This window comes from Rhinolophus sinicus, chromosome 2, assembly GCF_057876585.1.
Source record: "Rhinolophus sinicus isolate RSI-liver-muscle chromosome 2, RSI-T2T, whole genome shotgun sequence".
In the NCBI taxonomy this organism is placed as follows: Eukaryota; Metazoa; Chordata; class Mammalia; order Chiroptera; family Rhinolophidae; genus Rhinolophus; species Rhinolophus sinicus.
This window is the reverse complement of record NC_142502.1, coordinates 11,139,644-11,211,732: the sequence shown is the minus strand read 5'-3', so window position 1 is coordinate 11,211,732 and position 72,089 is coordinate 11,139,644.

Sequence of the window (72,089 nt, the reverse complement as noted above, 5' to 3'; positions counted from 1 at the left end):
TCCCTATTTTTCCAGTCAAACAGTAAACACTTCCTTTGACTTCCTGGACTTCCTGGAGAAGAAAATAAATAATGATGACTCTGGCAAATTTAATTGCAAAAGAACTATATTTTTCAGCTCATTGTAAACAGCATGTAATATATCTCAAGTGAAATAAGATGTGATTAAAAGAATGATTGTTTGCCTGACACATCAATTCTATCCCATTCCCATCCCAGAGGCTGGTCTGTCTCCAGTTATTTTCCAGGAGTACAGATTGGGTGTAGGTGGAGGCTGTGGTTGGCGGCTTCCTCCCCACACCTTTTCTGAGATCTCTCCTCATACACGCTAAGCCCCTCGAGGGCAGGGCCCACTTCGCTGTATCCCCAGCACCTGCCCTACTGCCTGGTATAGAGTAGGATCCTGGTAATTTTTTTGTTAAATTAATGATTCAATAAATTATCCTCCGTGGCTCTTCTACCATCTGCAGTGTTTGCCAAAAAGTTATCTGTTAGCAACACAATGAAGGAACCTAATTAGGTAATTAATTTAGGACAGCTTCCTCCAGGAAAAAAATGCCAGATTTGATCAAGGAAAGATGAAAGAAAATTGTGTTTGGACAAAACAATAATGCACGATTACTCCTGATTTTCACCTCCCTCTTCAGTGTGTCAAGTCTATGCCCTTACATCCGTGTCTTTGTGCAGCTCAAAGCAGGGCTGACAGTTATACCACCTGACTTTCCTGAGTTGCTTTCTTCTTTTTAGTTTCCCCATCAATACTCTGCAATGACCTATGGCCCTAATCATGCGTAGATGGCAACGAGGACAGGATTCTGACAAAGGCATAACTTGCTAGAAGAAGACAAGGGCTCCGTGGGCTGGATTCTGTGATATTAGGAGATTCATAGGGTGGGCCGTGAAGGCTTCCATCCAAGCAGTAGATGAGGGAGGAAGTAAGGGTTCCCATCATCCTACATTCTAGCCAGGCTGCAAAGCATGATTGAAACACACTACCCAAATGGCCCCTTGGTTGTTTCCTTACTCTCCTCAGGCAGACAGAGAAGAGATGTTATCACGACAGTGGGACAGCAAGCCTGTGGCTGAAAGGCAGCGTGCTTATGGCTGCTGAGTCAAGTCCCCAAAGCTAAAAAACAAAACCGAAAAGGAAGAAAACTGCAATGACATTAGCAATGAGGACCTTGCTATTCATTACAGAGCTTTGAGTGGATCAAAAACATTAGTACTTTGTTTTTTTTTGTTTTTTTGAGCCAAAAGCAAGCAGCTGCTCAAAAACAGTAGTGGATACACAGCCTTGCCAAATAGAGAAAAGCTAGCCAGGCTCACGTGCCTGGCTCCTGCCACAGCCCAATGTGGCCAGCAACAAGGATGGGGTGCTGGGGACAGTGGTGGCCAAAGGCACAAAGGACTGTCACAGCAACATGCACAGGCACAGAAAAAACGGGGCCTGTGGGCCCAGGGACCCATCGAATACCGGGGGAGTTTCCTAGGGTAGGAAGCAGCACGAGCGCTCAGGCACTGACGCTGGAGCAAAGAGTCCTAGGAGAAAAAATGCTGCCCACTATGCCCTCGGGCTGGCCTCCCCGCCACCCTGCACACCTTGTCCTCCCAGGGCGGATGGCAGTAATCCCCAGGCTGCTGCTGCTGCCCCCAACTCACACGTTAGACTCTTTCGGGGTAAATGGTGCCTGATTTCAACTAATGGGATTTGGAGTATGGGGAAGTGAAATTAAAATGACTTAGTGGGTGAGGGCCCCTGGGTCAATTGATTGTACTGTTGTGGCTTCCACACATGAATGCATAGGGAGTTGATACATTACTTACTTGCATTTCCCTACTTCTAAGTGTAAGAGGGATTCTCCTATTCAAGATCCATGGCATATAAAAAGGTGGTGATGGAACATCACCCCCAACCCCACCACTACCACGACCACAGCCTGCCTGTCCCCTCCCAGGTGGTCCCGTAGAAACTCTCCAGAATCCAAGGAGGGGAAAGGGAAGTCATATCGTCTTCAGGCCGTTCCTCCATGCAACATCAGCACCTGCCTGAGGCAGCCAACTAGTACACGCCTGTTAAAAATAAGACAGCAGCTAGTACCCTCCTTCTAAGCTCTTGTTGAAAGTGGAGATCTTGTGATATTGCCATTTAGAGTTGGGTCAGCTCAGACTCAGTGACTGACAAGATGGGAAGGGCCCAACAAGCCTCACTTCTTAAGCGGAAATAGTATATTCAAGAATACAGCTGCCCTGGCTCCAGTGGCATGTTGGATTTACATGACAAAGTGGCAGTTACCCTTTGAGGAAAACTTCATCCCCCACTCTGCCACTTGAAGTAAAGCCACTGGATTCATGGAGCCCTCAATCTACAGAAGTTCCCCTAAATACCTGGTTACCTAGGCTGATGGCTTGCCTAAACGGAAACCCAATAGTGACCGTGGGCTGTTGTGGTTCTTCAAACCCAGTGCCAGGTATGCAGAACTGAAAATAGATGAGGTAACTCCATTCAGTGGAAAGACCTAGGCAGTCATCACAGCCCTGGCCGACAGGCCCCTCAGTGAAATGTGCTATATTTTTACTGACTCTTAACACTATTGCCAATGGTCTAGCTTTACAGTCTGCCACTCAGAAGACCACAGACTAGCCCTTTTGGGGGGCTCTCTGAACTGTGGGAATGAGTCATAGCTGTCACTCATGTAGATTTTCTTGGCAAGGGCCCATTTTCTGATGAGACCAACTTGAATCAAGCTAATCAAGGCTGCATTCAGATTGCCACCATTGCCACTTGAATCCATCATCGCACGGGACATGACAATGCATCTACCATCATAGACTGAGCACACGATAGAAAATGATGGTACAGAAGACAACACTGCGACTTGCGACTCCTGCCAAAAGTGGATCCTTTTGTCTTAGGGTGAAAGAAGCCATAGTGTGTTGGCATTAACCCCTTCTGCTCCTGGCAAATTGACAATATCAGACCCTGACCTCGTCCCAAGGGTACAGGTGGCACCTCACTACTCTTGACACTTTGTTAGGGTTCAGTGTTGCTGTTATAATCCAATCAGTCAACGGACCACATTATTGTGGCTCTTGAATTGTGTCATGGTTTTCTGCTTTCTGGACCATTTATAGTTAGCAAACAATGCACCTTTTGTTGCAAAGACCAACCAACAAAGATCCATCGTCAAGGTATCCTATGGCTGTTCCATGCTCCCTCCAATACACAGGCATCAGGATTGTTGAACACGGAACCAACCTCCTCAAAAATCACTCCAAAAACATTCTGACTCAAAAAATTTCTTTCAGTACCTGGTCCCCACAATGTAGTAAGACAGTCTGGCCACTGAACACAACCGCCCCCAGAAAGGGTTCATCCTGGGTCGTGATCAGGATGAAAGGGGTGTGGGGTTACATATACTTATTTTGAAAATCCGGTATTCCACCAATTCTAACAATTTTGGGGCTTGACACGTCTTTCTCCTTTAACAGCAACCCCAAGCCATCCCGGGTGGCAATCCAGCCACAAAGGGGCCCATCATATCCAAACTTAGCTCCGGTTCAGTTACCTGAATTCTCGTGTTGAACTGACATGGTCTTAAGTTATAAAGACAATGACCACTCGGTTGGGTACACTGTTCACTGAGTTCCCAGGGAGGCCAGATGGAGGGCGTAATGGGTCCCTGTAAATTAATGAAAAACACTCTTGTCCCACTTGCACCTGATCTTCTAGACAAAATAGCTTGGACTCAGTTAGGGAATGATCAGGGGAAAGGTGCCACTATAGCCCTGATCCCGATGCCTCACCTTCTCTACCTTCCCTCACCTCCTCTACCTACAGAGAACCGTGCCCCGCCTCAGCGCCCTCGTAGGTGGCAGCCTGTGTCTCAGTCATGCACGCCCACCCCCTCCGCCGAAAACCCCTGGACGGACTAACTGGTGTGCACAGAAGGTGTCTTCGTCACAGGCCCACGATTGGGGTGCCACGCCACCTATGGCCTCTGTCTAAGACAGGCTGATGCTTGTGACATAGACGGCCTTGCCAGCGACTTTCCCTGGTCTGATGGTGGCAGCCCCTTATCTTTAATCTTCCTCCTGCAGCTGTGGGTTCTGAATCTGAAGGTTGCAGGACAGAAGATGAAACTGAAAAGGGCCTATGCTGATGTCAGGGGGTTGGGTTCACTTTTCTGAGTCCCCATAACCATTGCCACATGGAGAACTATGCCTCGCTCAGTGCTACTTCCAGTATTTCCACGCCCCCATACTTGCCCCTCCCCCCTCGAGCCAGAGCAGAGCAGCTAGGCCTGCAGGCAAGGGGCAGAACCCTGGCTCCCCCAGTGTTTGTCCTCCTACTGCAGCCCTTATCTAGGCTGCTTTGAATTATAGGCAGTTGTTTGTCACACATCTGTTTCCCTTACAAAGCTGTAGGAACCTGGGGGTCTTGATTTTACTTATTCTCCTCAATAAAGTTTAGCACTTTGCATGTCCTGGGCACTCAATGAAAACCAAACACTGTGTCACTTCAGCCCTGACCTTTACTGCTTTGGATCTGCTGCCCCAGGAAATACAGGCTTGGAAGAGACCTGGAGAGGCCAACTGTGTCATTTGGGACTGGGCAGGTAAAATGTTCTTGCGTTCCAGCAGAAGGAATTGCAGCCTGAAGAAGGTAACTGACCTGCCCAAGGTGGTACAGCTGGCAGTAGGAAGGGGGCAGGGCCTGGCATGGGCTCCTCCGTCCTTTGAATTATATTAAATTACAATGTGCCTTGACATCTATTGAGTTTACAAGAATAAATCTTCCCAGAAAACACTGGAAAGAACATCCATAATAGCATTTGCAAAAAATGCATTAAAAGACATTCGTCAGTAAGAAGAGAGGCTCCAGCTGCCCAGAAAAGCCTGATTAAGTTTGCAAAGGGCAGGAATAGAAAAAAGTTACTTTGTCTTTTCCCTAAAGTGAAACCAAGAGCCAACTGGCACTCCACACAGAGGCCCCCTCCTCCTAGAAACCTCCTTCCTTCAGGCCAAGGGGCAGGCAGCAAGAAACGCAAGTAATGAATGTTTATATGGTTTTGGTTTTTTTTTAATCTCTAATCTAAACAATGCTTTTTATCCTCAGGTTTCATCAGCTGTTCTCATTTTTGTCTTATATTTCTTTCTCCTGACAGACATCATAGTAAGGAAGCGTCCACGTGAGTCTTCCCTTGACTGAACCACCTCAGTCTGGTATTAGAATCGATTCCAAATTCCTTTGCTTTGTTTTTATTCCATGTGACTTTTTCCAGAGGTGATGGCTTCTATTAAATCTACAAATCGGTCATTTGCCGATGGTCTGGCATTTTTTTCTTTGTTATAAAACATACTACTAACAACTACTCACTTCATCCACTTGATATGTTCATTGGGATTATACATATTAGCTCTGAGTCATAAGAAAATAATATAGCAGACGAAAGTTTACATTCTCTGAGGCAAACGACAAGAAAAATGTTAAACACAGATTTCATTGAGTCGGGTCAGCCCACTACAGATAGCAATAATTCCCTTTTGTAGACAATTTGAAGCCCTTTTTTATGAATACATTATATAATACTATACTTATACTTCTAAACCTGGGGAAAAAGTTAGAATTTATCCCCTTCTACCAACTAATTTTCTAAAAGAAGACACAGGCTTGTGTGAAATCCCTTGCCATACTAATAATGTAAGATATTAATAATAGGGGAAACCCTCATATAAGGGCATTTTAGTCCTCTATACTATTTCTTTTTTTTTTTAGTAAATCTCAAACTGTTCTAAAAAATAAAGTCTATTTAAAAAAATCACCGAGGAAGGGATCAGGAGAAAAAGCGTGTTTTTCTGTGGCAGCCCATTGATCTATTGGTTTGTTACCGTGTGTCTGTTTCTCACATCACATCCTACCTCTCGGGAAGGAGTTTCCTTAGGGAAAAAGGGAAGAGGAGTCACTGTGCTGTAACTTCACCAGAGTCCCCTTCCCACCCAAGTATTTGCGTAGTTTGTTCACGCAAACCCTCTAGATGGGACTATAGATATAATTAACTAGAATTCATGATGCATGAGGACAGGGATCTTTTGTGCACTGATGTTTCCCACGTTGGTAGATGAGTGTCTGATGCACAGGAAGAGCTCCACAGATATTTGTAAAATAAATGAAAGCCTCAGGATAAGACACTACCCTTTTTAAAGGCATCTAATGAAATAAAATCTACATGAAATTAAATCTAAAATGCTGTAGCTGATTTTTCAAAATTAACATGCCAAAACGTAAATATGGAGATGAGTGTGGTCCCTGCAAAGCCATACCCTTGGCAGGCACACACTTAATTCACTCCTGCTGTTATTGCTCCAAATAAGTTTAGAATTCTTCACTTGGAGTGTTCAGCATTTACAGGATCAAGTCCAAACATGAAAAATGAGACCTTCAACGCGCTAGGCCCTGCCAAGCTCTCGAGACTCATTGCTATTCAGTCCCCTCCAATGGTTTCCTCTAAACCACTTCCCATAGAGACAAATGTCCCCCTGTCTGAAACCTTCCCCCCTCCGCCTATCCATTGAAAAAATTCCAATTCCACCTTAAAATCCTAGCTTAAGGGACACACCTCCAAAAAACTCTTCCTTACCATCACATCACTACCACACCAAGAGATAATTAATCATTTTTTGGTCCCACCTCTGTCCCCTATCATTGTCCTTATCACGATGAGTTGTGTTTCTGTGTTTATCTTTGTTTTCCATATGCACCTGTGAGCTTCTCAAAGGCAGGCTCTTTGCATCATTCATCTCCATATCCACAGTTACCTACAGAGCTGCTAACTTAATAAGTGCCTGCTGAATGGAATGAAACAGAACAGGACTGTAATTAAGTCCAGACATATGACATATTCCTTTTAATAACCTCAGTGGTGGAAAATCTTAATGCTTTGAGGATGAATATATGATTGGGGGAAAAATCAAAGCCATTTAGTTCGAGGAACAAAGTGGGTAATGGGATTGAGCAATGCTATGTTATACGAACCCAGAAATGTCTACAAATAATGAGAGCAATGTGTTTGTATGTCTCATAAGGTAAACAGGTTCAAAAATCAGTGTTAATATCTTATAATTAAATCTGAACCTACTACAAAATATATACATATGTAGATAATAGAACCTAGTTACTGCAAGATTCAGTCAGTCAGTCAGCTAAGTACTTTTCAAAAAATGTAATAAACATAACACTGCCTAGATTTGCGGTACCGCAAAGGTGAATAAGCCCAGGTCTCTGGCCCTAACACATTCACAGTCAAGGGGTGAAGACAGGTCAACTGTGATAAACGACAAACAAAGGCATAAACACAGTATTATTGATTATAGGTACAACATTAAATACCAAATCTTTAGAACTTACGCGTCTTTCTTAACTGAAACTTTATACCAGTTAATTAGTAACTCTCCATTTTCCTCTCCCACCAGCCCCTGCCAACCACCGTTCCACTCTTTCAAGTCTATAAGCTTGACTATTTTAAATAACTCATATATGTGGAATAATGTGGTATTTGTCTTTCTGTGATTGGCTCATTTTGATGTCCTCAAGTTTCATCTATGTTGCCACATATTGCAGAATTTTCTTTCTTTTTTAAGGATGAATAATATTCCATTATATTTATACCACGTTTTCTTTATCCATTCATCGGTCAGTGAACATTTAAGTTGTTTCCACATCTTGGGTATCATGAATAGGGCCGCAATGAAGGTGGGATTAGTTCATTTTGATTGGGAAGGTATTTACAAAGCACACTCAGTGAATTGTTGTCTTCAGCCATCTTTAACTCTGAAAGCCTAAGGTCGAGGTGAAGAGGTCCAAAACTTTCTCCACTGACATTTCTCTCATCTTCTGTCCATCTTCTTGTGGCCTTGCTTTACAGATGAACTTATGAGCTCTACTACTAACCCCAAGAATACAGTTTGTCTGAAAGCATCTCTGAGCCTAAGTTACCTCCAATCTGAACTGTCCTTACACCATTCCTTCACTTCTTCCTTTGAAACCAAGTTCATATAGTTGTTCCTTCCAAACTTCCTTGGCCAGAAACAGAAAATATTAACACTGGAACTTCTGTTGGTTGGTCACACCCTTAAATACAAATTAACCTTGTAGATTTTGTAGTGTGTCTATTGCAACAGAGCTGCCCCAGAATCTAAGTCTTCTAGATTTCTAGTCCTACCACCTTTTCACTATTTCCACGTCAATCTTTACTCACCTTGTTCTTCTCTCAGGTACTATACCTGATTAGAAATTTTTCATGACAGACGGAGATTTGTGATTCCCACTAGCTAGTAAAACCCTGGCACGGGATTGTGGGACTCAGTGTGATGAAATGAAAAATACGTGGCATTTGGAGTTAGACTCAAAAGCAGGCCCTGCCACACTTTAAGTGTGACTGTGGGCAAGTTAGGTAACTCTCTAAGCCTCAATTTCTTCATCAGTGAAGTAGGACTAAACATGAGTGGGCCCAGTGGAGTGCTGGGAGGTTGGACCAGCCATCAGAAGATTGACACCTACCACAACCTACTGTTTAAATGCGGTCCAGTTCCTTACACTGGATGGCTTAGAGGGGGTGGGGCTGTATCTGTATGGCCCTCTTTCAGCTCTAAACAATTCCTTGATTCTGAGATCCAGGGTACTGACTAAAGTAAAACACCTGCTTGTTTTCAAGAAGAGAAATGTTTGTGCTGCCTCTGCATTGAACCATAAGGAAAAACAACAGATAGCCTTTCAAAGATACAGTCCAAAACATAAAGAAAAAAGAAAAAAACAACTTTAGCTCTCTGCCAAATGAATTCAAAATATTCTTGAAGAATTCAAAACTCTGAAACTTGACCTTATAGTCAAAGTCATCAACTGCCCAATGCAGTTATTTTGGTCTTCTTACCCTGACCAAGGGCTGCGTTTCCTTCTTGACCAGATATAACACCCTGTAATCCTTACCCCTGGGTCCCTATGCATGGAACTCAACTTTTTATCATTTCAAAGCAGAGCTAAGCACAAAGCCTGCTCACTGAACCCTGGGCCAGACTATGCCATATGGCTACTTTTTTTTATAAAAGTACTCCCTTTTATTAAAAAACAGAAAAAGGTCCCCTAAATATGATGCACGTTTTATGCATTCAGGCTGGGTTCAGAAATGGAAAGAGATGAAATGGGTGTCTTTTTCTTTAAATATCTCTCATACTTTGAATTGTATCAATGAGCATGTTGTTGTTTGGGCATTTCATAAAATAATAAACTAATTAAATTTTTTTTTTTAAGGCACTCCTTTTGGTTTTTCACAAAACAGGTGTTAGTACCTGTTGTTCTTTTTATCCCCAACTAGCCTCCATTTCCCCAGAAAGCTTCCGAAAGCAGTTTAGGAGATGGTGGACAATTTGATCTCAGGTTTACTAAATTAGCCATAAACTTCAAGTTCTCAAAAGTCCACTGCAAAGACGATTCAGTTCTCCCTTTTCTTTTGATTCATAGACATAGCTATGCACAGATTCACTTTCCCGGATCAATAGTCACTTAATTAATGATTAACTAAGTTGGGAAATAATTCCAAGTCTCAAAGGGCAGCTGAATCAGGCTTTCTCACTCTTTGTGGTTACTGTCGATTGCTCCCTCTCCCGTTCCCTTGGGGCCAGAAGTGGACACTGACGAAGCCCTGCCCTGTCCCTTTACCAGGAAGGTGGCCCCAGCTACACAAGGTTGGCTGCTAGTGGCTCACAGTTACCCTGTTCTCGGGAGAACTGTCCTCACCAAGAACTGCCTAGAAGGTTATATGCCTCCTACCCCTCCCTTCTGGGGCAACGCACAGCATTGGCTGAGCTAAAAAGTGCACTCCCTTGCCGCAAGCCCCAGAGCCACCCTTGGGCTTCTTCAAAAGCCATGTCTTTGCCTCCTTTCTTGCCATTTCCTCACTTCCCTGTAGGTTTCTCACTCAATAAATCACATGCCCTAGATGAATAAGTCACTCTCATTTCAGACCCAAGCCAGTGCCTTTGGAGACACTCATGAGGACTATTTATATAAGCTATACATACACTTAGAGCTGACATATACATTTATGTAATTTATATTATTTCACATAATTCATAGTTGATCACAACCTAACATTTCTAAAAATTTACAAATTAAGCCACCAGCTCACTAACCTCCATATTCAGGCAGGCCAAAATCCAAAATGCTCAGACTAACAGCAAGAGCCAATGCTCCAGAGCAGAGAAACTGGTATAGAAAGCAGTTATTATGCCGGCATACATGGTGGGCATTTAATACACGTTTAGCCACTGAAGAAATTTTTTGCCAAAATTTACTTCATTGGAAATAACACCCAATTCAAGAATGAAAGTGACTGATAACTGAATGCTTATAAAAATGTCTTTGATACTTTTGTGTAATTTTTTGGATCCCACTTACCATGTAGGGATAACTATACAGTTTGGGGGCAGAGAAAGAAGGATCTTGGGCCACACTCCAATGTCTAATTGGCCTTGCAAATTCCAACATGACCCCGACTCCATTATCCTGCCCCACAGCCCAGAGGAAAGGATGGACCCTGTCTGGGTCCCAAAGAATCGAATAAAAGTACATGAAAATGTACTGACATTTTAATTAAGCTGTTTGAAACCTTAATTGGTAGATTGATAGATTAATAAAGTGAAACAAGAAGTAAAGAGAAAATACTGGCATATTGGTCTATTAGTCAAATGGAATCTATTTTTTATTTATAGGGTAAGTTGGAATTTTCCTTTTTCCAGAAGAACCTATTATATAGCATGCTCTTAATCCAGAATAATTATATGTAAATAGAATTTTAGGATTGAAACACAAATGACATCCTTTCCAGTTGTGGATTCTGAGCTATAATACTAAAAACTGAAAGGAAAATACGTCACTTTCTGTGAAGAAAGCAAGCGAATGACAGGAATGTAGTTTAATCACCTCTGCAACATATAAAGAGGTTAATCCTATTTTTAAGTACTCTTGAGCTCTCACCATAAAACAAATCATATTTTAAAAATAAATACCCATGATTTGAACCTCTGAAGAGCATGTCTGCATTTAAAAGAGTCAGTCCAGGAGAATATATATTTTTTCCAATGAGGTTGCCATTGTTTGAACAATTTAAGGAAGCTTCTTTCAGAATCACCTTCACAGACTACAGCATATTCTTTTGAAAAATGTCACTGGTGAAAAGTTTTTGTACTTTGAGGTTGAATTTGACCTTCAAAAACGGCCAACACCTATATTCAGACAAGCCTGAGGCAAACTAAATGACAGGGTTGGATAGTTAAGGCAATTAGAGACTTACGGTAATTTATAAGAATACTCAGGCATACCGTGTTTCCCCGAAAATAAGACCTAACCTAAAAATAAGCCCTACCATGATTTTTCAGGATGACATTCTCTGAACATAAGCCTTAATGCGTCTTTTGGAGTAAAAATTAATATAAGACCCTGAAAAAAGGGAAACCCAGTAGGAGAACTTAAAACAAAGGCAGTCACCATATCCTGGCCTCCTCATCCCGGCCCAGTTGTCTGTATGTGGGTGTCTCCATGGTGTTTTGTGTGTGTGTTTTCAGGTAGACACTAAAATCAGAGCTTTTCTTACAGCCCTGAAGTTCAGATCTTAGAGTATAAATTGAATCATATAATATGATAAGAACACTCTCAGCGGTAATCTCTTCATGACTTTAGCTTGAAGTTTGACTTCTTGAAGCCTGTGTGCTTATCAGTTGTGTTACCATAAATCTTTATGGGGCAGTGACGTATGATAAAAGCATGGACCCTGTAACCTGGCTGCTTGGGTTCAAACCCCTGTTCTGATACTGAACATTGATGCCGGTGACTTAACTTCTCTGGGTTTCAACTTCACCTGTTAAATGGAGGTAAGAGTGGTACCTTCCTTGTGTTATTCTTATGCAGATTGACTTAATATATTTCCAGGGCTTAGAACAGCCTTCCACATAGTCAACACTAAGTATTAGCCATAATAATTATTTTGTATGGTAGCTGTAACAGGCAAAGAATAAGCAACTAGCATTCAAAAACCAAACCAAAACAAAACAAAAAACCAGCCCTTTATTGATTCAAACACTACACGGGTCGGACAATTAAGTTCGCGAACTTTCCACCATGCACTTACACAGTGGAAAATTTCACGGACTTAATTGTCCAACCTTCACATAGTCTCCTAACCCAAATCAGAGAACTGTGAGGACAGAGCCCCAAAGTGCAGTTTCCAGGCTCTCGGCCTCACATAGAAAGGTGCTGGCTCAGGTAGTAAATGGCCATCAGCTGTGGCTAGTTGGCCGTCAGCTGTAACCAGTGAGCCATTGGCCACTAATATAACTGCCGTGGCTACGCTAGCAGAAAAATGGGGGCTAGCAAGAAGATGGTGGCTGAGCTGGCAAGAGCAGATTGCAGAGAGGCAGATGCTGTCAGAGAGATTATAGTGGTATGACTCCCCTACTTATGGCTCCGTGGGTGTTCCTTTTTGGCCTAGCCATATCCTGCGTTCTTATGTGGGGAGCGGGAGCTGAGACCCCTGGTGATTCCCCACATGACAGGACCTTAAGAGGATCGAAAGCCGCACAGTGAGTCACAGGGCTCTGAATATATAGGACACGGAGGGCTGTTGAGAAGCACTTTGCCATAACTATAGATCCCAATATAATTTTAGGAACCTCCAAAGATGTGGTATTACTGCTGTTACCAGAACGTGTTGGCTGTTAGACTGTATTGTGCTGAATATAAGATGCCACAGATTGAAACAAGTATCTCTGTTTCAGAGGTACTGTCATGCAGGGGACCCTGCTCGCTGTGCAGGGGAGTCATACCACTATATCTGTCATGCGGGGCAGCATGCAGAGTCTCTGGTCCCACTCCCCACATAAGAATGCAAGATACGGTGAGGCCAAAAACGAACACCCACAGAGCCATAGGTAGGGGAGTCATACCACTATATTCTCGCTGGCGGCACTATAGTCTCACTGGAGGCTGGATCCACACTGTCCGCAACCCGCCATCCTAACTGCCATCCGCGCTTGCCAGCCACCATCTTCTTGCTAGCTCCCATTTTTCTGCTAGCGTAGCCACGGCAGTTATATTAGTGGCCAATGGCTCACTGGCTACAGCTGACGGCCAACTAGCCACAGCTGATGGCCATCCAATCACAGTTGATGGCTATTTACTACCTGAGCCAGCACCTTTCCACGTGAGGCCAAGACACTGAAAACTGCACTCCTGGCTCTGTCCCCACAGGTACTAGTATGAAAAAGTGTGCACCTCATAATCAGTGACATATGGTAAGAGAAGATTTTGAAAGTACCTCTAACTGGCTAGCTGGCCTCATTGGATTCTTCTGCATGCTAGGTGGGGCCCCAGCCCTGAAAAGGGAAACCTTCCCAAGACGCACTTACAAAGGTGACAACTGAGCTTTGAGTTCAGCACAGTGAGAGGGAGAAAGCCCCCCAGGGAAGACCCTGTTTTATATGAGGTGAAGAAAATGTAGAAGAAATGTGGAAAATTTTGAACGAGCATAAATGGTTCCTAATGCAGGTGTTAAAAATCTACCCAAGTGAGTTCTGAAATTCAGAACTATTTTTCCATCTGTGGAAAGAGTACATTGTTCCAGTCGAAAGTGAAACAACCGCTCGAGAGGGAAGAACTCCCAAACTTCTCTTTCCATGTTGCCCTTTGGGTTTCTGGCAGCTTCAGGTTTGGACTGCAACCATAATTACTGTCACCTGGGCTGGCTGGTCTTCACTGAAGATACCAGAGCCAAGATATCCTGCAAATAGAATTAATGAATGCAAATCGGACAGTAGGTCCCAAAGGCCCAGATTCCATTTGTAACCATTTATTTTTATATTCCAATTCAACAAACCTTAGTCAAAGAATCTGGACTAGGTGCAGGATATTGTTTTTAAAAATGGGACCAGGTGCAGAGTGTGTTGCTCTAAGGGGTGAGAAGATGACTCAGACTTGGCATCCACCTAGAAATCCATTCTGTGCAGGGGTTAAAGGGAATATGAACTGGGAAGGAGAGCAGGGAGAAGGGAAGGGGGAGGGAAGACGAGGGAGAGGGAGGGAGGGAGGCAGCAGGAGGGAGGGTTATCGCTGTAAACAGTCCAGTTTGTCAGTGTTTTGGACTGCCCTAAAAAGCACTTCACACAGAGTGTAGGAAAGCCTGCCTTCTGGTAATCCATCGATCATAAATTTGAAAGAAATTGAAAAAGTGGTCATAGCTTTCTTTGTATCTCACACTCTAGCCTCTGAAGGTCTAATTTGTAAATGCGTACCACATTTCCTATAGAAAAATGTGACTTTTGAATCTATCTCCTCAGCTGATTTGGAAGCATTTTTGCATAACATTGAATCTGTTGGGCAAGCCCCTGAGTAAACCCATTGCTTTTTTGCAGATGAATGGAGAACATCGTTAAAGACTGGTTCACTTCTTAGTATAAAATGTAGATAAGCAGTAGTATAACTTATCCTTATTTATGAAATTAGGGTAGGGAAAATATGTGTCGCATTTTTATCCACTGAAAAAAGTAACTTCTTTTTAGTACATGTAACAGTTATGTTTCAGTACTTTCATAGTTATTTAGTAATAATATTGCTTGCACCCTACTGGAGGTAATTCTAAATTGTTTGTCTTCCATTTATGATTTGGATTCAATGTTGCTTGAATTAGATCACTGAACATCTGGGTCTTGAAAATCTTATATTTATACAAGGATTTTTAGAAAATAAGATTGGTGTCTAGTATGGCAGAATTGGCAGAGATCTATGAGGAGACTATCTCATAATATCATTTAGCTAACTCAAATTTTCCTTGTTTTTTTTCGACTTATATATTTTTAAACGGCAACTTACAAAATGTAGAAATGAATATTATGTTTCATTAAATTATCTCTGGTCTCTTATAACTAAAATATCAATATCACCATTATAGGTTCTATATTGCATTTTTCTCCTTGGCAAACTGAGCCGTAACATATTCAAAGCCTGTCAGCTTTAACTTATTCTCTTTCAAGCCTGATGACCTCCTGGCAATGAATTTGAAGTCTTCTCTGCCACCCCCACTCTTCCTGGTATTTTCTGAAATGCCCAAGTTCCAAGGTTTATGCCATTCTGTCTGAGTATCTAAAAGATGGCAATGACAAAGCACATGACATCATGTAAACTGTGTTATTTTGACTTTTATGTTTTCCTTAAATATAAATCCTGACTAAGGCTGCCAAGGAGTTTGGCAAAGGTCAGCCCTGTTTTATTCTCTCTCAGTGGTTAGAACCGGAATTCCTTGGCCTTGTGAATTCTTGCGGTCTCCATGCTCTGCTCCTCCTTGCTAACGTCAAGTTCATCTTCAGTGTTTACTCAAATATGTTTGGCCCACTAATACCCCTTTTAATGAGAATCCAGCTTCCTGCCAAAAGTCCCATTTGGATCATTTGCTTTTTCTTGGTTGATCATATCAAGCAAATCATTACAAATAATAATACTGTAATAACATAGTTCTTTCCAGGAAATGTCATCTTGCTGATGGCATCTAAGACTGGATATTATTAAAATCTGACTTGGTTTTTTTTTTTCATTCTGACTGCAGTGCAATTTAACACCCCTTGATGAGACACAACGAGTAGGGATTTTCTGGCTTGTGATCAGCATTTTAGGTTGGTGGTCAGATGAAAACTGTGATAGAACTCTTTCCGAGTATTTGTTGTGCACTCTTAAATTCCTTGTTCTATGGTGATTCAAGCTGTTTCATAAAATACCTCTGTAAAAACAGGCCATTAAGGCAGTTCAGAATTAAACAGAGAAAAAAATAATTTCATTTATTTTTCACGTTTTGAACTCGAATAATCCAAATAACTTTATTATCCCTTAATGACAAATGAATGCAAAAAAATGCCAAACTGAACGCAAAGACATTATAAAAAGTTCCATTCTGAAATAAGAGCATTTTCCTCCATCTTTTCTTTCATCTATTCTTATTCCATCTGTTCTGATGTGCTCTACCAGTTGCACAGAAAGAGATTGTCCTGAATTAAAGAAGAAAACAGTGCTGATTTTAATGAACTATACAAAATCTTTCTTAAGTAATGTTGGTTTCCAACAGAACTTTGTAGAGCACATTTACTAAATCATTTCTCAAAAAAATGGTGAAGCACTTCTTTGGCAGTAGACGGATAAGAAGAAAAAAAATAGTAGAAACCAGGGGGGGATGCTTAATCTTAATGTCAGGATGTATTTGGCTTCAGTTACAGAATATCCAATCAAAACTAACAAATAATCTAAGAATGTCTACTTCGCTTAAGCAGAAGCCTGATAAACAGCTGATAGCACAGCTCAGCGACGTCAAAGCTCTGAGTCAATAACATCTATTGAACGCACATTCATTCTTTCATTCAATATGGCTTTCAATATGCCCTTGGCCCCCTCTGTGCCAGCCTGTGTCCTCGAAGAAGGTGGCACAGCCTTGTCCTGGGTCCAGCACCACGCAGGGCTCTCTAGCTGATACAAACAAAAGGCCAGGGATCAGACCCCATCTTTGTCTCTTTGCCCTGAGTCTATGGGCTATTTCAGTTTATACTCCAAGATTGGCCCGGAAAAGACCCAGGCGCCAGTGTGGGTCAACCCACAGGAACTGTGACTAGAATTTCTTATTTCGTTCCCAAATATAGAGAAAAAGAAATTGTGTTATTCCCAAACTCTTGCACTTATGTAGCCAATATCCAATATGCAATACAATATGTACAACATAATATGGATGTACTTTGATAACAGGGAAGGGAATGCAAGCGGGATAAAGGAAAATTTTAAACGCCTTAAAAATGGCGTCCTATTCCATTTACTATGGTCGTCAAATTATAAGTACAAAATTTTGAAGGAAACGCTAACATCTTGTTTGATGAAAGTACATAACTTGGCATCAAAAGTATATAAATATAGAGTTTTTCCTACGGAAGAAAACCTGGCTTGGCAGAATCCAGAATGTGAATGTAAAAGGGCATATGCCACAGCTCAGCTAAGTTAGGAACCCAGCTCAGAGAAGAACGCTGCTCTCATATTTCCTTTTTGTATTCTGTACACAATCTATCCTCAATTTCCTGAAATGTCATCACTCTCCATTTAATAAACAAATGACAAAGAAAGCTCAAGTCATGAAATCAGTGGCACCATAACCTTCACTTGATTTTTTTTTAAAACGCCACAGTTAGCTCTAAAGGCCAATTTGATTTAAAGCCTAGAGCCAGTGACTTTCCGAGAAGTTTCCTGTTTTCTTTTTCGAAGAAAAAGAACCAGTATGAATGATAAGAATTTGTGGCAAATTCTAAACATAAAGCCTTTTTGCATTTAAATACGTATTTTCACCTGCTTTAGTTCTCACCACGGGGGACTCTGGCTCTCAAAACCTCATTTCTTTTCTAATTCCACAGCTATGAATTTCCCTGAATTTGCTTTTAGACAGCTTTCCATTCATATTTTGACAGCCAAAATAGGACCTGACTTTATTGTTTTTCTAATAACATGGGCGGTTAGGGCAAACGTATCTTATCGTTTCTGTGCCTCATACTTATTTTTCATTTGTAAAGATAAATATTCTGAAAGGAAATTTTGGTGACTGGGAGAGACGTAATGTATTTCTGTTTAAACAGACGTTCATTAAGAAAACTTCATGCTGTGTTAAACCAGACTCAGATCCCATCGCTGACAGGGCTGTATTCTGGAAAACCATGGTTGCCTTCCATGAAGTAAAACTCAAAATGTTAAAAAATGTACTCAGAAAAACTCTAGTATTTCTGAATAATTATAATTATGCATAAACTTAATCTCTTTGTAGTTTAACAGGGAGCACTTTCTGAGGAAATACGTTCCCTGTACTTACGCTTCACCCAGTAAAATCATTCTTGTTTGTCCTAAAATGACTTTAGTGGCACTTTCAAGGCTTCCTCTAAAGCTCTTTCTGATTTTCCAAACTTATTTCAAATCATTTCTTTATAACATCTTTTATCTTCTCTTAGGAAGAAGGAAAGATTAAATACTTTTTGTTTTCTCTCCTTTCTGCATTTTTATGTCCTTCTAAAATCCATTAAATACTTCATTTTCAAGAATCTGCTAGTAATATTCAGTCTGTAGACATGTAACCTTATCTTACTGATCCTTCATTTTTACATCAACAAAATGAGAAGACTGGATGGAGATGATCTCTAAAGTAGCTTTCTAGAGAGTTAAACTGAACTTGTGGTGAAAGCTGAAATGTGTTCGCAATCTGCCCTCCACTTCCGTCCGAAACTTCTAACAAAAACACAGTCAACATCAAACTCACCTGAAAGTGGACATAAATCCAATATATTTCACTCAGTTGAAGTATCCATTTTTACTTTAACATCCTCAATTAGGCTCACTAAAAGTTGCGAAAACGATGGAGAAAGTTAACAATTTTTCCTCTGCCTTTGGTTCTGAAATCTGTATGTTGAATTTCCCTGTCTTTCTTCCGTGGGACCCTTTCAATGCTCCCACATTGGTGAGGTGAAAAGTTACAAAAAGCTTCTCTAAGGTCTGAACTTACAAAATGACCTCTTTCTCATGGAAAAGGATCCTAAAATACATCAATAAGATTTCCTTAACTCAATATATTAAACACTGAGTATTTTGCAAAAAGTGTTTATTTTTGAAAGGTGGAGTTAAGTTCAGCCTCAAATTATGCAAAGTAAATATTTCAAGTTATAATAGTAAGATTTCTTTTGATGTTATAATGGAGATTCTGTACTATGTAAACTAACGTTTAGACGGTTAATGATCTACTAGGTAGTGCTGTAAATGTTTCATGACCTCCTTGGGCTCACCGATGTATTTCTGTTATTAGATTTAAGCTTCTTTTCCTCCAAGGAGCCGTTGTGGGTTCCCTACGCATCACTTGTATGGTAACTAACTTCATGACACTGGGCGTATCAATAGCAAGGCCATCATCTAACACTGTAACAAATTTAAACTAGAGAATCTCACAAATTACAGCAAAATAAATTACACGAAGCTCAAAGGTTTAAATGTAAATGAAGAGGGGAGAGAGAGAGAAACAGAGACAGAGACAGAGAGAACCTTAAAAAAACTCATAGCGGAGAAGGCCTTTTAAAATGTAACTCAAAATATAGAAACCGTGAAATAAAGAATTGCTAATAAAGAATTATGTAAAAGCAATGAATAATAAACTGGGAAATAGTTGCAGTTCCTCTCACAGACAAAGGGTTAATTTGTCTTTAACAGAGAGGTATCCTAGAATCAATAAGAAAAAGAACAATAAACAAGTAGAAAAATGGATAAAAGGTTTCACCAGACAGATCACAGAAAGGGAGATACAAATAGCTTACTAACATATTAAAAGATATTCTACCTCACTAGAAAGACAGGAAAAGCTAATTCAAACTTTATTGAGATACTTTTTTTACATGGTCAGATTTATAAAGATGAAAAATTGAATGATGTAGTTAATGTTGGTGCATTCTCGTACATTACTGATTGAAACGTAATCGATGTCTTTATCGAGGGAATTTGGTGATAACTGCTAATAAAATATGCATGCTATTTAATCTAGCCAATCACACACACACACACACACACACACTATATATATATATATATATATATATATATATATATATATATATATATATATATATATATATACACACACACACACACACATATATTCACACTTCTGTAAAATGGCATATGTTTAAGGCTCTTCATTAATTACAGTAGAATATAAAGTATCAGAATAGCAGAAGTACCTTGCAAGTCAATCGAGAGATGGCTGATTGAATTTTGACACTCCACACATTGAAGGTAGTGCTGAAGAGCCATATAAAGAAAGAATGAGGAAGCTCCCTCTGTTCTGATGTGCAACAAAAATCAAGATATATTTTCAGATGAAAAAGAACAAAATCCAGAATATCATTTGGGTGTAAAAATGAAGGGAAAAAAATGTGTGTGTGTGTGTGTGTGTGTGTGTGTGTGTGTGTGTATACATATATACATATTTATATTTATATATATATATAATTACTTGAATATACAGAGATTATCTTTGGAAGGACATCCAAGAAACTGATAACGGTTGCCTCTGAAGAGGGGCACAGAGCAGCCAGGGAACGAAACAGAAGTGTAACTTTTCAAGAGCTGTGAATCAATTGAGCACTTATTGCTTACACAGCATTGCCAGGCACTGTGACACACAGGGGGGGTATCTGCCCTGATGAAAATACAGCCTACTACAAAGAGAAAGCTGGCAAATGTGATATGTAAGAAAACCATGACATATGAAATCGCTTGGCCGTAGCTATAAATGCAACTGACACACAGAGGCGCGAGAGACAGACGGACTGGAAGACTCCTGGAAGACACCTGAGCTGACATTGAACTCAGTATTCCAGGCAGAGGTGATAACAGCACAAAGGTTTGGAGGGACCAGGCTCCTGTGTGAGGAATTGATTAGTAAGAGTTAATTATGTTATCTCACTTCCTTCTTTCCTCCCTTGCTCCCTCCCTCCCTCCCTCTCGCCTTCCTTCCCTCCCTCCTTTCCTTCCTTCCTTCCTTCCTTCCTTCCTTCCTTTCCCCGTCTTATTCTTCTGCTGCTGCTGCTTCCTCCTCCTCAGTCTCCTTTTCCTCCCCCTCCTCCTTCTTTCCTCCTCCTCCTCTACCACCTCCTCTTCTTCTCCTTCTCCTTCTTGCAAATGAGGTTCTTACCATTCATGTTTCATGACCACGTGTCTTTAAAGCACTTCAATAACAAGCAAGGACACTCCAACCTCCGTGATCTTGCCAGTATGTCCCTAGTGTGGACCCAAAAAGGGGCCACATGTGAAACCTGACAAGCTCAGGAGACCGAAAATAACCACATAGGATGGTCCGAACACAAAATTTCTAACTAAAAGCAGGTCATGGCAGGTAGTCAGTCACATCATAGGCCTGTAGCTTCCTTGACAAAGGTCAATCTTTACCTTAAGTGAGCCTTTCGACTGTCTTTTTGCATCTAAGACAGCAAGCCCTTGGAATGTCAGAGCAATCCCTTTTTCCGGACCAGAGCAGGAAACTACAGAATCCCTCATTGTTATTCTTGTCCTCTGATGACCATCTCTATGTGCTGTAAATAGGGAACTATTAACTATGCTATACCCACCAATGTGAAAGAAATATCTGTCTCTCTAATTTACTATTATTCAATCCCAGAGACTCTCCCCCCACCTCCCCCCCCACCCGCGTTTTCCTTTCTCCCACCCCCTTAATCTACCACCAATGGATTTCATGTAAACCTCCTCTGAGTCTATGTATAAAACAAGTTGCAAACCGCCATTTTGTGGAGCATTTTCTCAGTCTGTTGAGATTTTGCTTCCCAGCAATTGTCATCAGTATGGCTCAAATAAACTCTTACAAGCTTTTTCTTAGGCTGGATGTTTTGTTTGTCGACACTGGGTATAGAGCGAGGTCTTCATTTTTTTCTGTGTTTTGGATAAGAGTCCAACAGTCATGAGATCATTCTTATGTACCTAAAGCTCCAGATTTGGCCAACTGCTTAATATAGATAGATTAATATAGATAGATTTTATATATATATATACATATATATGTATATATCAAATCAATTAGGAAACACATATTAGGAAGTATCCATATTTAATACTATCAAAATTACTTCCACAGCAATACAAGTACAATAGAAGCTTCTCTCTCTCTTTCTCTAGTTCTCTCTCCCTCTGATAAGCTATTGTGAACAAGAAATTTCATTAAAATGCATTTCATTAAAATACATGTATTTTATATATGGAACCCTGAAAGCAACAGAATTAAAACTTCAATATCACTGGTCCTGATTCAGCAGATTAGAGGGGCAGACTTCTGGGTTTTATTTGCTTCTTTCATCATAAGATTTCTTCCATCTTCCCACATCAGTTCGGAATTGAAAATTCCTAACGATTGTCTAAGTCTGTGACAGAGACACACACACAGCTTGCTTCCTACTCTGGAAATCTTCTCTGTGCTTTTGGCTGGAAAGAACGCAGGAATCAAAGCATTTCCTTAAACAGTGGAAGCCAAGATAAATCTACTTATTCTAAGAAACAATAGAAATGAAATTTCCACTGGGATCAACTCAACACAGCTGATTAACATTTCTTTCATGCTAAGTTTTTGGCTTATATATCAGGGTAGGGGTTAGTAGAGGTGAGTCCATTAGCCGTTATATTAAACATGAACATTCACCGAAGAGTAATTAACTCGTGTTTTACTTCTTCAAGTGCCCTTTTTCATACTTAATGATCAGTATTACGCATCCAATCTTAGACCCTAATTTTTGTTTGTCTTTCACATTTTTCCAGTTTGACAGTAAGAGGTTTATTCTAGAACAATTAACAAATCAGACCACCTACCAACTGCTAACTTGTAATATTTTGTTGTTGTATGTCGTGTTTTTAATCCCTCTTCAGTAACATTTGTATCCTGTTAATGAAAAGACTCAAGTTTCTTGTAGTTGTTGTTTCTAGTCAACATGTAACCTAAGTGGACAAGGTGGGAACCTAAGAAAATTCCAAAAGATACAATATCTTCTTTGGACGGGAAGGCTGACCTTGTTTACGCACCCATTACCAGGCAATTAAGACTTTTCTCTTCAATGAAGCTAGACCTAACCACAGGTCCTGGTTGGCTCCCCAATTATGCCACATTTACTGTATACATATTTTCTTCGTCTTGAGTTTCTTGTCTCTCTGTTCCTCCCCTGGCCATTTATCCCATCGTACTCACCCTTCATGTCAAACCTGTGCCAGCAGTTACCTGTGCTTTATTTTAGCCTCTACTCCCTTCATGACTTTTATTCTGCCTTACCTTGTCCTTCAGTTTCACTTTTTTTGTTGTTGTTGCCCAGATCCCAAATTTCTGGCTTCAAAGTTTGTCTTTATTATCTTCTAGGGGCTTGCTTCACCTTACGTCAACCTCCAAATACCTGTCCAGGTTTTTAGACCTCTGCTTTCCTTTACTCTTTGTAACTCTATACGTGCCCTTTGTTTTTGGTGTCCAGTCACAGTGAGATTACTCTGGTGCAGCTCCCTGCCTTGGGCAATCAGGGAATCAGGAAATACCCATCTTGGGAACTTGTTTCAAAGGGGGCATTTTACACTCCACTTTACACTAGATTCTGTGTTCATCGAGGTCCAGCGTCACAATAAATGTCATATTCATTGTGGTATTCCCAGCCTCCAACACAATGTCGCACCTATTAGATTCTCAGTCAACAAATGTTCACTGAGTGAATTTCTAAGACAGTAACAAATGCAACTTCTGCCATTTACCCACATAATTAAACCTATGATTTTGATCTGTTGGCAAGATGCAGGTTCCCTTCTCCAGTGTTTATTTTCCGGCTTAGCTGGATTGGGCAGTACAAAATATGCACACAATAAATTCCATGGATTCATCTAGACATCATTAGTGACCCTTATGGAAAACATGAAGCTACTCTCTGAGGTTATGATGAAAGTTAAAAATCCCCAAATTGATAGATAGCAAGTAAGAAAATTTGAGAAGGCTCAGAAGAGTATCTTAAAAATAATCAAGTAGTTAAAAAATAAGAAATACAATTCATCTGAGATGCTGTAAGAATGCCTATTATATTCTTGCCCCCAAACCTCTATTTTCTTAAACCAGCTTTCATAAGATTCTAAACTTGGCCACCAAACACTCTCTAAGGCAAAGGTGTATCAGTAAGTGCATTGCTATGGAAAGAGTTTATAATATAATGTATGATAATTTGATAAGACTTATCAAAACAGCATGGATAATATGATTCTGTTTCTACAAAATAATACAGAGAAAAATATCTGGGAGATTTTTAAAATTGATGCGGAAAACCCATACAATAAAGTGCACAAATCTTGCACAACTTGATGAATTTTTTCCTTTGTATACATCCATGTGATCTCATAAAAATATAGGACATTTCCAGGACTCCAACAGGCTCCCTGATGGCCCTTCTCTAAAGGACGTTTCCCCAAACATTTAGTGGGTACCCTATTGGAAGAATCTTAGGTGATTTTTAACTTTCTTCTTCATACTATTCTGTTGCTAGAGTTTTCTACATTAGTGTCACCTGTATAATCAGAAAAACAACAATAACATCATTTTCCTTGCAGACTTTCTGCGCAGCAGAAATACTAATGAATGCATCTCAAGGAAAAGGATTTGAGGAATCTGAATTCCTGATTCCAGCATTTACCTAGCTTTCAATGTTAATTATTATTCTTATTTTTCTCTGTGTATTTCTGGCTTTCCTTGATTTTTTTTTTCCCTTAAAACTTAGCAAAGCTTTCTTTTCTAACAGGCTGATCTATTCCAGTGTGCAGGGCAATGTGTCCGTCCGTGCTTTCTGAGCCTCATAGGAAGAGCCGTGTGCTCCCGACACTGTGTGGGGCTAGAGATTGCGTGCTGGTGTCCCTCCAAAATTCATAGGTTAAATCCTAATGTTCAGTGTGATGGTATTTGGAGGTGGGGACTTTAGGGGTGATTGGGTCAGAAGGCATAGCCATTATGAATGGGTTTAGTGACCTTACAACAGCGACGCCAGAAAGTTAACTTGCCCTTTCCACAATGTGAAAAGATGACCCTTACCAGACACTGAATCTGCTGGAAATTTGACCTTGGGCTTCCCAAATTCTGGAAATGAGAGAAATAAATTTCTGTTGTTTATAAGCCACCCAGTGATATTTTATCACAGCAGCCTGAACACACTATGACATGTGGCCATCTGAAATCAAAGTGGAATGAGCCCAATCAAGACAGAGACATGGAGTCAAAGAGAAAAGACATCAAAACGTAAGATTTATTCCTGATAAAGTCCTACTGAACAAGGCTGTTTGGACCTGTAACTACAATCAACCTCCTAGGACCTATGGGCCTAGGTTCAGCTTCCATACCTACAAGCCCATACCTACACCCCCTCCAGGAAATACTCCAGTGGATGAGAGATAAAGACACACAGCTTCAGAACCCAGTGCTCAAGGAGACATAGGAACCAAGCCACTGAGAGCTCAGTATTCTCTGCCAGTCTCATCAGGAAGGTAAGTCATCCAGTGGAGGTGGAAGAGAATGCAGATGTCATCCTCCTAATGTTCCCTGTGAGGACTACAGCGGAAGTTGTCTTTGATGGAAAGATGAGGATGAGAAATATGGTCCGCCCCCCACCCACCCCCCACCCCCGCCCCCGCTCCATACACACACACACTCCTGACTGAATGGTCCTTAAGGGCTCCATAAACCCAGATTCTGATTCCAAAGGAAAGGCTTTTGCTCTTGCTTTTCTTTCCTACCTTTCACTACAGGGTTTTATAAAGCAAATTGATAAATATATAAACAAGCAAACAAATAAGTGCAGTGAGATAAAAAGAAAGTTTAAAGGATTATATGGAATCTTACACTTAGAAAATCCTCGGTCATACACAGGGTTGAAATCCACTGAATATCTGCATTATTGAAAAGCCAAAAACAAAGAGTAACTAGTAACTGATCCCTTTTGTGCCTGAACTTCCAAACGCATCTTAATCTCATTGTCACAACCTGAAATGATGAATCACTGGAGTTTCTATGTCAAGTGCAGTTGGCAGAAGATTAAATGCTGAAGCTGAATTTCCCACCAAGCCTGTTTTTGTAACCTGTGAAACACATTCAAACAACTTGGGACCCATTTCCTGAAAGGATATTTTCAACTTTCCAGTGACTCTGCTCACTTCAAACTGAACTCAGCCTTCAACTGGAGCGTGTGCAGATCCTGAGAAGGAAACGATATTTTTTTCTTCAAGTAAAAAACTGCAGGGTGGGGTGGGAAGGGAAAAAGTTTACAAGATAATGACTCGCTTCCCTTCAAAAGATTTCTCAAAAAGGGTTCATGCATATTGATTTACTTATTTTGTAAGTTCATTTCTTTTTACTGAATTATAGCATATCTATACGGATGCGAAAGTTGGACAGTAAAGAAGGCTGACAGGAGAAAAAACTTGACTCACTTGAAAAACGGTGTGAAAAGACAGCTGTACAGACACCCAGGACCACCAGAAAGAGGAACAAGTGGGTCCTTGAGCAAATTAATCGAAACATCAGTGGAGTCAGAAATAACAGAGCTGAAGCTGTCCTACTTCAGGTACCTCGTGAGAAGGCAGGGTTTTTTGGAAAACACAAGAATACTAGGAAAAATAGAAGGCAGCAGGAAAAGAGGAAGCCCAAATATGAAACAGACTGACTCCATAAAAGATGCCATCGGCTGAGCTGAGCAGGGCTGTTGAGGACAGGACACTGTGGATGTCATTAATCATAGGGTCACCAGGAGTCGGAGCCAACTCAACGGCACTTCACATACACATAGCATACCTTTAGGAAACTACACAAGTCATGAGTGAAGAGCTTGATGAATGTTTGAAGAATGAACATGTATATGTAACTAGCCATATGTATATGCAATCAAGACATAGAATATCACTAACACTGCCAGAATTTTCCATGGCCCTCTGTTACGCATTATCATCCCCAAAGAGCCTGCTATTCTGACTTCTACCACCACGTATTAATTTTGCCTGAATTTTGAGCTTTGTGTTTGTGGAATCATACAGCATACACTCTTGTGTGTCTGAATGCATTTGTTCCGTGTTTCATTTGGGAGATGCATCCATGTAGTTGCATGTCGGATAGGAGGAGTGCCTTCATTCTCATTGCTGTTTAGTGTTCCACTGTGTGAATATGCCACAATTTACGTATTCATTCTACTGCTGAGGGACTTTTGGATAGTTTCCAGTTTGGAGCTCTTATAAAAGCTCTAGTGGATTCTAGTATCTCTTGATGAGCCTTGGTACACATTTCTCCCAGTTCCAAGGAGTCGGTCACTAGGCTTGTGGTAACTTGTTAAGCAGCAATAGGAAAGTCACATAATCACCTTTTCATATATATATATATATATATATATATATATATGGCCACATGGATATCCTCTTGTGAGAAGTGCCTGCCTAGTTAAATCTTTTGTCCACTTTTTAAAAATTACATTGTCGGGTTTTTTTTCCCTATGGGAGTTCATTAAACATTCTACCCTAAAGTCCTTTGTAGGTAATATTTATTATGCAGTCTCCCATTCCATGACTTATTTCTTTTATTCAGTGCTATCTTTTGATAAAACAAAGTTCCCAGTTTTAATCATGCCCCATGTTGTTGTCTTTTCCTTTATGGTTGTGCTTTCTGTGAATTTATAAGAATATCTTGCCTACAAGGTCATGAAGACATTCTCCAAGTTACCTTCTATAAGCTTTATTACTTTGACCCATCTGGAACTCATATTTGGATATCATGTAAAGTAGGTGTTAAAGTCTACTTTTTTTTTTCCATTTAGATAACCAAATGATTCAGTATCATTTATTTAAAAGGGCTATCTTTTCCTCACTGCATTGTCATGACACCTCACTGCATTTGTAATGACATAGATCAGGCAATTGTGTAGCTCTATTTCCGGACTTTTTACTGTTCTATTGCTGTATTTATCCATCTCTGCACCTGTTCAGAAAAGAGTTCACAAAGCAGGCCTGAGAATGCTCCTTTACAGGCCTGCATCTAAGCCTGGTTCTTGGCTAGAGTGTGGGAACCCTCCCCAGAACTGATGAGTGGTTCACTGTCCCTGAACTGTTTGTACAAACAATAGTGTTTATACTGAACACTTGCTTTCCTTCTAAGAGTTTGGAATTTGGGTGTTTACTAAGTAAAATATGCATCCATGACCAGCCCCAGTAAAAACCCTTGGCACCGAGTCTCTGATGAGCTTCTCTGATAGACAGCTTTTCACACGTGTTGTCATGACTTGTTGCTGGGAAAATTAAATGTGATCCACTGGGAGAAGACTTTTGGAAACGTGCACCTGGTTTCCTGGAGACTTTGCCTCATGTGCCTTTTCCCTTAGCTGATTTTGCTTTGTATCCTTTCATTGTAAGAAACCATGTTCATGAGGATGACTGTTTGCTGAGTCCTGTGGGTCTTCCTCAAGAATCAGCAAACCTGAGGGCGGCACCAATACCATCCTGTCTTAATTACTATAACTTGATAGTTATGATACTATCCGGTAATATGAGTTTGACAAATGTGTTCTCTTTAAAGATGGTCCTGGCTATTTTCTGCCTCTTGAATTTCCATGTAAATTTTAAGATCATCTCAATATTCACCAAGTTCAACCTGCAGAAATTTTTATTGGGATTTATTTGATCTCCATATCTATGTGGGAGAATTTACGTTTCTACTATATTGAGTCTTCCAAACCATTAACGTGGTATAGTTACAAATGCAAAACAATTTTACAAATGCAAAATAGACTCTGAGAGATTAAGAAACGTGGCTAAGTCAAACAGCTAGACGTCAAACCCAAATCTACGTGACCCTGCTACTTGACTCTTCTACCTACCCAGAGTTGTGAAACACAATTATAGTGCCTGCAGTCTCTTGCCCTTTATTTAATTGAAAAAAAAAGTTATTTTTTCAGTGAGGAATATATATATGCCATAGAGACCTAGTTCTGGTCTAGTCCTATCACCCAGAGTTATTTGAAGATCTAATCAATATGCCAGAGTGAAGCATCAAACAAGATACAAATTTCAAAGAATTTCACCAAACAGCAACAACAAAAAAGGCATAGAACTCTTGCATCCCACACTTCCCTGAGGACATGAAAGGGTGACAGATAGAAATATTTAGATATTGGTGTTCTGTGTGCCCCACCCCCACCCCACCCCACATGGTGCCGGTTCCTCTCCTCAAGCCTCATAAGAGAGCCAGTAGACTCTCTCAGTTTGGGGTGACAGTGAACTGTTTGTTCTCCGGTTCTCAGCTGAGAAATCTAAAGTGAGAGAGAAGGGATAGCTAGCTCTGGGTGGATAAGCCACAGGAGTATAAACAATAATATAAATGGAGCCATTTTAAAATGGAGCCGGAGCTGCCATGCTTAAGGAACTGCCTTGCCATCTATGCCTCAAATCTTTGGAAGGTTAAAACAGGGTAAAATGACCTTTGGACTGGGCCTAGGGCAACCTTGTGTCCCCAAAGAACTGTTTGCAAAGGTAACAAGAAAGCAGTAACTTTAACTACTGGACTGATGACTACTAGATGGAAAATTAAAAACATTGTTTAGAATTAACATCATTAGTTTATGATATCTGCACCAACAGAAATGCCTGTCTTCTATTGATGGAGTGCTTCCCCTTCCCTTTCTCATAAATACCCATTGCCTTTGGTTCTTAATCAGAACATTATTTGGGCTTCTGCCTGAATTAATGATTCCTGAATAGCTACTCTTACTGATCTCAGTAAATGCATGTTGCCTCTCACTTTGAATAGCCTTTTATTTTTAGATTAATGGGAGTGACGGCAGTGTTAGGCTATCAGCAGCTGCAGAATTTATGGGGGCAGAGATGAGTTAATGTCTCCTAAGGACCTCCTAGGAGGAGGTTATTTTAAGTCTTATCCAAAGTGGCAAACTACAGGGGCAAAGAGAACTCAGTGAAGAAAAGCAGAAGTGATCTTCCAAGTTCTAGCTGCTGAGGGAATAAACAACCAAATAGACTGAAAATGTATTCTCTGTGCATGAAAGGAGAGAGGAGGGGAGGTAGGCAGCACTCACCCAAAAAATCAATGGAAGCGCCAGCCTTCAACACCTGAAGGCCCAGGAAGTGTCACCAGAAAAGGAAGGGCTTTCCTGCTCCCCACTGTCCCCCATCTCAGTTCCACGACAGCAAAATCATGGCGGAAAAGCTAAAAGAGTAAGAAGGAGACAAAGGAAAGCCAACCAGACCATTTAGCCAACTACAGGCTCCACCCCTCACCCCACTCCCAGGTCCAGCAGGAGAGGGAAAGTAGGTGCCTCAAGTTTAAATCAGTTTGGACATTTTGACTAAATGAATATTTTTTGTAAAACCTAAGAACAACTGGAAAAGTAATCTGGGGCAGAGAAAGAACTAATCCCATTCAATAAATTTAACAGATTTAAAAGATAATTAGAAACTACAATGAGAAATCACTAAGTACCCATTACAATGACCATCATGAAAAAGATAATACCAAGTGTCCTCAAGGATGTGGAGAAATATGAATCCTCACATTCCTGGGGGAATATAAAATGGTACAGCCATTTGGAGAACTCCAAGGCAGATTTTTTAAAAGATAGATATAAACTTAACCCAGCAATTTTACAACTAGAGACCAACCAAGGAAGATGAAAACACATGTTCAAAACAAAGGCTGTTACATGAGTGTTCATAGCAACATTATACATAATATCCCCAAACTGGAAACAATTCTAACGTTGATCGGACCTATGAATGGATAATAAAGTAATACATTCATACAATGAAATACAATTTAGCAACAAAACAAATGAACTACTGTTACATGCCACAGCATCGATGAAACATTATATCAAAATATTATGCTAAGTTTTAAAAATAAGTGTGATGCAAAAGATTCCATTTATGTGAAATGTCCAGAAAGAGGAAATCTATAGATTTGCAGATTAGTGGTTACCTGGGGCTGAGTGTGGGAGTGGGAATTCACTGCAATCATCCACAGGGAAACTTGTTGGGGTGATGGAGATATTCTAAAACCAGATTGTGGTGATGCTTTCACAATTCTATAAATAAACTTTAAAGCATTGAATTACAATTCAATGTAGGTGTACATACGCTTACAATGGGTGACTTTTATGGTATGTAAAATTATACCTCAACAAAACTGTTAAAAAAAATAACTAACATGAGATCCGAGGTGGGAATGTATAGGTGAAGAAAGGTTGGCAATGTATTGATAATTATTGAAGCTGGAGATGGATAATGAGGTTTCATCATACTATTCCTTCTACTTTTATGTATGTTTGAAATTTTTCACAGTAAAAAGTGTTCAAACAGTAGTGAGAGAACAAATTAAAATTGCTTTATAGAGACACACTCTATTAAGTATTCAATATAACTCAATTGTTATGCCTACTTTTAATTTTCATGCCATTCCATTAAATGTGGTGATATTCAACAGAAAATTGGCCAAGCAGATGCAAAAATGACTGATGTGTTGGCTAGATCTGTACTTGTATGTTGCATCCAACAACTTTAATAGGCCTAATGCAACTCAAAAATCATGGTGTCAAGAAATCATAAAGTTAAAAGAGACTTAGGGAGGTCACCTGTTGACCTCTGCTTTGGAAAGGGTCTTACCCAGCAAAGCTGTCTTTTCATTTTAAAATATTTAGACGTGTACATAAGAGAGATTCAAAATCCCTTTGGTATTGTAGCCAACACAAACTGGCTGTGTTAATGAATACCTTCCTTTAATCTGCTGACAGCCAAGGCAAACAAAGAATATGAGAATTAGCAAACCATAGCAAATATGTTAAAGAAAATAAGAACTATCAGGATTGAGAAAAAGAACATTAGGAGGCCAGAAGTAAGTTATGCATCCATTATATGTCTGGCTTTTAGTATAGAGAAGAGACTAAAGAAGGAAAAATTACTAAGGAATTAGAGAGTTTTTAAGAGACTTTGTTTTTAAAGTATTATGATACCCAATTGGCTCATGGGACAGATGTACGTGAACCAGTGGTTGATATGTGGAGGGTTGGCCAATGGAATAGTTGCAGTGAGATAGCACCATCTGTTGGGAAGAACAAATGTCAATCACCAGTTAAGCATTTCTGATATATGAAGAAAATGTTTTTCCAAAGAAGAAAAAGTCTTTCCAAAGCATTTGATAATGAATCTTGTTACAATTAGAAGCCACAGTTCAGAGAAACAAGTACCAATTTGTGTATATACATCACATCTGCTGACAACAGTTTATTTCTATGGGCTGGGCTGTTAAGTACACACACGCACACACACACACACACACACACACACACACAAAATCAGTATTGTTTTATATGTAAAATATAATTATATAATATATAAAAATCTATATTAATGTTTACAGTAATATAAGGTATCTTTGAAATGTCCCCACCTTTACTTCCTTCCACTATTTTAAACTCTGAAAAAATTGTATGTAACCACTTAGAATCTGTTCCTCCGACTTCCTGTAAGTTTTTGATCTTGATAATTATTGTACCTCTACAGAGTACTGCCAGGTTGGACGGGATTGTTTGTAAATTTTGTACAGTGTATTAAAACCCTCTTTCCAAAACAAATTAAATATAAACAAATAGACATTCCTATTGCAATATCAATCCTTAGAAAATAATGATATGTTTATTTTGCATTTTGAATAAAATTCCTGGCCTATTACTGTGTTTCCCCGAAAATAAGACCTAGCAGGACCATCAGCTCTAATGCGCCTTTTGGAGCAAAAATTAATATAAGACACGGTCTTATTTTAATATTTAATATTTTAATATATTAAAATAAGACCGGGTCTTATATAAGACTGGGTCTAATATAGTATAGTATAGTATAGTATAGTATAGTATAGTATAGTATAGTATAGTATAGTATAATGCAATGCAATGCAATACAATACAATACAATACAATACAATATAATATAATACTGGGTCTTATATTAATTTTTGCTCCAAAAAATGCATTAGAGCTGATGGTCCGGCTAGGTCTTATTTTCGGGAAACATGGTACAATGCATAAACATCTAAACACCAGAATACGTAGTCCTCTTACTTGAGTTCAATTAGTGTAAGAAAGGAAGAAAATGCATTATTACTGCTCAAAATAACCTAGAAGTCAATTTTTAGATCCAAATTCTGTCCTCAACCTTTCAAGGTTCCTAAAAACTCAATGTTTCTAAAATCATTGTCTGTTCTAAAAATAGGTAAACCACGAGTTGTTCCAACTGTGAGCACGGGAAGTTCTCTTGTCCTTTCCTGGAAGATACCAGCTACTACGCAAAACAAAGTATTCTTAAAAATCCGTCTAGCACATAGCCTTTTTAAATCTAGTAATTTCTCTCCTTCAAACTTATGAGTCCTAAATGTATAATTAGTTTGGAAAGAAAGTGTTATAAAAGAGTCAGAGTATATACACTACCAAAAAGTTCAGGCAACTTTCATGTTAAAGAAACTTACTATATCAAATCCTCCCATGACGCTGTCTATCGTTTCTGGATCCAACTTGCTAACCATCATCTAATTGCTTACAACTGTCAACTGTCAGATGCGTTGTTGATTCTTCTGTTCAATTAACCACTTAGGAAGAATTCATTTGAAAGAATCAATGGAAGAATTGTCAGGGGGTGTAACTTTCCATGATCTAAAAATGGAGACCTGGGGTGGGATGTCTTGTTGCAATAGGAAAAAAGCAAAACTGGATGTACAGTAGCCAGCCAACTCTTGAGTGAAAATCCTGACTCCAGTCAGAGAAATCAACCATCTGAACATATGGCATTCTTCTCCTTTCGCTTCACAGACATTGCTCCTCAGTAAGAGCTGAGCCTTGATCTGTCCTGAAAATCCAGTTCAACAAGTGCTCAAGGACATTCATCTCCAAAGTGTGCAGATCTTTTTGGGTTAGAAAGAAAATACCAGACTGCCTGTTTCTAGTTTTAATTTCTGTTCTTGTAAATGTTTTCAAGTATATGCAATAAATAGTAGTGATTTGTAATTAAACACACACATATATAAATGGAGGTGAAAGTAAATAAATTACATGTTTTACCAACGGATGTGAGAAATCAAAGAAGTTTGGAGTCTGCTATGTTAAGAAGCCATAACCAATTACTGGAACCTGTCATAGGAGACAAAATCTAATTGCCATCACTACCCTAGAATCTCTCTAATATACCACAGCATCTTTCACTCAAAAAACATACAAACAAAAACTTGATTTACTACTTTACTTCTTGGTCAAAAAGAAGAGTTTTCTTCCCTTTATGCTCATAACCAATACAATAATGACTATGTTAAAATTCTATTTTTCTCCCAACCTTGAATCATACTTTTTATTTAGTGACTATAGCAAGGAACAGGAATCTTGGAATACTTCACTTTTTAGATAATTGTTATCATCAACGTCACTAGGAAAAGAGATTTGATTCACAAGATTTTATTTACCAGGGTCTCATTTATTTATATATGGATTGTGGTAGCTATTAGTGCTAGTCACCAAATATTTCCAGTTCTCTGACTTCAGGACACAAGGTAGGACTGTACTTCCTGCTCCTGTGAAGGGTGGGGCCATATGACTAATCAGGCCAGTGGATGAGAAGCAATGTCAGTTCTATCCAGGAGTCTGTGATCGTCAGTGTGAGAGCTTCCAGGGTTCTCTCTTTTACTCCTCATCATGCTGACCTTCTCCATCAGCCTGAATATTTGAACGACCGCTATGAACAAAGACCTTCTGCCAACTGCTAGGACGTGTAGCATGAGTGAGAAATAAACCTTTGTTGTTTTAAGCCACTGAGATTTGGGGGTTGGTTGTCACCAGAGCATGATCTGGTCTGCCCCAATGACATCTTGAGGGGTATCCGAAATTCTACTCCAAACCCAACAAATCATAATTCCAAGTTTTGGTTAATAAGTTATTGTTTATTCTAAAAGATCCAGGCTTAATATAAAAACCACAGGAAGTTCTCTGTTAATAAATTCCCCTAAGAAATAAGTTGGCCCTTCCTATTGCTGTAGTTTTGATAGGGAAATTTCACCCTTTGGAATTTGAAAGGGGAACTATTAGTAGCAAGGCCAGACTGGTCTGCTCAAAGGGCAAAAAGCAGAAAACTGTCCTGCGTGACTCTGACTTAGAACTTTCAGCCTCAAGACCTCGCCTTTCCAGGTGAGAGCTGATGAGATTTGCTGAACAGGTTACGCTTCCAGTTTTCCCTTAATCTCACTTTAAGAAAAAGGACAATTAATCTGAGATAAGCAATCCCTTCCCCCCGCCCTAAAAAAGTCTGCCTATGTTTCACAGGGGATTAGTGTCTGAATATATGCTCATACTGTTTTATTTTCCTCCTACGTGACTATGGTATTTTTTTTGCCTCAGTAGAATATGAAAGAAGGGCTTTGCACTGGACTGTTCCCAAAAGTCTCGCTGTGGCACGGGAGGCAGCACCCTGCAGTGGGTGAGAACCAAACTTAGAACCTCTGTGTTCACGTCATAGCTCTGTCACTAACCAGCTGTGTGACCACACAAGTCACTTAACCTCTGTTGGCAAAATGTTAATTATAGTGGCCTTGCCTCACTCGGAGGTTGTCAGTGTTTAAAGAGACATCATTTAATGATGGAACAGTTGAGTTCCATTATTAGAAGGATCGTCTGCTTGTGGTGATTATCATGAATCAACCAAGATTGACTGTTTTCCCATAACATTTGTAGTCAAATTGTTTTTGACACTGCTCTGATTTTTTTTATTTCTCTTCTGGAATTTTTCTCAAGTCCATTTACAGAGCCAGAAACTCTAGGTTATGTCACAAAATAGGAGAGGCCAGGTCGGGGCAAAATGGTGAGCTTCATCCTGTCCACCCCAGACGTCTTCCTCTTCCTCTGGGTGCCTTCCTTTTCTTTGACATAAATTCAAGTACCTGCAGTCACCTGAAGTTTTCGGTTTCTTCCACTACTGTCCATTACATCTTTACACCTCAGGCTACGGCTTTCTGTACTTACCAACCTGCCAGTCAACTGAGCTGATGAAGTAGGGTGTGCTGATGACGGCTTACAGGGACCCCGTGGTGGCCTTCTGTCCCCAGCACATCCCTAACCAGAAAAGAAATGACATGGTTGAGGTTTTGGAACAGAAAGAAAGGGAGGACAGTATTTCGAGAAAGGGCAATTTGAATCACACACGACCCATACACAGAGGACACTGGGGTGTGAGACGTGAGGTGGAGGTCTGGCCCAGAGCCAGGCCCCAGAGCAGAGGTAAAGATCTGTGCCCGTCACTGGTGGAAACAGAAAGAATAACCCCAGTCCTTCTGAGCAAAGAAAAGAAAAATCACCTTTCTTATTTTGGGTTTTTTTTTTCTTTTTTTTTTTTTTCCTTCTCTCTAAGGGATGGAAAAATACATGTTTGGTGTCTGCCTGCCAAAGGAAACGTTTGGAATTTATGTTGCTAGTCTTGAGCTTCCAAGTTGTCGAGGAAAATACAGGGAACGCTGTCAGGGGTGCGTGTGTGTGTGTATGATTTTTAAATGATCACTGCAGACTAGTCAAGAATTTGTAGTTTTTGAGATGTGTTGTCCTGTTATTATTTCTTTTTTTGTTCTGTTTTGTTTATAGCTATGTGGGAAATGTGACATTTTCAGGGAGGAGAGTCTGGATAGGAGGGAGATTCAGGGAAGAGGAATCAAAACAAGACTGGAAACTCCCCTAATGTTCAAGCATCTCAAAACACATAACCAGCGAGGCAGTGGCAACTGAGCATCACAGGCAGGCGTTTCTGTGAATCACGTACGTATTTCTCTGTGATCACAGCAGCACTTCCTGTCGGAGTCAACAGTACACTCAGGGTGGAGTTCATGGGAAAACCTGCCTTAGTCATGAAATACCCATTTCCAACTCGTTTATGCAGCCAAGCAACGTTCTGGAAGAATAGCGTGGCTAGACTTTGCCAAGAGATTTTGGAAGACATTTTAAATCTTAATATTCAAATGATCCCTACCTTTTGTCACAACAAAGTCCCTTGTTAATCTTTTGTTGATCTAGTACACAAATGCCATTATGTCAGGCACAAAAGGGGGTACAAAATTAATACATGGCATGGTCACTGCCCTGAAAGTGCTTTTGGAAGACCTTCTGAGAAGTACAGGATCTGATTGAGAACTGCAGTGTGAGGGAGGATTGGGCAGAGATACATGACGAGTGAAAGGCACTGGACTAACTTGCTTTCTGCAGCCCCCAGTGAATGACAAAGTACATCAGAAGCCTACTGTGGGGGCTGAGCCCCAGAAAGTAGTTTCCAGGTTCTCGGCCTCACATAGAAAGGTGTTGGCTCAGGTAATAAATGGCCATCAACTGTGATTGGATGGCCATCAGCTGTGGCTAGTTGGCCGTCAGCTGTAACCAGTGAGCCATTGGCCACTAATATAACTGTTGTGGCTACACTAGCAAAGAGATGGGGGCTAGTAAGAAGGTGGTGGCTGAGCCTGCAAGCGGTGCAGTGAGGGTTTGAATAGTGTGGCTCCTGTTTCCTGTTTCTCCAACCCAGCCGCCAGTGAGAATATAGTGGTATGACTCCCCTACCTATGGCTCCATGGGTGTTCCTTTTTGGCCTCACCATGTCCTGCGTTCTTATGTGGGGAGTGGGACTAGAGACCCCGCAGGCCGCCCTGCACAACAAATGGCGCAGTGAGCAGGGTCTCCTGCACAACACCTACCCATTCTGCCTGCTGGTCCTCTGGTTTGCTTTCTTAGCAGAGAAAGACAGGTTAGTTCAGTTGTCACTACCCAGGGCCAGCCTTATAGGCATCTGCCTGCGCGGATGACAAAACAGAGGTAGGGAGTGTTCCCTATCCAAAAATATTGGGCCCTCACCTGTGACAAGTTCCCAGGCTCTGTGGGGACAGAGCCAGGAGTGCAGTTTCCAGGTTCTCGGCCTCACATAGAAAGCTGCTGGCTCAGGTAGTAAATGGTCATCAACTGTGATCGGATGGCCATCAGCTGTGGCTAGTTGGGCGTCAGCTGTAACCAGTGAGCCATTGGCCACTAATATAACTGCCGTGGCTACGCTAGCAGAAAAATGGGGGGAGAGGGGGGCATATTATCTTTATTCACATTTTTGGCTCTAAGGACGGGAGCTCTTTGCTCTTGATAGAGGAAGTCTGAGAGTAAAACTTTCATGAGCACTTGGTCAGAGAGCGGTTCCCCCTGCAGGATTTTAGGTGAAAATTGGATGTGAAGTGTGGTGAGAGAACTAACAGCTGATTGTCAATTAAAGTTATAAAACTACAAAAAAACAAAAAGAACATATATCTCTTCTCAGGGTCTATGGCTGCCCCAGCAGTGAATCCATGTCAAGTGGAATCAACGTCAGGGGAAAAGATGGCCTTATGGATGCAGAAAAGGTAAATGAATTCTAATCCCAATATTTTTTCTTAGAAACTGTTAACTTTATCCAACTGAAAGAGATCCGGACTTTATCCAACTCACTCTACCTCTCTGAGCCTCAGTTGCCTCATCTGTAAAAGAAAGATTAACAAATGCCCACTTCCTTCCTTCCCGGGGTTGTTGTGAGGATAAAAGTTGAAGTTTGAAGGTGCTTTGGAACTTTAAAACCATGTATTACTATTTAGTCTATTATCCAACAAAAGCAATTCACACGCCAATCTGTGTTTAATTGCATAATAGTCACACAGCTCTACGCACGAGATAAATAAAGGTAAGCATACGCCTCAGGTTAGTTGGTTTGTTTTTAAGGAGCTTTGAGGAATGGGTCTTCTCTGGAGCAAACCTGTCCCAAGATTGCAAAAGACTGACAGGTGTGGTTTCAAATAATAACCCGGGAATATCGGCTTCCATCCTCTTCTTCTTTTGATATTGCCCCCCACGCCCTTTCCGCTTCTGGAAAATGCAGAATTATTTGTAGGAGGATGGATGCAAAAGACCTGGAAACCACTCAGTTGTATAGACTCTATACGTCCTTAACCACTTGGAAGAGAGCCACGTGACCAGCAGCTGCAGATGCCATGAGTGAGACATAAACTTTTGTTGCATCCAAGTCCCCAGGCTTCCTTGTTTATTCGATTCTGCAGCATAGTCTATCCAGTCCTGCCTCATGGCCTTTGAGTTTTGTAAGTGAAGTGGTGGTCAGAGAGAGGAATTAGAGTTCAAGAACTTGCCTGTGGAGCAGGTCCATGAGATGGCCAAGTCTGAAGTGTGGCCACACTGACAGTTTGCTAACGTGGAGTGGCAATAACGGTAATTCTGATAATAGGAGGGAGTTTTGTTTTGTTTTGTTTCCATAAGAGAGGCCTTTATTAAAGGTCTTTGTGAAACTTTTCTGTAAAAATGGTTATCACATAAGGGGTAGAATTTGATTTGGTGACTGCGAAGGCAAACTAACAGTGGATGAGTGAATACACTTGGGACTCAGTGTATAAACTGGTTTCTTGGGAAGACTGTCTATTGCTGACACCTTACATTTGGACGTGGCAATACAATGAATGTGAAATTCAGCCCACACTTTCCATACTCAAGACAGAAGCCCTATCACTCGGAAGAGTGAATGAGAGTTAACAGAGGTCTGCAACCCCACCTCATGTAATTCAAGGGCCGTTAGCAATAAATACTTTTATTTATAATGAGGAACAGTTGAAATATGGAAGGAAATGATAGAATGACAGGATTTCCTGTAAAGTATGTGAACAAAGCAATAACACACAAGGTGTCTTCATAAACAGCCCTGGTAGTTTTTACATAAATGCCTGACATGACCTTTTGTGCTTTTGAGCTACTTCAGTTACAGTAACAACAGAGAAAGTGGCCAAAAGCATTTCCTACCAATTCAAATGTTTTCCTATTAATGTGAATCAATGCGTGAAAACCAATGCGTATCCCATATTCAGACACACTCAGAAATGCTATGTACAGGCACACAGACAGGGTAAAAAAATATACATATATGCCCTTATTTCATTTTCTTTAAAAATATTACATTAAGAGACATAAAAGCACAATATAGGCTGGGGAAAGAAAGAGCAGGCTTCACTAAGCAGTTATGAAATGTGAGTCACCAAATTAGCATTCCTAAGTCACGGGAGTCTGAATGACTTCACTGAGATTTGTCCTAAATAATTAACAAATCAAACACTTTTTCCTGAAGAACTGAGAATTTTGCAATATTAAAGAATCATTTCATTACTTAGCCATTAAAATTCATGGACCCTTTCAATTGTAAATACTTGAAACTTTAAGTTTAAATTACTTAACTCTTTCCTGGACTTATCTAGAATATATATCATGATATTACCTCAACACCAACATGGAAATGACTGGCAGGCAAGACACTGGTGAAGGAGACTAGAAAAGAGTAAAAAGGAGGAAGCCTTCATGAACTTGAGTGGTGGTGAGAATGCACAACAGAATAACTAAAGAGGGCCGGCCTGGTGGCTCAGGCGGTTAGAGCTCCGTGCTCCTGACACTGAAGGCTGCCGGTTCGATTCCCACATGGGCCAGTGGGCTCTCAACAACAAGGTTGCCAGTTCAACTCCTCAAGTCCCGCAAGGGATGGTGGGCTCCGCCCCCTGCAACTAAGATTGAACACAGCACCTTGAGATGAGCTGCCGCTGAGCTACCAGATGGCTCAGTTGGTTGGAGTGCGTCCTCTCAACCACAAGGTTGCCGGTTCGACTCTTACAAGGGATGGTGGGCTGCACCCGCCCCCCTCCTGCAACTAGAAATGGCAACTGGACCTGGAGCTGAGCTGCGCCCTCCACAACTAAGATTGAAAGGACATCAACTTGACTTGGAAAAAGTTCTGGAAGTACACACTATTCCCCCAATAAATAAATTCCTGTTTCCCTTCCCCAATTAAAAAAAAAATCTTTAAAAAACAAAAAAGAATAACATAAAGAGCTATTTTAAAATGTATGTCTGGGGCCCGTCCTCTGAGATTCCAGTTCACTACAAATCTCATTAGTAGGCCCATGTTTCTTTTCCACAGTGGGTATGGGAACATGAGCCAGGTGTGAGACCCACCTGTATCAAGGGACTAGAAGCAGTTGGCATAGCATTTGATTGTATACCAATATCACTCCTGGCCCTGCCGACTTTTCTGTCTGACGTTTTCTATTGGCCTCATTTTCCTGGGGGAATTTTAGTTGATCTTGCTAAATTGTGTGCATCTTCATAAGTGGATTTGAATTCCTTTCACAACGTGGAGAATTTCAAGTAGGGGAGCCGGTAATAATGGAGCAGGACAATTTTCAATAGGGAAATTTTAAACTTCGTATTACAATTCTGTCCTTTCCATGACCTTTCGTTCACTTTAAAATTCCTGTGCTGTGGTATTCACTCCACAGCCCATCAACTCTATTCTCAGATAAGCATTTCATGTCCATGATTTACACGCAGAATAAACTTATATCAATGTGCTAACCCTCCGAGGGCGATTTGCCTTTTCTCTGGTTGCAAAATAAGATGTGTTCCCTCATATCAATTTCAGATATCAGGAAATGGGAGAAAATGAAGGAAATAATCAAGGACAGAAAGGTATCATCTCAAGCCTGCAAAATTTATACCATCCACCTGGGATTATTTTTGCTCAGGACATTTTAATGGAAAGCGTTAGGGTTTAAGTAACGATTTTAATGTATTACTTTATTAATAGTCTTGTGTGAGTCATATGTAGAGCCAAATTAATAAAAATGCTGAAGAGAGAATCAAAGAGTTTACTGTGCGGACATTGAAAGCAATCTGAAGGGAGTTAAATAGCCACCGACTGCCCATTTACGTGGAGGGGAGACAGAGAGATGTAAAGTATTAAAGAAGAAAAGGTTGAATGCAAATAATCTGATAGTTGTTAGTCAAGATGAGAGCTTGAGGGCGGACTTCAAATCCCACAGCCATGCATGTAAGAGTGGCTGTGAGGACAGTTACTGTTTGCTTTGCATTTTGGACAAAATTTTGCCCTCTTCGTTCGAACTCCCCTGTGTGGACTGAGAATATCAACTTCCCTGTTACGGATTGAATTGTGTCCCCCAAAAGGTGTGGTGAAGCCCAGTACCTGTGAATATGACCTTATTTAGAAATGGGATCGTGAGGTCATAGTGGATTAGTGTGAGCCAATCCTCAGGTTTCTGGCGTATGACCAATGCTCATAATTATTTATGGGACGTACATATAATCATAAATAGGATATACATGAATTGAATACTTGAATATGGTGAATTTTTTGTTTTATGATTTAAACTCTTCTTAAACTTAGTTTTTCTCCTTTGCAGATACATGTTTTGGTTCATTCAGATTAGATTTAAATGAAATTTTGTAAGAGGTAGGAGTGGAAGTAGAGATTTGGCAAAAGTCAATAGAAAAGAAAAAAAAAAAAGAGAGAGAGAGAACTTCTTAATAAACTTGCCAAAAAAGAAAATGAAAATTTAGAAACACGCTGTATGTGGTATAAAATCCAAGATTGTTATAAACGAGGGCATTGCTCACAGGAATATTAAAGTGATCATTCTATTATACTTTGAAAGAATTTAAGACCGAAAGGAACAGTGTGCCTTTCATCTCAGGTGTGAAAAATCCAAAATAAGAGCTACACCAAACCTAATTTTTTTTTTTTTCAAGGAGGGCACAGCTCACGGTGGCCCACGTGGGGATCAAACCAGAGACCTTGATGTTATTAGCACCACACTCTAACCAACTGAGGAAACCGGCAACCCCCAAACCTAAATTTCTATAACATATTGATGGCCTAAACTTTCTCCCAAACACCAACACCTTCAGTCTTTCCTGCATGGGGGCGGGACATGGAGAGGTGAGGTGGCTTAAACCTATCAGCTATTTCCCAAAAGACTTGACATTTCACAGATGAAATGATTTTTGCTCCCCAATATTTGGGACTAAAGTCAAATTCTCTTCAAAAAAAAAGGAATGGGTAAAATAAGAGGAAGAGATAAGGTAAATTGGCAGTTCTGGGATCCTATGGCATCCTGGTTCTCTCAGAGAATAAAATCTGTGGTAACCTAAGTGTCCCTTTGCAAGGCGTTAGCCAGGACGTGGCATAAAAAATTTCTACTCAGTATCCAGGGTGTTCAGCCCCACGTTAGGTCATACGGGACCTACTAGTGAGAGAATAGATTCTCAAAGGAGCATGGACTTTGAAGTCAGGTTAATTGGGTTCATATCCTGCTTCATTTATTTATGTAATAAGGATTCATCAAGCACCTTCCGTATGCCAGACACTAAAACTGAAAAATAAGTAGAGCATGTCTTTCCTTTTCAGAACTTAATTATATACCACATGTCCTTGGGCAATACCAAACCTCTGTTGGCCTCATCTGTGAAATGGGTATTGTCAATAACCTCCTCCCAGATAGATGCTGTGGAAGAAGGTAGGTTTTCCTTAAATGTTCATCTTCCTCCCCCACATAGCAGAGTGATTTGAGGAAGATTTTCTGATTCCAAAGCCTTCTCTGTGTCCACTAGCTCCTCATCGTAGTGTATTTAATAATGGATTCAGACGGTTAGAGATGAAAAAAAAACCTAGATCGTGGAAGTATGTTGAAATATAAATATTATAATACGGTAAGATCTTATTATATTCATTTATTCTCCTGTAGAAGCCTTACTGCTCATTCTTAATTTTTTCCACTCCTGAATATTATCCAGTCCTTCACCCAAAAATTCTCTCTCCTGTTTTTTCAATTGTGGTTAAATATACGTAATGTAAAATTTACCATTTTAACCATTTTTAGTGCAGGTCAGTAGTATTTATGATATTCACCCCCATCATGAAATCATCCCCACCACCATCCATCTCCAGAACTTTTTTGTCTTCCCCAACTGAAGCTCCATGCCCATTAAACACTTACTCCCCATTCCCCTTCCTCCAGCCCCTGGCAACCACACTTCTACTTTCTGTCTGTATGAATTTGACTACTCTAGGAACCTCAGGCCAATTGTTTCCATAAGCAAATGTAAATGCAATTTTTAACATTTGATCATTTTTCAAGAGAAGTGGGAAAAATCTATAATTTTATGTTTATACTTGATTCCTTTACAATTTGGTCGAACATTTTTTTCAAAGTGGACAGGGCAAATGACACTGCCAGTCTATAACCCCTACAAGAGAGACACTAAAAAAGTGAGGTCAAACCTCATGCATCAAATCAGAAAGCCAGTAAATATTTTCTTAAATTGATATATTTACAAATAATTATTTTAGTACCTTATTTCAACCTGTGAAGGTAATTAAGGGAATAAAAAGCTTAACACGTTAAAAACAGTTGTCTTTAAGGACAGCATAAGAAGGACTATAATTTTTTTATTAGTCTAAACTATGTCAGTTTTAAAATTTTTTGCCTGTATTACTTTCATAAATTAAACATGAAAAGGAATAAAAATAAATTCCTCCACAAAATCCAAACTCTAATTTGACTCTCCTGGCTGGAACATGTATTCCCATCAGAAATCAGAAGCACCTGATTCCTTGCTATAGCAAGGTCATGACAGCAGTTTTACCAGCTTTGCAGAAATGTTTATGGTGCCAAGGTTCATTGAGCTCTGTGCCCAGCTTCTGGATCTGTACCTCCCTCTCCTGCACTGGCTTGCCCGAGATCTTGTTCTTCGTACATACCCAATATGTATTTCTTGCTGGCTGCTCAGGGAGGACAATGGCAATGTCTTATGACCTGCAGAGCAAGTGCAGAATCCAAGGACCAAGCAGAGCACCCTGAAAGCTTCCCCAGCCCTGTCCATTATCCAGTGACTGCACAGCATTTCATCACCAATCTCCCTGCTTCCCCCCATGTCATTAATTAATCCAATGCCATCCTTGTGATTACATATCTAATTAAAAAGTTGTGGCACCTGCAGGTGCCCCCTGCAGGTGCCACAACCACCCGATTCACAGCGTTAGACTATCTTTGTCCCCATGGATTCTTCATCCAGCTTATATGAGGCCATGAGCATACATTCCTATCCTCCCTTTTTGTAGAATCTCTTCCCCCATCCTTGGGACAAGAGTGGTCTGTCCTTAGCTTACCCCCAACAAAAAGATGGCAAGAAACTAATCTTATCTAAGAATGATAGAAATGACAGGGATTTTATTTATTTTATTTTGATAAAAATAACTAACAGTTGTTGAAAGTTTTACTTTCTGTAAGTCACTGTTCTAATCTCTATAATGTAGGTACAATTATCCCCATTGTAAGGCAAGGCAACTGAGACACAAGAAAATTAAGTGACCCAGTCAAGGAAAAATTTAGTAAGTGGCAAAAAATGTTAACCCTAGCTCTGACTCCAGAGCCTATTCTCTAAATGACTAAATTACACAGCCTTTCAGTGTAAAACAACACATGAACGCAAAATGATAAATCCATAAAACAGGCTATAATCATCAAAACCTAATTCTATTCTGTCTAGGAGATCTCTCTTTACAGGGAAAAGAATTGAGCATTATTAATGAGTCAATACTTACACTCTCACATTTCTTCCCCAATTTATAAATTGTCTAAACGGCATTCTGAGCCTTTATAAATTAAATTGAAAAGACTATTTCCAAGTCTTGTTCGCAAGAGGTCACTGTTTTAACTGTTTTAACTGTGGGGTCTAGTTAGAGCTGAAAACTGCAGTCAACCAACAAATGCTGGTTACCATTCGATGTGTCCAGCAGATGTCACTACAATCCCATGGATCCTGAGGCTGATTCCTTAGCTAAACTACTTTGCTTAACATAAACGTCTCACGTCTGTCAAGGAAGGTTCATTATTTTAATAAATTTTTAAACGTAACACTATTTGGTTGTCAAGAGAGTCTACGCCAAACTGACCCACACTCACCTATTTTCTGGGAAAGCAAAAAAAAAACTATTTCGCTTAAAATAACAAGGCAATTAAGGGGAGAAGAAGAGGGTTAATTGACAGGAATGACAACTCAGATTGGGTTTGAGGTTGTTTTCTCAATGGCTTTCACCAAACGCCATACGACACCTAAGATAAGGAGCGCAAATGAGTGCATGTGGCTTCCAGTGTTTTCCACCGTCTGTCATCACGGTGCTGCCAAGTGTCTCAGTCAGCTTGGGCTGCCATAACCAAATACCATAGACTGAAGAGCTTAAACAACAGAAATTTATCTCTCAGGGTTCTGGGAGCTGGGAACTCCAAGATCAAGGTGCTAGCCAATTTGTCTCCCTGGTAGAGGACTCTCTTCTTGACTTGCAGATGGCTACCTTCTTGATGTGCTTGCACATGATGGCAGGTGAAAACAAACTCTGGTGTCTCTTCTTACAAGGACACTGATCCCATCGTGAGAGTCACCCACACAACTTCACCTAAACCCAATCACCTCCCAAAACCTGATCTCTAAATACCATCTCTAAACCCCACATTGGGGGGTTAGGTCTTCAACATGTGGTTGGGGGTGAGGGCACAATTCAGTCCGTAGTACCAAGTTCAGTGGTCTATAGAAGTCAATGCAACCCAAGTTAAGTGAGGCCTTGGCTGGGTCAGTGGAACCTAGAACACAGGCTCATGGCCTTTTGAACTATGTTAGGCCTTGGAGGCCATGTCAGCCCCCCAAGGATCCACCCTATTACCTTATAAGGAATTTGTTGCTGCACCAATGGCTTGCTTCAGAGTTCTAGTTCCTATGCATCAGCGTGCCTACAGCAGCCCTACCCTTACTTTCCCCCTGGGACTCGGCTATATTTATCTGGAAAGCTATCAAGATTTATCACTTCACGTGCAGATGCAACTTACATAAGACATTCATGAAAGGCTCGTGTCAACAACCCTCCCAGCCTGCAGTGGATCTTGCTGATTTACTCACTGCTCATTTCATAAACACAAAATTCCGAGAACAAAAATAAAAGGCTATCGGGTAAGGATGAGTATAGGGATAACCTTAACATCTTTTTTATTATTATGACTAAGCTGAAATCATATAAAACTCATAGTTCCAGTTATGAAGGCTCTATTTTACCTCCGATAAAACCTACCCCCATTTTATCAACACTGGAGAGAGTGTGAGAAGTGGCACCTCCTTAAAGAACCAAGTGCTGAGAATATCAGTCATGTATTTGAAGGACACGACCAAAGCAATCAACCAGTGCTTCTACTTGTACTTTGACGCATATTAGCTTAAAATGTTTAAAAACGTATCTTCATATCTTGAAGTATAAAATGAGAGAGGTGAAAGTACTGAGGAACAGTTAGTTTTTAGGCAAGTTGGGATCCTGAGAATAGATTTTTCATCGGTAAAGGGTATAAGGGGATCAGAGAACTCAACCCAATCGACAGAATGCATTTCTGGAATATTCTGTGCACATCTTTTGAGTGTCTCTTCAGAGGACATCTGTTTGAACTGTCCTCCCTGCCTATAAATGTTATTCATCATTTAAGGTTAAGTTCAAATAGTTCCTCCACTGTAAAATCTTCTCCAACTTCCTCAACCATGGTCAGAATCAATAGCTCCGACATTTATTCCCTCAGTACGTTTTACAAAATGGCCATCATTAAAGAGCTTATCCAATTAAATTATTGCCAGGCAGGTAAGGACAGGAAGAGTTACCAGAGCACATCAAGGACAGGCGGGGAGTAAGGAGAGGCGGAAGAACACTGGTCAACTGCAAAATCTTCCATGGAGACCCAGAATTCATACTGATAGAGTGTCAATGATTGTAAGGCTAAGTTAAACCCTTATTTGGAGGAATTGAGAAAATATCTCCAACATATTGAAAACATTGTCCAGTCCCAAAAACTGTTTATTAGTCATTTCCTGATTCTTGCAACAGGATTGGCAGTGCTCTGAAGAAGCAGAATGTACTACACCAAGACACACCGTGGCTAATAAAACCTAGCTAGCTTGACGGGAAAATGCTGAACCTCCAAAGACTGTGGAGGGAAGGACATGGATTTTAGGAGCTGAAAACAAAGAAACCAAGAGTTTCCCCCAAGGAATTTGGAGGCAGTTAGAACTATGCGAGATCATAAGGGAATTCTTACATTACTTTAGAAAGGCTGGATGCTGGGAATTGTGCAAACTGAAAAGACAAAGGTTTGGATTGCTGAATTTAGAAGCTATTATTAAGTTCTCTTCTTTTTATGTGTCTCTTCTGCAGTGATTATTATAACCACAAAGGAGACATTTTGAAGCACTTTGTTGTTTCATGTGTGTTCTTTCACCTGATTATCTCTAATTCAATACAGCTCAGATTTAGTAGATATTACAGAATTTTGCTTAAGATTTTACTTGCAATCAATCAAAATGCATTTATTAAGTACCCTATACTCAGAGCACTGTATTAGATACTTCAGAGATTGAATTGCATCCTTGATACAAGTTCTCAAGTGGTTCATAATCCCAGTAATTCAACTGCAAAATGGTTCAACTATTAATTCAGAGCTTGAGCAGACTGAGATAATATGTTTAGTACTTCGTGCTTACACAGCGATTTCTTTGGCTTAACACCGAGGGTATTTCAGAGTGTCTCAAATCAAATACCATTTACTATGAGTCTGGAAACACATTTTCAGAAGGAACGCCAAAGACCATAAAGTTCCCCCCCACCTTAAAGCTCTATTAATAGTTGGTCATATATATGCCCACCAAGGGATCTTCCTGAGTAGATTAGATGACTCTAAATGAACTGAGTAAAAGATTGTTGCTAATAAACTATCACATGATTATGTCTACTGTGGGCAAGGAAATAAAAGCCCGAGCTTTTCTACCCTCAACCCTAAGCCCTGGCCCACCTCCCTGCTCCATTTCTGTGTGTGGCTTCTTGTAAACTTCTTCATTCTCTCCACACCATCACCAGCTAGAGACAGAAACTGCAACTTCCCTTTTTGAAAGTGAAAAGTATCAAGTGAAACTCTGATACTCTCACTGTACAATGTCTTCCTGCTTTCCTCCTCGGTGTAAGATACGAGAATCTGTAAATCAGGCATGATTTCTCTTTAGTTATTACAGGGACAAATTTCAGCGTTAAGGAGTAGAGATTACAAAGTATCATTACTCAGCAATGAATCATTTTGTTCTTCATTGGACGTTGTTGTCCTCACTTCCTTTAGCAACTTACAACTTGGGGAACTCCCGTCCAGCCTCTTCTAGCAACCAATGGGTTCTTTGCTCAGTCTCAGCTTTAAATAGTACTGAAACTACTGTCAACACACCTTGCCAATCTTAAGATCTAGGTGTGTTCAAACTTGGTAAATCCTTCCTGTGGCCATGACCTGGGCTTTAATGTAGACTATATATTCTCCTTTCTAATTTGCTGAGAACAAATCCCTGGGGGCTCTGACTCCCCTCCTTATTGTTAGATTCCCTTATATAGGTGCTTCTGCCTTCACCTCCCATTTCTAATTTCCTTAACCCTATCTGCCTCTCCTTTTTTCTCAGCTGTTCTTGAGATATATGACTCAGTTGTGATTTACAAATAAAACTTTAAATGTATTTCCATCCACTTGTGACCACTTGTTATAATCAAGTCACAGAGCATCTCATGGGAAAATGTTTCCACTTACAAGTAGTCTTTAAATATATATACACACAAACAGAGGCAGCAGTGGGGAAAGCTGTCTTTTCAATGAACAGTGCTAGGTGAGTTAAGGTAGTGATACAGAAAAAGATAAAAATAAAACTTTTCCATACCTCACACTATTCACAAAAATTAATTCCAGGTGGATTATAGATCTAACTATGAAAAAAGCAATAAAGCGCTAAAAGATAACATAGGAAAAGAGTCATGACCTTGGGATAAGGAAATCTTTCTTAAGCAGGATACAGAAAGTACTCTCAATAAAGAAAGTGGTAGAAAAAAATTAAACTTCATCAACTTTCTGCTTTGCAACAAAACACCGTTAAAGCTGTGAAAAGGCAAACCAAAGAATAGGAGAGGATATTTGCAACTGCTGTTATTGACTAAAGACTTGTATCCAAAATATATAAACTCCAACAAATTAGGGAAACAAAAAGCCTCATAGAAAAGTAGACAATAGACTTGAACAGACACTTTATAAGAGAATAACTTAATGGCCAATAAACATTTGAAAATGGTCCCAAATTCATTAGTCACCAGGGCAATGCAAATTATAATGGCAATAAGAAAACACAATATGCCCAAGAGTTAAAAATAAAAAGACAGATTTCTGGTAAGGCTGAGAACAAGTGAGAAAACTCCTACTCTGTAAGTGAGTATAAATTAGTATACTACGTTAGGAAACATCTTCTACTGAAGTTGAGTGTGTGTGTGTGTGTGTGTGTGTGTGTGTGTGTACATTTTTTATGACCCCACAGTTTGACTCCGACATACACATATACCCAACAGAAATGCATGCTCATACACCCTAAAAGACATGCACACGTCCTCCTATGTTCAGAGCAGCATTACTCACAAGATCCAAAATCTGAGGGGAAATGTACATCATTAGGAGATTAGGTAAGTAAATTACAGTTTACTGGTACAATGGAATTCTATACAACAACAAAAAAGAACGAACTACTCCTACATGTAACAACTTAGTTGGATCTTACAAACACAATGTGGAGAGTAGGAAGACAGTCATGAGAAAACATACGACATATGACTTTCTTTACATGAAGTTCAAAAATGGTCATTAGAGGACAGACTGCTGTAAACTTTGGGCAGACGGGACAGATAGTGATTGGCAGGAAACGCAGACAGGGCTTTTGGGTTGCTGTTAATGTTCTAATTCTTAACCAGGTGATAGTAATTGAATGTGCTCATTTTGAGGTAATTGAGTACTTATAAGGTGTGACAATTAAGTTTGCGAACTTGTTGCAAAGATGTGGCTAACCTTTTTTGATATCAGCGGATTATTCATTATGAATTTATACCAACTGGACAAACAGTTAACCAAGTTGACTGTTTGGAAGTGCTGAAACGGCTGCATAAAAAAGTTAGACAACGTGAACTTTTCGCCCACAATTCATGGCTCTTGCATCACGACAATGCACCAGCTCACACGGCACTGTCTGTGAGGGAGCTTTTAGCCAGTAAACAAATAACTATTCGAACACCCTTCCTACTCACCTGATCTGGCCCCCAATGACTTCTTTCTTTACCAGAAGATAAAGGAAATATTGAAAGGAAGACATTTTGATGACATTCAGGCCATCAAGGGTAATATGACGACAGCTCTGATGGCCATTCCAGACAAAGAGTTCCAAAATTGCTTTGAAGGGTGGACGAGGTGCTGGTGTTGGTGCATAGCTTCCCAAGGGGAGTACTTGAAAGGTGACCGCAGTGATATTCAGCAGTGAGGTATGTAGCACTTTTTCTAGGATGAGTTCACAAACTTAATTGTTTGACTACGTATGATTTGTGTGCTTTTTTTCTATGCATGTCGTACTCTCTACGTGATAAGAAAAAATATGTCTCAGATAAAAGATAAACGTCTAAATATTAGGACTGGAGATAAGGTCAAAGCTGGATCATTAGCATTATTAGTAAGGAAGGATCCACTCAATTCTAGACAGGTAGACTCTCTAACACGCTTTACTATATCCTAAGGACAGCCGTGGTCCTAACGGTAGTGATATGAGCTTGTAGATAAGGTTCACATAGTCATGGCTGTGGCAAAATGAGGGCTATCGAGGCTAGGGTACCAGGGGTACATGCATGGGGTGACTCTACATTGCTCTAGAACCTCCAGCCAGATCAGTCGCTGATACAGTAGATACAGATATAAGAGCAACCTTCTGAAAAAAAAGTTGACCAAAGACATTCACGAGGCATGGACTTACTGAAAATAATTTGAATTGCTGTAATTTAACGTTTTACATTAAAATTAGGCAGAGTTCTATTTTTACCTAGCCTCTTTACAGAAGAATAATAAATTATAAGTAACTAATTTGTATACTATGGAGCACAAGTTACACTAAATAAATTCAAGATGTAGATTTACAACAATCTCTAAATTTCTAGGTGTCATCTAAAATAGCTTTGTTTCCTTTCACAGCAGGAGCTAAGTTTTTACTTAAAAAAAATGGTTTGTGTTTCCAAAGGAACTCTAACTTGTTTATGTGACTTTATTTTTCTTAACTAGATTTCAATCAAGAAAGTCTCTTTTTAAACAATCACATTTTAGGAGACTAATAATACAATAACATTTTGAACGACCAATTCATAAGCAATCACTGTATTTTTCCTACAGGTTATCAACAAAAGTAATGTTGTTGAAGAGGCCAAAAGTCTCATGAAATCTCTGTGATTTATCAAGTTGAAAATCAAGGCTACCCATTGAACTGACTATACACAGACTCAGAAACACCTAAACTCATAAAAAGGGAAGATGCTGATACAAACTGAGTGGTTAAGGGAAAAAGAAAAAGTTAGACAGGCAGCTGTAGTTCAATTTATCAAAAGCCAATTGGAAAATGAAAGAATACATAGGAAAAGAGCAGTAACCAAGCAATCAGAAGACATGTCTTCTAGGCCAGCCTTTCCCACTAAATAGCTTGGGTGACCTTAACCAAACTAGCCATCTCTTTGTGCTTCAATAAAATTGTGGCTTTGTCCCTGATGGCCTTTGTGGAATTTAATTCACAATGATGAAATGTTTACAAGATGTGTCAAGGAGGGGCCAGGTAAAGTCAGAGCCAATACTACAAACTAGCCAAATTTCAGAAAAGTTTGGTTTGGCTTGCAGGGCATTAGTTCTACAGTGTCTTAAATCTGACTTTGTTGATCACTTTATAATTTGGAAAACACCATATAAAATTACAGGTTTCCAACTTCCGCTGAAAACAGATATAGCAACAGTGGTCCTGAATACTCATGTCTAAAAAGTTGTCTGAAGTGAGATGTGACTGCTCCTTTAGGGAAAGCACACATATCCCATTTATGATGGTCCTTATACTTTCTATTGTTGCCTTGATGCTGAAATTGACTGACTCAATCTCTCCCAGTGCAGTCCCACTAAAGCCGCTGCCTGCCATGCCGTTGGGAATTAGCCACAGATACACAGATGTGAACAAAAAGAGCTGTATCTACAGGAAGCTATAACATGGGGACCCCAAACCTACTGTTGTGAGGAGGAGGGCTTCTGGCTAAGAAACACAGGAGAGAGCTGTGTACAATCTGCCAACCCAGCAATGCAAACCAGAACTGACATGCTTCGGGGAGGAGAGAAAATTTCAATGTTTCTTGCTGTGAAGTGGGACAGCTGAAAAACTAGACCACTGAATCAGTACTGCTTCCTTCAGTTTCATCACAGGCTTAATTGTGACCCCACCTCCAACCCAAAACTCATATGTTGAAGTTCTAACCTTTGGTATCTCAGAGTGTGACTGTTTGGAGATAGGGCCTTTGAAGAGGTCCTATATAAAATGAATTTTTATGGGTGGGTTCGAATCCAACATGACTGGTGTCCTTGTAAGAAGAAGAGATGAGGACAGAGACACACATAGAAGACCACTTACAACACCAAAAGAAACCAATACTGCTGACACTTTGATCTTGGACTTCCAGCCTTCATAATTGCGAGAAAATAAATTTCTGTTACCTAAGCCACTCAGTCTATGGAACTTTGTTATGACAGCGCTAGCAAACTAATACATGTTTCTTGTGCGTTTTTTCTTTCTGTTTGTAACAAAAAGCTACATTCTTCCAACGATAAAAGCACAGATAAATCTATGCAATACCTCCTGAGACATCGCGTTCCTGCTCCCATCCAGACTGACTGCTCTCCAAACCTGCTGCATCGTGTCGTCCTGGGAGTTATTTTTCTTCCTCTCCTAACTCCACTCTCGAGATCATATTTCCTCTTCCTTCCTGTTTCCCCCTCATTTTACTGCAATATGCCCTAAAGTAACTTCCTAAGAAATGGTGTACAGGAAGTAAAATAATTTCCTGAGTCCTTGCATGTCAGAGAAAAGCCCTCATCCAGCCGTCTTCCTTGATTAATAGTTGGGGCTAAGATTAGAATTTTATGTTAAAAATCAGATAGCCAGTCTGCATTTGTTTGCTGGGGGTGCTGTAACACAATACCACAAACTGGGTGGCTTAAACAACAGAAATTTATCATCTCACAGTTCTGGAGGCCAGACGTCCAAGATCAAGGCGTCAACAAGGTTGGTTCCTCCTGAGGTCTGTGAGGGGGGAATCTGGCCCATGGCTCTCACCCAACTTCTGGTGGTTTGCTGGCCATCTTTGTGTCCCTAGGATTGTAGAAGCATCTCTGCCTTCACCTTCACATGACATGTGTCTGTGTCCACATTTCCCTTTTATAAAGACACCAGTTGGATTGAATCAAGGGTTCACTCTACTCCAGTATGACCTCATCTTAACTAATTATATCTGCAATGACCCTATTTCAAATATATCATATTCTATCAAACTGGAGGTTAGGACTGCAACATGTGAATTGGTGTGTGGGGGGCATATTTAACCCATAATACTCTCTTTTCAATAAATGGTGCTGGATAATTACCACAGAATTTAGACACCCCCTCCCCCACATGAGAATACACAGAAGAAAATCTTCATGACTTGAATTAGGCAAAGAGTTCTTAAATATAATAATAAAAATATGATCCATAAAATAAAAAAATTGACAAATTGAGCTTCTTCAAAATTAAAATCTTTTGTGCTTCAAAAGATACCCTTAAGGGGCCGGCCCGGTGCCTCAGGTGATTGGAGCTCCGTGCTCCTAACTCCGAATGCTGACGGTTCGATTCCCACATGGGCCAGTGGGCTCTCAACCACAAGGTTGCCAGTTCAATTCCTCGAGTCCTGCAAGGGATGGTGGGCCACACCCCCTGCAACTAAGATTGAACATGGCACCTTGAGCTGAGCTGCTGAGCTCCCGGATGGCTCAGGTGGTTGGAGCGCATCCTCTCAACCACAAGGTTGCCGATTTGACTCCCGCAAGGAATGGTGGGCTGTGCCCCCTGCAACTAGAAACGGCAACTGGACCTGGAGATGAGCTGCACCCTCCACAACTAAGACTGAAAGGACAACTTGAAGCTGAACAGCACCCTCCACAACTAAGATTGAAAGGACAACAACTTGACTTGGAAAGAAGTCCTGGACATACACACTATTCCCCAATAAAGTCCTGTTAAAAAAAGAAAGAAAGAAAGAAAAAGATACCCTTAAGGATAAAGATAAGACAAACCACAGACTGAAAGAAAATATTTGTAAATCATGTATCTCCTAAAACACTAGTATCCATAATATATAAAAGACATTTACCACTCAATACTAAAAAGACAAAAAACAATTAAAAATGGACCAATCATATCATTATTTTATCAAAGAAACTGTGTGATTGACTAATAAACACATGAAAAGATACTCAAGCTCATTAGTCATTACGGACATGCAATTAAAACTACAACGAGATACTTCTTCACTTGACTAAATTCAAAAAGTTACAACAATAACAAGCAGTGGTGAGGGTGTAGAAAAACTTGAACTTTTGTATATTGCTGGTGAAAGTGTTAAATGGTACAACAACTTTGGAGAACAAGTGGGATGTTTCTTAAATAGTTAAACATAAAAAGGATCTTCCTCTTGATATGTGCTGCAATATAGATAAACCTCAAACACATTAAGCTAAGTGAAAGAAACTAGATGCAAAAGACTACATGTTGTATAATTCCATTTATGCAAAATGTATAAAAAGGGCATATCTACGGAGAGAGAAGCTGATTGATGGCTGCCTGGAGCAGGGGTGGGACTGAGAATTGACAACAAATAATTGTAAGGGATCTTTTTGGAGCGATGGAAATGTTCTAAAACTGGATTGTGGTAATAGTTTCACAACTTTGTGAAATTACTAAAATTTATTGACTTTTTAACTTAAGATGTGTGAGTTTTATGGTATGTAAACTATACCATAAAGCTGTTTATATAATCATATAGCTTCAAATTTTTAATGTATCACCCCATATTTTCTAGTATATTCAATGTTGCTATGAGAAGCCTATGCCAGTCTGATTCCTGTTGTTTCTGGATGACCTGGATTGTTTCTCTGCTTTTTTTAATCTCTGGAATGTTTTTTCTACTTTCAAAAAAAAACTGTATAAACTGTTTTTGGGATTTTTAAATTTATGTATATTTTAAATATACATCTGAATGCATCATTTTGCAACCGGCTTTTTTCCCCTCAACATTAATTTTGTGGGAGTTATCCATGTTAATACATAGTAATTTTTTAAAAAAATACATAGTAATCTTAACTATTATACAATCTAATTTATTTCTTTTCTATTATAAACAATGTTGCAAAGAATAATCTTACTTATGTTTCCTTAAGGAAAGGTAGCAGTTTCTCCAGGGACTGTATCTGTAAGTGGAATTGCTGAGTTACAGTCTCTATGCATCTTCAACTGTACCAGGAATTGACAAAAATGCTCTTCAAAGTAATTGTTTCAATTTACACTTCCACCAACAGTGTATGATAGTTCTCATTTACTCACCCCTCATTTGTGTATTTAGAGTTTTACATTTGGGAAACAAAATTCCTGAGCTGAATGATAGAAATGAAAATAATCTCTTTAGCCTGGAAGTTCTGAAATTTCATGATGTGTTCAAGTACTGACTTTTGTATTCATTTTGTTGGGCCTCTAATGACCTCTTCAAATTTAAAGATGCATATCTTTCAACTCTGGAAAATTCTTATTCCCTCTTTTCTGTTGTTTCTAATCTCTCTCTCTAGGTCCATGTTGCACTGCTGTACCGTTTGTGACCTGCATAACTGATGCAGTGATAAACAACTCACCTATTGTTGGACCCACTGAAATGATCCTCACCTTCCTTTTTATCCATCTCTTTTTACTCACCTTCCTGAGAGCGCTCTTCAACGTTTTCTCTCCAGATATTCCATAGCATTTTTATTAGCAAAATCTCTCTTCTTATCTGAATGTCTCTTTTTCAGGGTATCCTTCTCTGTGTTACACACCTAGAATTTTAAAGAGACTACTAATTAGAGAAAAACAAACGTGTATGTTCTCTCATGTTCCCTAAGTCATCGGCTTCCTCTCGGGTGAATTTTCCTGCTCGCCCTTTTGTTCTTCCTCATTTATTTCTATGATCCTGCTTCATTGTATTGAAGACTGGAGAATTGGAAAGGTACATTGGAAGCTCTGAATCTACGGGTGAGTTTGTCACTGAGAGGTGTTGGTAGTGATCTGTCCCCAAATGACAGACAAATCTGCTCTGATTTTGCCCAGACATTTCATCCTAACTTCTGAGATTTTGTACACTCATTTAACGTCTTTAGAAGAAGAAAAAAATCCCTTTATTATTCCTTACATTACTGTCTCTGTGTTTAGCGTCATCCACTGTGCCCAGTGCCTGCAAATTTTGAGTGTTTCCAGAGTGGTGCATAGCAGATTGGCTCTTTTTAGCAGCACCCCCTACACACTGTTTCTAGACTGTAAATTATCTACCCTGCTTTATTAGTTATTATTGTTTCATCTATTTTCCATCTTCCCCATGCAAGTTAAAATATTTTCTTTTGTTGTGATGCTGGTATACGTTTTTTTCATCATTATAAATTTTCATCGAGATTTGGGAAGGAAAAGCCAAAAAACACAAGCTTAGTTCACCAATTTGAACCAGAAGTCTCTAAATTAATTTGACTACTAAAAGGAATTTTGTACCCCAAATTAATAAATTAGACTACATTATGTAAGTATAATTAAGGTAACATGTTGAAACTTACAAAATTATAATCCATCATATAGCAAGCACAAATGAACTTTTCCTGATTTTTTTTGTAGAGAAGCGTATTAGAAAATGGAAAGAGTAGTGCCGTAAGGAAGGGAACCCACAAAAACACCAGGGAATGTCTCAGAAAATCAGAATTGGAAAGAAGGCAGACCAACTGCCCAACAACTGCCGTAGATTTGGCCTCATTTGTTCTCAATCCTACAGAGAGACCCCACCTAAGAAAAATTAATTTTACATGATTTTGAAGTGTTTTTTTTATTTGGGAAATATACACGCTCTTAGTTACTAGAGGATTTATTGATCACTGTTGATTGTCTAATTTCTATTCATTCACAATGTATTTATTGATGGCTTCTTACTGTAAGCCAAGTACAAGTGCTGTAGGCACTAAAACGAGTAAGACCAAAACCAACAACAAAAAACGAAAAACCCTCACAATCTGAGCCTGAAATTATTTACAGTCTCAGTGAAATGGGGAGCTAAGATACAGGTACCCCATGAGACACCGTGGAACCATGGAGGAGAGAGTTTATCTTGAGATAGAGAAATGACTGGAAGCAACGATGTTTTAGCCTAGACTTAGCTGAGTGGAGTCTGCAATATGCACCTTGGGAATGGCATCCCAAACAGCATGTGAGGAACATGAAGGGTTCAGAAAGCAGGGGTCACTTGGAGACTTACAAGTGGTTTGATATTTCTGGAGCACGAAGTGTAACAAGAGAAGAGTTCTAACTTGCCACCACAAATAGCAAATGCAAATTCGTATGACCTGGACCATTAAAGTCACAGAAGAATTTATACAGAAGGTTGTTATCAATTGTGCAAAAATACTTTGAAATAGTACAGAAACATTGGCATTTTCCTTCTAAGCCAAACTCATAGTTCAGCTTCTTTAAAATCTCATTAGATTAAATCTCAGCTTCTTCTAACAAATTGCTTTGGTCAGGTTTTCTTCCTCTAGAAATGGACTTTTCTCTTTCCCTTAGGAAATACGTTGCAGCTAAAACTAACTTTTTGTACACCCTCAGACAGTCATGGTTGTGTTCCTATAAAACTCTGAACAGCCACTTAATTTTATCATTTCAATCAGATGGATGGGATATAGAGTAAACAGAAAACTTTATGTACTCTATTTCATGTTGGAAAATTGTAGTTATTTGCTCTTTTCACATTTTAAGAAACTAGAGGTACCTTCTATTTTCTCATTCTCTTATACAACAAATGTATGGATTCTGAAGATTATCAAATTCACTAAAAGGCACCCAATAATAAAGACATTCAAAATAAAGTAAATTACTGGTAGAACTCAAATGGAAGAAGACGCTTTAGTATTAAATCAATATCCCATCTGCTAAACTTAAAAAAAAAAAAATCAAAATTGATCATGAAATTTAAGATGTTTGGCTCCAGTTTCATAGGACTCACTTTTTCATTTCACATTTCTGGCTTACTTAAATATTCACAAAGGATTTTTAATTCTTGGTTTTGTTCCAACATCAATGCTTAAATATAGAAGCTCTGATGAGTAAGCACTTAACCAGAATTTACTCCTAAACAATCCCACATGTCCTTTTTCACTCTTAACATTGAAGTTGTATAATATACTTTTTTATTCCTTTTCTAACTAAATAGAAACATTTTAAACCACTTAGTGTTTGTTCTTCATAAATACTTCTATTAGGGACCAATGTCGCAAACCACATTTTTCAAAAAGCTATCAGTAGGCAAAAATTTTTACCAGGTGATCCATTTATATAGAGGGGATGTGTAAAGCATCTACTCTCAGGATAATGTTAGGCAAGGAGAAGCAAACAGGATAAATATGGATACAGTCCCTACACATCCAGAGCACATTCTCTTCCTGAGGAGAAATACAGAGGAAACAGACAAGTAACAGTAAAAGACTATCAATGATTACATAACCAAAGAGAGTGCGATATGTTTGTTTCCTACACTTTTCCATCAAGAGTATCCCCTGGCGGAGACAGGGCCTGGGGAGGAGTCAAGGAATGTGTATTTACAAGAGGCAGGTGTTGCTCATTTAGCTAAAAGCAAAAGCAAAGTAGGCTGGTGTGCCCAAGGAGTATTTCATTAAGGAAATGAGCAACCAGCTGAAACTAACAGGATGGAGAGGATTTAGTTTAGTTTGAAATGGAGAAGAAGGCTGTGTGTGTGTGTGTGTGTGTGTGTGTGTGTGTGTGTGTGTGTGTGTGTGAAGGAGGGGCGAAGAAGCAAAACAGGCCCCAAACCGCTGTGTGGCTGTGGGGGCAGAGCCCCAGAAAGTAGTTTCCAGGCTCTTGGCCTCACATAGAAAGGTGTTGGCTCAGGTAGTAAATGGCCAACTGTGATTGCATGGCCATCAGCTGTGGCTAGTTGACTGTCAGCTGTAACCAGTGAGCCATTGGTCACTAATATAACTGCTATGGCTACGCTAGAGAGAGAGAGAGAGAGAGAGAAAGGATGGGGGCTAGCAAGAAGATGGCGGCTGGGCTGGCAAGCATGGATGGCGGTTTGCGGACAGTGTGGATCCAGCCTCCAGTGAGAGTATAGTGCCGCCAGAGAGACTATAGTGGTATGACTCCCCTACCTATGGCTCCGTGGGTGTTCCTTTTTGGCCTCACCATATCCTGCGTTCTTGTGTGGGGAGTGGGAGCAGAGACCCCGCAGGCCGCCCGGCACGACAAATGGCGCAGCGAGCAGGGTCTCCCGCATGACAGTGGCAGTTGAGAATCAGGAAGGATATCTTGACCGTGGAGGTTCTCCCCGGAGGAGTGAGGGACCCCAGCCCCACATCAGGCTCCCCAGCCTTGAGTATTGGTGCTGGGAAGAGGAGCCCCCACAACATCTGGCCATGAAAAACAGTGGGTATTCCAACTATCTGGGTGGGATGGAAGGCTGCAGGGAAACCCAGACATCCTCTTAAAGAGCCACACACAGACTCACTCATTCAAAGGCACTCACCCTGGGCTCTGGCGAAGGGATGGTAACTCGGGGGGTGTTGGAGGTGTACAGTGGCAGACTGAGGTGTCTGGCTTTGTGGTGAGGGCTGGAAGACAGTTGCCAGTTTCCGTGTGTGAAGGCCTCCTTTTGTGCGATCGACAGGTGGGAGCCAACTTTCTTGTATTGAGCCCACAGGCCAAACCTGAATCTGATTGGTCTGGTAAGCTCTGCTTTCTCCACACTACTGACTCACTAGGAACTCACCCCACCCAATTCCCCTAGCACTAGAGACACTTTCTCCGAGAGCACCAGCCCCACCCGAATTGCACTCTTTCTTGAAAAACTATCAGAGTCTGAGAGCCCCAGGTAGGTAGCAACTGAACTCAGTGTGTTCTGAGACTCATGCTGAGTAGCTCCAAGCTCAGAACTAGCACCAAACTAGAATCAACATTGACCTGGTGACCACAACTCTTCCCACCCTATTGACTTCCTGAGACCCTGCCTCACCCAACTTTCATATAGCATGAGGCTTTATCAGTGGCTAAATCTTAAGGGAGCTGACAGGTGGCAGCAGTCTCTGGGTGTCCTGGCTTTTTACAGAGCTACCCAAGTCCCAGTACTGGTGGCAGATGTCCTTGGTTCACAGAGTGGCCTCTTTCATGCGCCTTTAGGTTTAGCACAGGCAGTGAACAATCGCAGATCACTTTGTAGCTCCTACCAGGTAGTCCCTGGCCAGTCATAGGCGTGTAGTCAACAATATTGTAATAACTATTATGGTGTCAGATGGGTACTAGATTTGTTGGGGTGATAGATGGCAGGGGGTTGGGGACAGGGTAAAAAAGGTGAAGGGGTTAAGAAGTACAAACTGGTAGTTGCAAAGTAGTCATGGAGATGTAAAATAAAGCATAGGGAATATAGTCAACAATATGGAAATAACTATATATAGTGCCAGGTGGGTACTAGACTAGTCAGGGGGATCACTTTTTAAATGATATAAATGTCTAACCACTATGCTGTACACCTGAAATTAATATAAAATAATATTGAATTTCAACTGTAATTGAAAAATTTTAAAACGGGAGAAAAGGCAAAGGGGAATAAGAGGTCCAAATGTCCAGGTATAAAACAAATAAGTCACAGGGATGTATGTACAGCATAGGGAATATAGTCAAAAATATTGTGATAGCATGGTACAGTGTCAGATGGTTGCTGGACTTATCATGGTGATCACTTCCTTAGGTATATAAATGTTGAGTAACTATGGTGTACCCCTGAAACTAATTTAATATTGTATGTTAGCTATATTTTTCAAGTAAAAATCTTTTTTAGAAGGGGGTAAAAAAAGAAGTAGCAAGAGTTAAAAGTAATGCAAGATTTTATTCGGGCCAAGAAAATTTTCGTTATGGAGACAATGTGAAGGTATTTGAGCTGAGGAATGACATGATGAAATCAGCTTTTTTTAGCAGTACTTACCCAGCAGAGGCATTTTGGATAAATGCATGGTGACAGCCAGGAGACCTAGCCTACTCATTTATTCATTCACTTAGCAAGAATATATTGAACACCCAAATTATGTGAAATGCCCTGGGCTAAGTAGGAAGAATGCACAGCTGTAAGCACCAATGGCCCAGAGGAACTAGAACACTAATTATGGGAGTTGTCTACATTTAATCTTTTTTGGTCACTTAAATTTCTTCTTGTAGCCTGATTTAATTTAGGACTATCCTAACAGCTTTCAGTTCTGTATTTATGCTAATTTGCCTAGCTATTTGGAGTTAACTGCATTTGCAATTAAAATGTTCTATGTAGTTGTTAGAAAACTACTCTATAAGTGAGATGAAAAACAATTTTGTATCTTCTAAAATACACTTAAAATACTCCGAGAGAAAAAGAAAAGAATAAAGCCATATTGGTAGGTAGCCAGATCTTGAAATGTACACAATAGTTAAGGAAACTGGTTTAATGCTAATGTGTTTATCAGAAGACAAAGGAATCAATCTGTAAGCATAATAATGAATACTGAAAAAAATTAACATTTAGAAGTATCGTTAATCACATCCTCATTGGAGGCTTGTTCTCTCGGGTGGTACTTGGTATATGTCATATATTTCACTGCAGAACTTTTGAACGCTTAGTAAAAAGAGGCACAGCCAGATACCAAACTATTATCTGTGTTATGAGTTAATTGTATCACACATTCTAACCCGGGGAACTAGCAAACTTATTCATGTTTTTTAAATCAACATAAATCGCTTCTGAGAACCTCATCCCACCAAATAATATAAATTTAATCCAAATTGTCCTCCTTGCTCAGTGTCAGAAGATATTAAAGCCAAGTGTATCACAGAGGCCAGACTGGTACCCACTGTCCTGGAATTAGCTTGTTGGTATATTTTATAGGCCTACAAAGTGTGCATTGTGAATAAATAAACCTTGTAACTACTGGAAGACTATACCAAATCCCTTTGATCTTAGCCTATAGCCACCACCTTTTAATAAAGTTTAAAGTTGTTTTTTGCTTCATGTCCAGAGAAGGCAGTCTTAAGCGCTCAAAAATGAGTGGTGAGAACTGAAACAAGTTAAAATACACAAGAATACAAATCTTAAATTTATTATAAAACAAAGCAAATATAAATATTCTCAGAATGAGATTAAATAATATTAAAAGTAATTTAAAATTTATCTGAATTTATTTAAGATTATATTAAAATAAGAAAAAAGGAAGAAGGAAAAAGGGGAGAGAAGATTGAACAATTTATGCTGAAACAGCTTGACCGAAATGAGAGGGGTTAAAAAAATTTTGTCTTACTGTTGGTGCCGACCATTATAGAAGTATAGATTAAAAACTGCTTTTGAATAAAATTAGTGGTCAACACTGGTAAACCTCAAAACATAATAGAGTAGTATATTCTAATAATAACTGCTAAAAAAAATTTCATCATGAACTATTTGCCAAGCACTGTACAAATTTCTTCACATGCCTCATCTCATTTTAATCTCCATATTTGCTTTACAAAGTAGGAACTATGATTATCCCATTTTTACAGATGAGGAAATTGCAGCTTAAAGAGTATATGACACATATACAGGTTGATACAACAAATCATTTATAGAACAGGAATTAAAAGCTAGATCTGCTTGGTTTAGAGCATAAACTCATTATTATTCAAATTATCTTACTTCCTCCCAATACATTAGGGAAAGTATAGCAGAGAAAACATAGTTCATATGCAAAATTATAGGGAACAGAATAGAATAACAAAAGGAAGATATAGTAAATAATTTCTTTTAATAAGTATATTTGGGTAAAATTCCCATGTTAAAAAAGTCATAGTAACCCTAAAACATATTCTAACTATATGCTATTTGTTGATAAATACATAAAATGAAACAAAACAAAATGATTAAAAGGCAAAAGACATGGAAAAAATATTAGACAAGTGCAAAGACAAATGTGTTACCCCTAAATTAATATCAAATAACGTACTCTCAAAATAGGCATATCAAAAAGTGAGAATTGTTTTCTGAATTGATATATTATTAAAGTATATTATTTACTTAATAGATTATATTATGAAGTGTAGACTTCAAGGAAAAAAGAACAAGAAATTTTATACCAATGAAAGTGTATTTCATAATAAATTACAATTTCCATGAAGCTTTACTAAGTAGCATTGAAGCAGAATGCGTAGCATCCATCTATTTGCATAGCAAAATGGTTAGAAATACTGGAAAGACTAGCACATGTGGTTGGAAAATTTAACAGACCTTCCCCCCTAATATGTGATGGGCAAAAAATAACCAAGAGGAGAAATAATTAAAAAGCCCTGAAAAATAGAATAGAGATAATTTAAAAGAATAAGTTTCTGACAACAGTAAATTGTATGTATCTTTGGGATATTTACAAAATTTTTTATATTAGACCATAAACAGACTCTCATGGTATAAGGCCAAGCTTCCAGTTCCAAAGATGATAAATGAGCTGAGAATACTAGCTCAACTCTAAAGGAAACAGAATATTAAGACAACAATATAACCAAGATACAATTTCTAATGCCTTAAGAAATACATATAAATAGCTGGTAGAATTACAGAGGGAAATTAGATAAATTGACAAATATAGCTAGAGATTTTAACAGACCCTCTCAGAAATTTATCGATAACACATACTAAAAATAAGTGATGGCACAGATGCTTGAAAATAACATCATTAGTAAATTCACATAAATAGCTACATAACCAACCAATCAAAAAACAAAAATTCTTTTGGAACATACATGAAACTTGGACAAAAATTCCCCAGAAACACCATCAACAGACTTTTGTCTTCTGGGCAGATATGTGTGTGATGGCCACTCCTAGCTGCACAAAGCTTATAAACGAGCATTGGAATTTACCAGCCTCTATGGCAGAAGCAGCAAGGGAAACGGATTTTGGGAATGGAAATGAGTCTGTCAAACTTCAGTGTCAGCCACATCTTGGTTCTGTCATTGTTCTGCCCTAATTTGAATGATCAAGAACAACTGAATCTAAAAATTCAAGTCCCAAGTTTTTACGCTCAGAATTTCTAAGTCATTGCCTGCTAACATCCAATGCACCGAAGAGAAGTTTTATATCTGTGTCTTCCAAGTTCCTTTGTAGTTATCCTAATGTTTACTCTCTGGAAGGTTTTAGGATCTTTATATTTATTTATAGTCTTTGTTCTGAAATTGAGAGACTGTATCCACGGGTGTGTCTTTTTAAAATTCATCCTGTTCAGCACTCAGTAAGCGAGCCCTTTACATCTGAAGACTTGAATTTAATTCTAGAAGTTTTCTTCTATTGTTTCTTTGACAATATTTTCTCTAGACTTCAATTAGTGGCATATGGTGGCTCTCCTGGATTGTCTTTCTCTCCTCTTTTCTGTTTTATCATTTTGGTCTCTCCCTTTTGTTCCTTCTATATCTATGGCCTTTCTGCTCAGAGAGTGTTTGTGGCCAAGCAGTACTGGTCCCACCAGGGAGATCATGAGAAATGTACAACTTCAAGCCTCACCTCAAAACTACTGAATGAGAATCATTAATGAATCCCCCTTGTGATTCTTATGCACATTAAAGTTTGAGAGGGATTGTGGGATTTTTTTCTAACTTTAGCTTACAGTTGTATTGAAATATTTTTGTTGTAGCATTTATATTACTAGTTTATAGTCGCCCTTTCTTGTACAGTTTCTTTTTGAAAGTGGTTGTTTTTTTGTTTTTGTTTTTGTTTTTTGTATGTAACATTTTCTTGAGACTAATTTTATTTTAAGCCCTCTTCTGTTTCTTAAATAATCAGTTGCGTCTGGGATTTTTTTTTTTTTTCTTTGTGTATCTTGGTCTAGTTCTTTCAGGTTGCTGGGGGTTTTTTTGTTGTTGTTCCTGATACATCTGTTGATCTTGATAGTTCCTTATATTTAAGAATAAAAGAAGTGATGGATTTTTTTTCATGTAGTTGGTATGGGTTTCTCCTACTCCCTCCCGGTAAGCCTGTTTCTCTAAATGGCAAGTTGTCATACGTTGGAGGGACATATCCATGGGAATGCTGTATTTCATCAAGAGCAGCCAAGGATTCAAACCCAGTGCTCAACCTCAGAAAACTCAGGGCTTCAAACTGTATGATTTTCTTAAGAATCAGGCTTTCTTCTCTTTTGTGATGCAGCCTCTGGTGGGTAAGAAGTTGGGAGTGGACTAGTGCAGCTCTTCTGTATGTTCAGCCCCACAATTGCACTCCCACTCTCTTTGGTTTGTAGATTCCGGCTGGTCTCCCAACTACACTGCTACCCTATTAAACTGTAATTTGAGCTCCGTCTTATCCAGCAACACACATCTGTCTAACTTTGTCTTCCCAAATTTGTTTGACATTTCTTCTCTCTTGATAAGTCCCCCTTATTGTCTTTCATATCACAGTGTTTATGTAACCTTTTCTATTTCCTTAGTGTTATATCAGTGGAGTCTCAGAAGGGACATGAGGAAAATGCGTGTCCATTATCTTGAGCCAGAGCCCTCTAAAACATTGTTGTGGTGCTATATTTAAATCATAAAATGGTGGTCATAACTGTATTCTTAAAGTTATGACACCCACCATGGAGTTGTACTTAAAGAGGATTTATGAGAGGACTACTGTAGCAGTTAGAAGGAATGTTAACTGCATTGCAGGACGCTTTTGTAGACAAGGCGATGTAACATGGGTGGATTTGTATTCAATGCAGTAATCAGAAAAGACAAACTACTGTTTGATGTCAAGCTGGGAAAGGGCTTTAAAGCTGAAAATAGACTCCTTAGTAATCAGACTTTTTTTCTATAGCTATTGATATAATGACATTGAGAATGTGCTGATTAAATCTTCAGATGAGGTAAAACTAGAAGGCTAATAGATTTGACAAAATCAGTATCAAAAAAAAAGGTAGATTGGAATGATGGGCTTAATCTAAGAGAGCAAAGTTTAATGTAGCCAAGCGTAATGCTGGAACTTGGTCCAAGAAACCAACCACCCAAGAGTACAGCTTAAGAGCAACAAATGTGATATGATTTAGGTGCTAAAAATAGTAAATGGAATTTTAAGTTATCCCAATAGAAGTATAATAGAGGCTTTCATAGGTCTGGCTCTTTCTGAGCATGGCAGTCCTTATTTGTAGTATTGTATTCAATTTTGGGAACAACTATTTAAGAGGAAAACTACACTCTGGAGCAGCTCTGAAGACAATGGTTTGGCTAGTGAGTTGATCATATGACAAATGACTAAAAGAAGTGGAAAAAAGTATAGTTGTTTATGTCCAGCAGAAAGCGTGATAGTTTTTTAAAATGTTTTTTGACAGACTATACTGTGGGAGAGGAGTCAAACCTACGCAGTGTGGCTGTGGGATGAAGGACCACGACAAGTGGGTGGAAGATCCGTGGAAGCATATTTTGGCTCAGGCTGAGATAGAACTTAATAGCAAATGGAACTGAAATAAATTGGATAATAAATTGGACTTCCCCATCACTGGCACCACAAGAGCAGGAACTGTACGGCCACTTGTCAAAAATTCATGTAGGAGCTAAGCATTGGTGTATGCTTTCATTCTTTTCAACTCTGAGATTTTATGAAATACGAGTGAGGAGGAAGGGAATCTATGTTTGATGCCTTCTTAAGTTAGAAATGGAAAAAAGTCAACTAAGCTATTTCTGGATAATTAATCAGTGCTCTATAAATTGTCCTAGGACATGTCCTACAGCCTTGTGATATATATCTATAATTATTATATAGCTACATATTGAATGTATAGCTATATATAGCTATAAAACAGACATATTTTATATCTCAATTATCTTCTGCCTTATAACTTAATTATTCATTACTTTATTGATAGAAATTGGTTTGTTTCCCCTAATATAAATAATGTATCAGTGAGCACATTTAAAGATAATACTTTATTGACTTGAAGATTATATTCTACCTTCAACAAATGCATATACCAGGGGTGCCAAAAAATGTATGCAAGTGGACACTTTGACATTGCTCAAGCAGTAGTTCACCATAATCAGAAGTGTCTGGATGCTGATGGTAACCACTTTGAGCACCTCTTGTAATTGCAGAAGTCAAATGTGACTTGTAGTCATTTTTGTTGTCGGCATATGTTGAGTATTACAATTTTAATAGTTATTTCCTTTCTTAAAATGTGTATACATTTTTTTGGCACCCTCTGTGTGTGTGTGTGTGTGTGTGTGTACATATATGTGTATATATGTGTGTATATATGTATATATATACACAATACATACATATATAATAAAGTTTAAATAATAAAGTGTGTGTGTATATACACACATGCACACACTAGAATACACAGGTATCAACATGGATGAATCTCACACGCATTATATCAATGAAAAATTGAAAAATACATTATTCCACTTATATGAAGTTCAAAACATTGCAGAACCAAAAATAAATTGTATAGGCATACATACATATCTAATAAATCTGTAGGAAAAAAACAAGAGAATAGTAACTATTCACTTAATATAGTAGTTACTTGGTGGATACAGGCTACGTTTTGGGGATAAAGAGTGACAGCATTTGGGATGGGTCTAAACAGGAAGTGGGTGGCAGAACAGATTAATAGCCGGCCTGAGAATGCTATCCTTAGAAAGACCTGCTTCCAAGTTTAGACCTTGGCTGGTATCTGGGAGCTTGGATTTCATCTTGGGAGAGTTCCCTCCATTGCCTGATAAGAGTGGCTCACTGTGCCTAAACTGTTTGTATAAACAACACGGTGTATGCCCAACACCTGCTTTCTTTCCGGAAGTCTTACATTTTTGTATGCACCAGGCAGCCGGAGCCTATGTATCCAGCCCCAATAAAAACCTTGGCCACTGTGTCTCTAATGAGTTTCCCTGATAGGCAGCATTTCACACATGTTGTCACAATTCATTGCTGGAAGAATTAAATGTGTCCTGTGTGATTCCCCTGGGAAAGGACTTTTGGAAGCTTGCACCTGGTTTCCTTGTGCCTGTGCCTTTTACCTTGCTGCTTTTGCTTTGTATTACTGTAATAAGTCACATTGTGAATATGATTATTTTCTGAGTCTGTGAGACCTCCTAGCTAACATCAAACCTGGAGTTGTTCTTAGGAATCCCTTTCAGACTTGGTTATACAGTTGTTAGTTTTGTATTTTTTATATCATTCATATATTATAATTATTGTATACATTTACCAGTTAATCAAAAGGAAAACAACAGGGAAAATGAATACGAGTTACCCAAATAAAGATGAGATGGAACTGTGTAGAAAGCAGTCCAGTAAAATGAAATAGAACAGCAATGTCTAGAATCAAACCACAGAATATTGCATTCGAAGAACTGAAATTAGGGACAGGGGAGTTGGAGGAAACGGTGAAACTGAAGAAGAAATCAGAAGTGGCCGTGACTCTGACCTCCAAGAGAGGTTTCCTTCATTACCCCCAATCCTCTCCTCCTTCTATGTATGCTCCTCGTCCTACTTGCCGTTTCTGGTGTGCTGCAAGGTTTCAGGCACGTTCCCCCTCCTCGAGTCCCCCTTTTTTCAACTGCCATTATTGAAAACACTATCAATTACCCTGGCAACTTCGTTGAAAATTAATAAACAATATGTGTGGGAACATACATACATGTTTTCCCTGAGTTGTCTAGTCTTCCCTATTGATACATAGGTTTATTCATACTCCGATACCACGTTGTCTTGAAGCTGTAGCTTTATAATAGTTTTTTAGATCAGGTTGTATAAGTCCTTCTAATTTTGTTCAAAATTGTTTGAGGTATTCTAAATCTGTTTTACCTTCAGATAAAATTTGGAATTGGCCTGTCAATTTCTGGCGGTAAAAAACCCTGCTTCAAAAAATTTTTTTTCGTTGAATCTTTCAGTCATTTTGAGAATTGACATCTTAACAATACTGTCTTCACTCCATCAGTGTGGTTATCATTCTTGTTTGGATTATAATTCAATACAAAGAAATACAAATACCGTATAATCTCTCCCATATGTGGAAAGAAAACAAAAACAAAAATAAACAGTCAAAAAAAAACCAAGTCCATTGATACAGAGAACAGGTTGCTGATTACCACAGGTGAGGGTTGGGGGTTGGGAGAAATGGATGAAGGGAATCAAAAGGTAAGAAGAAACATTAAAAAAAAAGAAAAAAGAAAACACACACACACACACACACACACACACACACACGAAACAGGTTTGTTTAAACCCAGGGATAAAATGAACCATTAATATACGCAATAGTGTTACAGAGAGTAAGTGCACAGGAGAATTTCATTTTACTATCCATTTTGCTTATTATTTAGCTCTGGTTTTTCTTTGTGACTCACTTTCCTCATCTGTAAAGTAGGGATGATAATAACACATTTCATTTTGTTAGCTGTATGCTAGAAACATTGTCGTTTTTTAAAACATTTAACAGATACAAATTGGCACTATACTTACATCAAATAATTGTTACATTTCTTTAGTTTTGGTTCTTTTTTTTGATGAAATACTATTTAATTCTTCAAGAATCTAGAAACAGACCAAACGTGTTTTGCTGTGAACACTTTGTAAGACAGAGTAAGGCGGGGCTTTAGGTTTAAAGAAAAAAAAAATCAGTACAGGGATGGAAGGGTCAAGAATGCCAGAATTTGGGCATTCTGTGGAATATTACCTTCTCTCCATTAAGAGGTCCATAACAAGGAGCAAACAGATCCATAAGGGGAGTAAGCAGAAGCTGTGCTTGTTTTCTCCACCCCTTGTGATAGGTTTTTGCTGATGGGGACCACTGCTAGGTCCCCACCTACTCCCCTCCTTTTGGCCTGAGTTTACTTTCCTAATTCAAATCAAATTTAGCTTAATCCCCACCTGTCAGGGTTTGGGGAAAAAAAAAAGTGCCCGTAGCATCTCAATAATTTTTTTCATGCTTGGTCCCCTAGGCCAAAATAAATACCTAACAGTTCCATTATGACATGATTTTGGTCCAAACAACAAGTACTTATGCCTTAATTACTTAGCACCCATTTGAAAAAAACCAATGTATACTAACTTGAAGGAAAAAATTTTTTTCAGTCTTAAATACATAATTAGTTACCAAGGGATGTGTGTGCCTTTGGGAGCACCGTACGACTTCTCAACTCTTGAAATCAGAATGGACACCTCCACCTTTATTTCCTGTTCCATATTGCTTTTCACACAGTCCTTCCTTTTTATCCCAACACCCCAACTTCACAAAGGTGTAGCCTCACGGAACGGAAGGCTGTACTCTTTAATGTTGAAACTGAATTCCCTTGAGCTAGTAGTCGTCTGGCATTCCAAGTATTGATGCATTTCCTCGGCCGTTTTCTATGCCCAGCCCATGACACGGTTTGTTGCTGTGCTCCGTGGTACCTTGGGGCACAGTCTAGGAACCATGGCCGTGACCCCCATCCCCTTTGACTCTTATATTTCTCCTCTCTTTACAGAAACCTCTTGAAAAAAAGTTGTGTATAAATCACTCTCCATCCCATTGCCCTCTGATTTTTGCACTCCAACACTACACTGAAGCTGTTTTCATCAAAGTCACCACTGAAACCTATTTACTAAATCTAATGGAAGCACCTAGAGTTTAAATCACCTAATTTTAGGGAAACAGTTGCTATATTTGACTGCCATCCCCTTCACATACTTTCCTTGTAAACACGTTGCTCTTGGTCCTTCTTTTATCTCTGCTGCTACTTTTCCTTTTAAAAATCACTATTGTCCTGTCTTATTCATCTTTGCATATCCATTAGAATAATCAAAATGCCAAAGTAAGAAGGTAGAAATCATTGGGAATTTTGTAGGAGCCACAGGAAAATCCTAGAAGAAAAGCCATACAAACATAACACATATCTAGGGGGAACGGACTGTATCACTGACGGATATGAAAGTTTAACTCAGACTGAGCGATGAATAATTGCCAGTGCAGTCGAGATGACCTCCTCTTCAGGGAGCACTAGTACTTCCTTTAAGGCAGAGATTATGGAGGCAGAAATATGCTGAGCCTCCAACTTGCTTGCCTCCAAAAGTTTGCCTTTCATTGTGCCAACCTATTTGAATGGCAAGAAAATTCTAGAGGTTCCCCAGCCTACTAGGATATTACAGGGTTCAGGTTACCTCAGCACCATGGAGCACCTTGGATCGTATCTTCCCAATGCCTGCAAGTCCCTCTAGGGCCAGTAAAAGGCGAAAACCCATTTACTCTTCATGCCAAAACTTAGTCCCAACTC